Source organism: Artibeus jamaicensis, unplaced genomic scaffold (genome assembly GCF_021234435.1).
Source record: "Artibeus jamaicensis isolate MK-2021 breed Jamaican fruit bat unplaced genomic scaffold, CSHL_Jam_final contig_468, whole genome shotgun sequence".
Taxonomy (NCBI): domain Eukaryota; kingdom Metazoa; phylum Chordata; class Mammalia; order Chiroptera; family Phyllostomidae; genus Artibeus; species Artibeus jamaicensis.
This window is the reverse complement of record NW_026521846.1, coordinates 1,538,243-1,598,432: the sequence shown is the minus strand read 5'-3', so window position 1 is coordinate 1,598,432 and position 60,190 is coordinate 1,538,243. Positions and strand designations below refer to the sequence as shown.

At 38.5% G+C, this 60,190-nt stretch overlaps 1 protein-coding gene across 1 annotated transcript; it reads right to left on the bottom strand.

The window, feature by feature from the left end:
• Nucleotides 1–24,215: 24,215 nt before the first annotated feature.
• Nucleotides 24,216–59,702, bottom strand: CUNH10orf53 (chromosome unknown C10orf53 homolog). Its single transcript, XM_037143123.1, has 3 exons — nt 59,606–59,702; nt 24,939–25,058; nt 24,216–24,280 (listed from the first exon to the last, which is right to left on the bottom strand). The coding sequence occupies exons 1-3, from the start codon at nt 59,700–59,702 to the stop codon at nt 24,216–24,218; spliced, it is 282 nt and encodes a 93-aa protein (XP_036999018.1).
• Nucleotides 59,703–60,190: the final 488 nt, after the last annotated feature.

Sequence of the window (60,190 nt, the reverse complement as noted above, 5' to 3'; positions counted from 1 at the left end):
AGCCTATTCAAGACTGTATGAAATGCATGGAGAAGGAACTCCAAAATAACATTGGGGTATTGCTTTCAAAATATGGGGATATGCATGTTGGGCAAAAACAAAAAAACAAAACTATATATGCCCATTCCACATGCTCTGCTACTAAGTAGTTGTGAGAACACTAATAACAATATTTATCAAGTACTTTCAAGTACTTACTATGTATCAGTCACTGTTCTTGGTCTCTTCAAGACCTCCAAATCCTTACCACATCCCAGGAGACATAAATTACTTTTATATTGCCGGTTAAAATGCTAAGACTTAGAATGGTTGAGCAACTTTTATAAGGTCACATAACTGGGATTCACATCCTGTTGGTTGGAGTCCTTCTCCTGAGCCACTGAACCACACTGCCTCTAGATGCAAGTGCTTCTTTATCAGGTTGCCTGAGAGTATATGACACAGTTCAGGGAGAGTACCTGGCACAGTGCTCAGTCCATGGTCATCATTTAGTGTCTGAGCAGATTGTTCAATATGAATTCAATTGGGGATCACTGGGTTTTCTCCATACATGGGGAGTGAGAGGAGATTATATGAGCTATTTTTTTTCTTTGACAATTCAAAAAAACTTTCATAACAAGAGGGGGTTCTCAACAATTAGAGGCCAGAGTTGAGCTGTGTTACAAATTATCTGACTCCCTGAGCTATTTGTCACCTCTTCTTTCAGCTAAAGTCAAAATGAAAATACCCTGTGGTCATTTCCTTCTCAGAACCACTGGACTCAAAGAAAGGCCAAAAAAAACATATGCTGCTGCTTATTGTGAAGGAACATGAAAACCAAACTTTATGTTTTCCTGGATGGTAAATGTAATATATGTCCTTTGAGTAAAAATGAAGACACTCAGGGTAATAATAAAGCATAATAATCACCAACAGTATTGATGGCTTAAAAGTGTGCCAGGATCTGGGCTCCGCTTATTGTATTGCCTACTTTTTATTCTCATAATGAGACAGGATAGTAAGAAGCTAGGAAAATTCCTTGGCAAGACGAATGAGACAAATGCTTGAACACAATGGTCCAGCAATTTACACCCAAATACAGGAGGTCACCTCCCTAGAGATGTATCTAGGCCTCAGTTGTATTTCAGCTCCAAGCCCAGAAAAACAGCAAACTAGGTGGTGACACTAGGACCAACTGTAATAACTAAAGATCCCCTGCCCTGGCATTGACCAATCAGTGGAGACCACAACCCTGAAAGAGCACATCTGGAAAACTAATGACTATTCTGCTGAAACCTTCCCCCTGAGACCTCTCCTAAGATTCCTGCCTGCAAGAAAGAAATAAAAGCCTCACAACAAAGGACCTAGTGTACAGCACTCTCTTTCTCTCTCTGGGGAGCAGCCTACACCATCCCCTTTTCCTCCTCTTCCTTTACTTCCTCCCCCCCAGGTGAGCACCTCCTAAACTCTAAAGGTCCCTGACACTTGCAATCATGGGAGCAATGGACAGTGGCAGCTTGTCCCAGGCTAATCACCTAAACCTGTCCCCAGGGCCCCCTTTTCTCTGACTTCCCAGTGAGATAAAGCAGCCCAGCCTAGGCTCTCCTGTTGCTTCTTCTATGCTAAGCCCTTCTTTATTTTACTGTTCTCTCTTTATTTTTATTTTTTTAAAGATTTTTTATTTATCTTTAGAGGGGAAGGGAAGGAGAGAGGGAGAGAAATATCGATGTATGGTTGCTTCTCATGTGTCCCCTGCTGGGAACTGGCCTACAACCCAGGCATGTGCCCTGACTGGGAATCGAATCACGGTTGTTTGTTCCACAGGCCTGCACTCAATCCACTGAGCTACACCAGTCAGGGCTACTATCCTCTCTTTAATAAATGTACCATCAGGAAGTTTCAGCCAAGACAGAGGCATAGGTAGAAATGCTTTGCCTCCTTGCACAACCAAAAGAAGGATAACAACCAATTTAAAAACAATAAACAACCAGAACTGCCAGAAAATCAAACTGCATGGAACTCCGACAACCAAGGACTTAAAGAAACATTCAGCCACCTGGTAGCAGGGGCAGAGACTGGCAGCTGGGCTGAGATGACCCATGGCAAGGTGGTGGACCACAAGGGCAAGGAAGGAATGGCTGACCAAGAAACTAAATACTCAAAACCTCTAGCTGTAAAATACCATAGGGGTTTCAAAAGTGGGAGAAACTCCAAGTTTCACAAGAGAGTTTGTTGGAACTAGAGTGGAGGAGCGAGCAGCATTGTTCCTTCTCTGACCCCACTCCCAGAGACAGTGGCATAGGGCATCAAAGAGGGTTGCCCTGCCCTGGTGAATACCTAAGGCTCTGCCCTTAAACATAACAGGTGCAATGAGACAAAGAAATATGGCCCACATGAAAGCACAAATCAAAACTCTAAAAAAAGAACTAAGTGATGAGGAGATAGACAACCTGTCTGATGCAGAGTTCAAAACACTGGTAATTAAAATTTAACTTGGTCACAAAATAAAGGAAGAAATGAAAGCTACCCAAAATAAAATAAAGCAAAATATACAGGGGACCAACAGTTGGAAAGGAAAGGAAACCAACCAACAGAAAGGAACTCAAATCAATAATTTAGAACAAAAGGAAGAAATAAACATCCAACTGGGACAGAATGAAGAAAAAATAATTCAAAAAAATGAGGAGAGGCTTAGGAACCTATGGGACAACCTTAAGTGCTCTAACATCTGAATCAGAGGGGTGCCAGAAGAAGGGAAAGAGCAAGAAATTAAAAACTTGTTTGAAAAAATAATGAAGGAAAACTTCTCCAATCTGGCAAAGGAAATAGAATTCCAGGAATTCTGGGAAGCCCAGAGAGTCTCAAAGATATTGGACCCAAAGAGGAACAAACCCAGGCACATCACCCAAGGTTAAAAATAAGGAGAGAATCTTAGAAGCAGCAAGAGGAAAGGATGGAGTTACTTACAAAGGAATTCTCAAAAGAGTGTCAGCTGATTTCTCAAAAGAAACCATGCAGGCAAGAAGGGGCTGGAAAGAGGTGTTGAAAGGTAAGTCATGAAAGGCAAGGACCTCCATCCAAGATTATTCTATCTAGGAAAGCTATCACTTAGAATGGAAGGAGCTTCCCAGATAAGGTCATGTTAAAGGAATTCATCACCACCAAGCCCTTATTATATGACATGTTAATGGAACTTATCTAAGAAACAGAAAAAGATAAAAGTCTATGAACAGTAAAATGACAACAAACTCATAACTATTAACAACTTAACCTAAAAACAAAACAAAACAAAACAAACTAAGCAAACAGATAGAACAGGAACAGAATCACAGATATGGGGATCACTTGGAGGGTTACCAGTGGGGACAGGCTGGGGGGGAGAATGGGGAGGAAAAGGTACAGAGAATAAGAATCATACTTGGTAGGCATAAAATAGACAGGGGGAGGTTAAGAATAGTATAAGAAATAGAGAAGCCAAAGAACTTATATGTACAACCCATGGACATCATCTAAAGGGAGGGGGAATGCTGGAGGGTGGAGGGTACAAAGTGGAAGGAGGACAAAGGGGAGAAAAATTTGGGACAACTGTAATAGCATAATCAATAAAGTATACTTTAAAAAACCCTCATAGACACAGACAACAGTATGGTGATTATCAGAGGGGAAAGAGGGGTTAGGGGAGGTAGAAGAAGACAGAGGAGGGGATAAATGGTGATGGAAGGAGACTTGACTTTGGGTGGTAAACACACAGTTCAAAATACAGATGGCATATAATATAATTGTACACCTGTTACCCATGTAGTTTTGTTGACCAATGTCACCCCCATAAATTCAATAAAAAAGAAAATAAATTAAAAAATAAATGTATCATCATAGTCACCTGGACTTGTTTTGTCAAATCTTTCCTGTGAAAGTCAAGAACTCATCCACTACCAGCTGGCCCTAGGCATACCTACTCCAGGCCAGGCCCCACATCTGCTAACAATAACAGTGCCATGAGTAAGGCCTTATTACCATCCCCACTTTACAGATGAGATAGCTGAGAATTGGGAGGTTGAGTAATTTTTCAGCCATATAGGTTGTAATCAGGACAAGGTGGTTAGTATTTATACCCCGGCTCCAATCTCCACCTTGAACTGCATATTGCATTGCTGACAAAGAAAACCTTTATCTTTTCTTTCTCCCTTCCTCCCCCTCATCCCTCCCTCCCTCCCTCCCTCCCTCCCTCCCTCCCTCCCTCCCTCCCTCCCTCCCTCCCTCCCTCCCTCCCTCTCTCCCTTCGTTGTTATGGCCTATCCAGGAAATGACACATGCTTCTGCTTAAACAACCAAACCTTTAAAGCATTTTCTCGTACATATGTGTGTGCAATGTTGTCTTGTTCAGGAAAAGGTGCATGTTAGCTGGGATCTTACAGCCTGTTGAAACATGTGCTTTGAACATCAAAAGCTTCATTCATGCTGTGACTGTGCATACCAGTATAGGCATAACTCATGTTCTGAACAAGTAAGCTGTCTGGAAAACAGTACAACCATGGTGACAACTAAACAAAAAATTGGGAACTGGGGCAATTTCCCCGAATATGTCACTGTTACAATCATTTTTCTCAGGAAAACCTTCACAACATATATTTCTGTCTTTTTGCTAAAAGCCCTAACATATTCTAACCTTCCCTATGTCTAATGAAGTGCATCTGAGTGTTCTTGGCAACCTCCACAGCCCGTATCCATCAACACAGGACTTGTCCTCACTGGTTCTTCACTTAATTTGGGTTGGAAACCACACTGGGTTTGAGTCCTGACTACTCCCCAGCTGCCTTTTGGCCAAGGGCAAGTTGCTTCACTCTCTGAAACAAACAAAACCAAAATGAACTCATAGAAACAGAGACCAAAGTGACAGTTACATGAAGGGAGGAGTAGAGGGATGGGTGTAAGGCAGGGGTGTCAAACTCATTTTTATGGGGAGCCACGTCATCCTTGTGGTTGCCTTCAAAGGGCTGAATGTAATTTTAGGACTGTATAAATTTAACTACTCCTTAACTGTTAAGTGAGAGCTCAGTGCTGCTGCCAGGCAGAAACAAGGTGCCAGTCCAGATAAAACAAGGTGGAGGGCCAGATTCGGCTGGTGGGCCTTGTGTTGTCACCCGTGGTATAAGGAGAAGGGGAATATAGTTAATATTGTGGTAACTTTGCACAGTGATAGATGATTACTAGAATAAGTGGTGTGATCATATTGTAAGGTATAAAAATGTTGAATCACTATTGCACACCTGAAACTAATATAACCAATGTAAAATTGTATACCACCTATACTTAAATAAAAATAAATTTAAAAAGCACTTTTATTTTGTTTTTAATTAGTTAATTAATTTTTAAACTGAATTTATTGGAGTGACATTGGTTCACAAAACCATTCAGGTTTCAAGTGAACAATTCAACAAAACATCATCTGCACAGTGCATTGTGTGCCCATCACCACAAGCAAAGTCTCTTTCTGTTCCCATTTTCCCACCCTTTGCCCACCTCTACCTCTCTCACCCCCAGTCCCTCTGGCTATCACCACACTGTGTGTGTGTGTGTGTGTGTGTGTGTGTAAATATATATGTATTTGAAAGCACTTTTCAAAACAAGGGAAAATAGATGTCTCTTTCAGAACAGTTTATAAGAAGGCACATGCTATTTGGATGCCATTGGGCTGCATGGTTTTAGTGCTATTCTTATTGCTTGCTTTAGAAAGTACAGTAATCAACAAGTTATTCCAGATATTTTCCATCATAAATTGTGCTATTTAGTGCATTTAACTCATCTAACCTATTGCTTCAATGATTGAATCCTTAATAAGTATTTAAATGACCAGAACATTTTATTTTTAAAACATTTTGTTATTCTATTAGAGTTGTTCCGATTTTTCCTTTGCCCAGCCCACCCTCTGCTCCCACAGTCATTCCTCACCCTATTGTCCATCCCCATGGGTCATTTATACATGTTCTTTGACTAGTCCCTTCCAGTTCTTTCCATACTTTTCCCCCACCAACCTCCCCTCTGGTTGCTGTTAGTCTGTTCTTTGTTTCCATGCCTATGGTTCTATTTTGCTCATTAGTTTATTTTGTTCATTAGGTTCCTCTTATAGGAGAGAGTATATGGTATTTGTCTTTTACCAACTGACTTATTTCATTTAGCATAATATTCTCTGTTTCTAACCATGCTGTCACGAAAGATAGGAGGAGTTCTTTCTTTCTGCTGTGTAGTATTCCATTGTGTAAATGTACCACTATTTTTTTTAATTCATTCATTTAGTGATGGGCACTTAGGCTGTTTCCAGCACTTGGTAATTATAAAAAGCACTGCTATGAACCTAGGGGTACTTAAGTTCTTTTGAATTGGTGTTTCAGGATTCTTACAGTATATTCCCAGCACTGGAATCACTGGGCCCAAAGGCAGTTCCATTTTTAGTGTCTTGAGGAAATTCCATACTCTTTTGCACAGTAGCTGCACCAGCCTGCATTCCCACCTGCAGTGAATTAGGGTTCCCTTTTCTTCACATTCTCGCCAGCACTTGTTTATTGATTTATTAATGATGGACATTCTGACTGGTGAGAGGTGACATCTCATTGTGGTTTTAATTTGCATCTCTTTGATGGCTAGTGATGTCTGTGGGTGATGTGCATGTATTCCTTTGAGAAGTGTTTTTCCAAGTCCTTTGCCCATTTTTGATTGGATGTTTGATTTCCTGAGGTTGACTTAATGAGCTTTTTATATATTTTGGAGATCAAATTCTTGTCTGAGGTGTCATTGGCAAATAGGCTTTCCCATATGGTTGGTTTTCTTTTCATTTTAATGCTGTTTTCTTTAGCCATGCAGAAGCTGTCTATTTTGCTGAGATCCCATTTGTTTATTCTTTTCTTTATATCTCTTGCTCCAGGGGACATATTGGTGAAAATATTGCTGTGCGGAATATCTGCGATTTTCCTGCCTATGTTCTCCTGAAGGACTTTTATGATGTCATGACTTGTATTTAAGTATTTTATCCACCTTGAATTTATTTTTGTGTATGGTGTAAGTTGGTGATTGAGTTTCATTTGTTTGCAGGTAGCTGTCCAGATCCCCAAAAACCATTTATTGAAGATACTGTATTACTCCATTTTATACTTCTTCCCCCTTTGTCAAATATTAATGGACAATAGAGACTTGGGTTTATTTCTGGGCTCTGTATTCTGTACCATTGGTCTATGTGTTTGTTTTTAAGCCAGTACCAGGCTGTTTTGATGACAGTGGCCTTATAATATAGTTTGTTATCAGGTATGGTGATCCCTCCTACTTTGTTTATCTTCCTCAAAATTGCTGCAGCTATTCAGGGTCATTTATGGTTCAATATAAACTTTGGAAATATTTTTCTATATCTGTGAATTATGTCATTGGTACTTTAGTAGAGATTGCATTGAACCTATAAATTGCTTTGGGTAGTATGAACATTTTGGTGATGTTAATTCTTCCAATCCATGAGCATGGTATGCTTCTGTTTGTTTGTGTCTTCCTTAATTTCTTTCTTCAGTGTTGTGTAGTTTTCTGAGTACAGATCTTTTACCACCTTGGTTAGGTTTATTCCTAGGTACTTTATTTTTCTTCTTCCTGTACTGAATGGAATTTTTTCCTTATTTCTGTTTCTGATATTTCATTGTTGGTGTACAAAAATGCCTTTGATTTCTGAATATTGACTTTGTATCCTGCTGTTTTGCCAAATTCACTTATTAGGTTGAGTAGTTTTTTGGTGAAGTCTGTATACTATTATGTCACCTGCAAACAATGACAGTTTTACTTCCTCTTTTCCCATTTGGATACCTTTCCTTTTTTCCTGATTGCTGTGGCTAGGACTTCCAATACTTTGTTGAATAGAAGTGGACATCCTTGTCTTGTTTCTTATCTTAGTGGAAGAGATTTTACTTTCTGCCTATTGAGTATGATGTTGGCTGCAGGTCTCTTGTATATGGCCTTTATTATGTTGAGGAATGATCCCTCTATTCCCACTTTGCTGAGTGTTTTTATCATAAATGGGTGTTGGACCTTATCAAAAGCTTTTTCCACATGTATTGATATGATCATGTGATTTTTGTGTTTGCTTTTGTTTATGTGATGTATTACTTTTACTGATTTGTGACTATTGTACCATCCTTGCACTTCTGGGATGAATCCCATTGGCCATGGTGTATGATCTTTTTAATGTATTGTTGGATGCAGATTGTCAATATTTTGTTGACGATTTTAACATCTATGTTCATCAGTGATATTGGCCTGATGTTTTCCTTCTTTGTTGTGTCTTTATCTGGTTTTTGAATTAGGATGATGCTGACTTCCTAAAAAGAGTTTGGGGGTTTTCCATCATTTTGGATTTTTTGGAATAGTTTATGAAGGATGGGGGTTAGCTCTTCCTTAAATTTTTTGTAAAAGTCCCCTGTGAAATCCTCTGGTCCAGGGCTTTTGTGCACTGGGAATTTTTTAATTACTGCCTCAATTTTGTCAGTTGCTATTAATTTGTTCAGACTTTCTGCTTCCTCTTCATTGAGTTTTGGAAGATTATATTTCTCTACAAAGTTTTTGTTTCACCCAGGTTTTCAAATTTCTTGGCATACAGTTCTTCATAGTAATTTCTTGCAATCTTTTGTATTTCTGTGATATCAGTTTATAATCTCTCCTCTTTCATTTCTGATTGTGTTTATTTGGGTCCTCTCTTTTTTTCTCCATGAGCCTGCTTAAAGGCTTGTCAATTTTGTTTACCTTTTCAAAGAACCAGGTCCTGGATATATTGACTTTTAGGATTGTTCTTTTTAGTCTCTATGTTGTTTAATTCTGCTCTGATCTTGGTTTATTTCCTTCCTTCTACTTGCTCTGGGCTGTCTTTGTTGTTGCTTTTCCAATTCTTTTAGATGTAGTGTTAGGTTGTTATTTGAAATGTTTCTATCTTTTTCTGGTAGGCCTGTATCACTATGAACTTCCCTCTCAGGACTGCCTTTCCTGTGTCTCATAAGTTTTGAGTTGTTCTGAGTTCATTTTCATTTGCTTGGAGAAACATTTTGATTTCTTCCTTGATCTCATTCTTGACCCATTCATTGTTTAATAGCGTGCTATTCAATCTCCATGAATTTGTGTGTTTTGAGTTTTTTCCTTTTGGTCGGTTTCTTTCAGTCCCTTATGGTTGGAGAAAATTCTTGATATAATTTCAATTTTCTCGAATTTGTTGAGACTTGTCTATCTTTGAAAATGTTCCACGTGCATTTGAAAAGAATGCATATTTTGTTTATTTGGGATGAAAGTTTCTATATATATCAGTTAAGTCCATTTGATCTAGGGCATTGTTCAATACTACAATATCTTTGTTGATATTTTGTTTGGAAGATCTGTCCAACTTTGACAGTGGGGTGATAAAATCCCCTAATGTAATAGTGTTGTTATCTATATTTTTCTTCAAGTCCTCTAGGATTTTTTTTCTGTATTTGGGTACTTCTATGTTGGGTGCATATATGTTTGTAATGTTTATGTCTTCTTGATGGGGTTTTCCCTTGAGCATTATGACATCTTTCTGGGTCTGTTTTTATGGCCCTTGTTTTGAAATTTATTTTGTCTGATACCAGTATTGCTACCCTGGCTTTTTTTTCCCATGTCCATTTACTTGGAATATTTTTTTTCCAACCCTTCACTATGAGTTCATGTAACTCTTTTGTTCTGAGGTGGGTCTTTTGTAGATAGCATATGTATGGGTCATTTTTTTCTTATCCACTTAGCTACTCTATGTTTGCTGATTGGAGCATTTAATCCATTAACATTTAAGGTTATTATTGGTAAATATTTATTAATTCCCCCCCTTTGTACTTGTGTTCTTTCTCTCTCACTCCTTTCCTTTCTCTTATAGTAATCCCTTTAGCATATTCTGTAGTGCTGGTTTGGTGGAAATGTATTCTTTCAGCTTTCTTTTGTCTGGGAAACTCCTTATTTCACCTTGCATTTTAATTGAGAGCCTCACTAGGTAGCATAATCTTGGTTTCAGACATTTGTTTTTTATTACTTGGACTATCTCTTGCCATTCTCTCCTGAGTTGGAGTGTTTCCATGGAAAAATCAGCTGCTAGCCTTATTGTAGTCCCTTTATATATTACTTGTTGTTTTTAAAATTCTCTTTGTCTTTAAAAGTTGGCATTTTAATTATGATATTTCTTGGAGTTGGCCTCTTTGGGTTCATCTTGATTGGGACTCTCTGTACTTCCTGAACTTGGGTGGTTTTATTTGCTCACCAGGTTCGGAGAGTTTTCTGTGTTTATTTTTTCAAAGAGTGTTTCTAGCCCTTGCTCCATTTCTTCTCCTTCTGGTATTCCTATGATTTGAATGTTGTTGCTTTTAATGTTATCTTGGAGTTCTCTTAAGCTGTCTTCATATTTTTTTAGTTTTTTCATGCAGCTGCCCTAGCTGGGTGTTTCTTTCCATCTTGTCTGCCAGCTCACCAATTCAGTCCTCTGCTTCATCTAGCCTTATTGTAATTCCTTCTAGTGTGTTTTTATTTCCAAAACTTTATTGTTCATTTCTTTCTGGTTTTTGTTTATAGTTTCTATTTCATTTTTTCATACTGTTGTAGTTCTCATTCAGTTCCTTGTAGTTGTCTGTTAGTTCCTTGGGCATCCTTATAACCATTATTTTGAATTCTATATCTGATAAGTTTTCTTGCCTCCATTTCATTTAGCTCTTTTAGTGGGAAGTCTTCCATTCCTTTTGATTGCAGGTTCTTTTTTGTCCCCCCACTTTATGTGACTCTGTTTGCCTCCTGACATCTTGCTTTGCTAGCTTTCTTTGCATGGTGAACTTCTATGGTAGGAATTCTAACATATGGTAGGGGTTCAGTGGTGTGGTCTCTTTGATCTCCTTCTCTGGATGCTCTAGGTTTGCCCTTTCTTCTGTTTGTGTGGGCTCTCTTGTGGTACTTGGTTTTTTACCTTTTGGTGGTTTATTTGTTGGTGGGTTCTCTTCTCCAGTGGCTATACTGGTGATTGTGGCTCCCATCTAATTTTGTATGTGATGAGTGGCAGGTGGTAGGCAAAATGGATTCTATGGGAGAGTGGGAGAGTATTCTATGGGAATTAAACTACAAGGAAGTAGAGAAGAGATAGGAGATTCTTTGGATAAGTACAGCATTAACCGTGATATTTCACCCAATTAGCCACTTTTTATAAAAGGTGAAAAAGAAATAAGAACTTTGTTAGAGGAGAGGAGGATTGCAAGCTGAATCCAAAAACTAGAGTGCTTGTACAAGGTTAGATGATGAGATACAGTGAGCATAAAGGATAGAAAGTAGGTATAGTGGGCAAGAGAGTAGAGTTAACCACAATAATAATGCTCAGGAATATAGTAAAGTGGGCTAAGATCAGGGAGGGTTGCTGTGTAGTAGTTACAATAGTACTGGAACACACAATAATATGACAAGAAATATATGATTTGGATAAGAATAGAAACTATACAATCAAGAGTCGTGTGTTATTGGAACATGAATGAAGTGAAAGGAAGATTAAAATACAATATGAAAAGGAGAATAAGGAAAACCAGTCAAATGATGCAATCAAAGAAATAAAATGGAGGAAACTAAACACAAAGAAAAGAAATAAAAAATACTAATAACATAAAAGAAGTAAAAATTATGAAAAAATGACAATAAAAGATAAACGATAAAATGCTAGTTCTGTGGGATAGCATGGTGAAATTTATCTCAGTTTCTCAGTTGTTGTGGCTATCCTTGTACTCCCCCTTTGGACCTGTCTCTGGATCTTTTAGAAGCCCAGGTCTTATTGCCTCACGTGGCGGAAGAAAAAAAAAACAGAAAAAAAAAAAGCTTCCTGTGACTTTAAATCCAAGTGAATTCTGCTGGTCTTCCTGGATGCCTAGGCAGAGGGAGCTGGACTTTGCTTTTTTCCATTCCTGTTTTTTGCAAGGATGGAGACCAAGTCTGGGCTGCAATATTCACAGTTGCCCAGCCTCCAGCCCAGGTCCTCCATGAGCTGCTGGGCCCCCACTGTCTATCTGCACCAGGCTGGTGACTTTTATCCACCAGCTGTGCCTTGGTCCATGCAGGACCCCTCCTTGTTCTTTGCCAGCCCATTGAGGCCAGAGCTCGCCACTGAGCAAGTGGCACCATTCAGCCTCTGGGCAAGTGCTGTGAATCAATTGTTGGGCGAACAGCACAAGCCAGCTGAGATGCATGAGAGTTCCTTAAACAGTGGCTGAGAGCCTTTTTTTGACTAAAATTCTCTTGTTGAAGCCAGCAGTTCTTAACAACCACGTGGATTTTTACACAGCCCAACTTTCTAACCAGACTGGAGAGTATCCAGGTTAGGGTCCGACACAGCCCTACTCCTCTCCCTTCTCCAGGTGTTCCCTGGCTCCCCAGTTTCTCTGGTAATGACCTAGCTGGTGTCTACAGTCACAGGAGGTGGGCACAGCCTCTGTGTATCTACCATTTGGTCTTTATCCCCCCCAGTGACTACAAGTATCCATGTCCCTCCTGGTGCCACAGTGCCCTCCCTGATCTGGTAGGGGAGGAAGCTGGTGATTTGACTCTCCACCTAGGAATTTGCTGCAGGCTCTGGGCTGGGGGCTGTAGCAGCCTTGGTCCCTTGTCCCCAGGGACCTTACTGTCCCAATGAAATCTCCTTACCATCTGTTTTTCAATGTCCTCTACTATTTTGGCCTCCAAACTTCATATAAGCTGGGATTCCACTGGCTGTTCACTCTGTTCCTCAGAAGATCAACTAGGTGTTCTAGCTGGGTGCAGGGAGAAGTGAGTTCCACTCTCACGCACATCACTGCCATCTTTTTCCTATATTTTTTTCTTTAGTTGCACAAGCAACCCAACAATTCTGATGTCAAATCTAAGAAACCATTACCATATCCACATCCACAAAGATTTACCCTATGCTATTTTCTAAAATATTGATAGTTTGGGTTCTTACATACAGGTGTTTCATCCATTTTTAAAGTATATTTTATTGATCGTGCTATTACAATTGTCCCATTTCCCCTCTTTATACCTCTCCACCCTGCACAGCCAATCCCACCCACATTTCCCCTTTTTAGTTCATTTCCACGGGTTGTAAATATGAGTTCTTCGGCTTCTACATTTCCCATACTATTCTTACCCACCCCCTGTCTATTTTCTACCTACCATTTATGCTACTTACTCTTTGTACATTTCTCCCCTCTCTTCCCCTCTCTCTCCCCCACTGATAACCCTCCATGTGATCTCCATTTCTGTGATTCTGTTCCTGTTCTATTTGTTTGCTTAGTTTGTTTTTGTTTTAGGTGTGGTTGTTAAGAACTGTGAGTTTCTTGTCATTTTACTGTTCATAACTTTTATCTTTTTTTCTTAGATAAGTCCCTTTAACATTTCAGGTAATAAGGGCTGGGTGATGAATTTCTCTAACTTTGATCTTATCTGGGAAGCCCTTCCATTGTAAATGAAAGCTTTTCGGGATAGAGTAATCTTGGATGTAGGTCCTTGCCTTTCATGACTTGGAATACTTCTTTCTAGCCCCTTCTTGCCTGCATGGTTTCTTTTGAGAAATCAGCTGACAGTCTGATGGGCTATACTAAGTGACACTCCTTTGTAGGTGACTGTCCCCTTATCTCTTGCTGCTTCTAGGATTCTCTCCTTCATTTTAATCTTGGGTAACGTGATTATGATGTGCCTTGGTGTGTTCCTCCTTGGGTCCAACTTGTTCGGGACTCTCTTGGCTTCTTAAAAGTCTACTTCCTTTGGCAGATTGGGGAAGTTCTCCTTCATTATTTGTTCAAATAAGTTTTCTATTTCTTGCTCTTTCTCTTCTCCTTCTGGCATCCCTGTGACTTGGATGTTGAAATGTTTAAAGATATCCTGGAGGTCCCTAAGCCTCTCCTCATTTTTCTGATTTCTTGTTTCTTCATTCTTTTCTTGTTGAATGTTTATTTCTTTCTTCTGTTCCAAACCATTGATTTGAGTTCTGGTTTTCTTCCCGTCACTTTTGTTTCCCAGTGCACTTTCCTCGATTTCACTTAGTATAGCCTTAATTTTCTCATCTAATTTGCAACCATATTCAACCAAATCTGTGAGCATCCTGATTACCAGGGTTTTGAACTGTGCATCTGATAGGTTGGCTATCTCTTCGTCACTTAGTTGTATTTTTTCTGGATGTTTGATGTGTTCATTTATTTAGGCCATTATTTTTGTGTGTGTGTCAACACACCTGTTATGTACTAAGGGGCGAAGTCTTAGGTGTTCACCAGGGCAGGGCAACCCACATTATTGCATTATGACTCAGTATGTGGGGGACGGGTTAGAGAGGGAACAGTGCCACTTGCTCTGCTCTCTGCCAGCTTTAGTTACTTCCCCTGCTACCCACAATCAAATTGGGCCCTTCTGGTGTTGATTTCCTGGTGGCTGGGTTTGTGTACATTCTAGGACCCTGTGGGTCTCTCCAATGAACTCTACTGTGAGGCTGAGAGTTTCTCTTGCTGCCGCCTCAACCCCCACAGGTGTTTTCAATCAGAGGTTTGAGGTTTTATTTCCTTGCACTGAAACTCTGGGTTGTGCAGTTTAATCTCATTCCCCAGTTGTTCCTCCCAGTTTGTTTGCACATGAATGTGGGACCACCCAGTTCACAATCTGCTGCCTTGCCTGCCAGCTGCAGCCTTGCCCACCCTGGTCCTCCAGCCACTGCCTTGCTGCAAATCCTCTCCTCCTGGCTGCTGGTCTCCACTGCCACTCCCTGTCTGAATGAATGTTTCTTTTTTAACTCCTTGGTTGTTGAACTTCCATACAGTTCAATTTTCTGTCAGTTCTGGTTGTTTTTTGTTTTTAAATTTGTTGTTCTTCTTTTGGTTGTGCAAGGAGGTACAGTGTGTATACCTATACCTCTATCTTGGCCAGAAGTCCTTTAATCTATTTTGGAATTAGTTTTTATATATGGTATGAGGTAAGGGTCAAACTTCACCCAATACCTTTTTTTAAGGGAACTGACTTTTGGATTTTTCTCCACATACTGGAATTTCTCTTTGGTACAGTCTTTCAGTTGATTCCTGTTTTTTATGTCTTAAATGCCCCTCTGCTATGCTCTTTAAAAGATAAAAAGGTTGCATAGCAAACCACTGTCCCTCTGTTCACCTGGAACTCCCTATCTAGTGGTAGTTAATTTCTGTTTTTATGTATTTTATTCAATTTATATATATATGTACTTTCTCCTTCTTTTTGACAAATTGTAACATAGTATATACAGTCTTCTGTAGCATGTGTTTCCTGTTTTTTGTTTGTTTGTTTGTTTGTTTTTTACTTAAACTATAGATCTTGGCAATAGTTCCAGAGTAGCACTCCAAAGATCTCTGTCTTTTTACAGGATGCCATTGCATAAATGAACTGTGGTTTATTTAACCAGTCCTTTGTTAGCGTATATGGGGCACTTTACAATCTTTTAATAAAAGCCAGTCATACAGAATTTTTGTACATAAATAAATTTATATGTGTTGATATAAATCTTTATGATAAGAATCTATTGAGTAAAAAGATATATGCTTTCAATATTTAATATTGCCAAATTGCTCTACAGGCATGTTATCAATTTATATTGCCATGAGCCATGCATGAGTGCCCATTCCCCACATGCTTGCCAACATAGAATGCTATCTTATTATTTGATTTAGTATCTCAGTTTAAATTTGCATTGATCTTATTATGAATGAGGTTAAACACCTATTCCTATGTTTAAGGACCATTTATATTTCCTTTTTTAAAATTGTCTCTTCATGTCATTTGCTTTTTTTTCTGTTGGCTTGTTAGTCTTGTTCTTATTGATTGTGGGAACTCTGTATAGATTAAAGATATGAGTTGAAAATGGTAACTTCTGGCCAAGATGGAGGCATAGATGGAGACACTGTGCCTCATTGCACAACCAAATTTAAGGACAACAAAGATTTAGAAACAAAAACACAACCAGAACAGACAGAAAATTGAACTGTACTGAAGTCAGACAACAACAAACCATTCATCAAGAGAGGCGGAATCAGCTGCCAGAGGAGAGGGGTCCAAGCAGGAAGAGGTGGTGGTTAGCAGAACCAGGTGCAGGGACAAATTGGGCAAACCCAGTGAGACGTACAAGGCCATTGACTGACCATGGACACACTTTTGTGTGCAAATAAACCAGTCAAAAAATGGGCAGTGAGACAGACCGCACAACCCAGGGCCACAGCAATAAAAAATAAAGCCTAAAAGCACTGATTGAAAAAATTTTCAGGGGGTCAAGGTGCCAGGAGAGGCTCCCTGCCTCACAGGAGAGTTTGTTGGAGAGACCCACAGGGTCCTAGAATGTACACAAGCCCACCCACCCAGGAACCAGCACCAGAAGGGCCCAATTTGCTTATGGGAAGCGGCAGAGGGGACCAAAATCTGAGAAAGCATGGAACAAGTGCCATTGCCCTCCCCTCTGACCCTGCCCCAACGTATAGCATCACAACCCAGTGACATTGGCTGCCCCATCCTGGTGAATACGTAAAGCTTTGGCATTCACATATAACAGGCATGGCCTGACCAAAAATGACTCAATCAGAAGAACAAATCAAAGCCCCAGAGCCAATACTTTTAAGCAACCAACAGATAGCCAACCTATCAGATGCACAGTTCAAAACACTGGTAATCAGGATGCTCAGAATTGGTTGAATTTAGTCTCAAATTAGATGAACAAATGAAGGCTACACTAAGTGAAATGAAGGAAAGTGCACAGGGATCCAATAGTGATGGAAAGAGAACTGGACTCAAATCAATGGAGTGGATCAGAAGGAAGAAAGAAACAAACAAACAGAAAAATATGGAGAAACAAGAATTCAAAAAAATGAGGAGAGCTTCAGGAACCTCCAGAACATCTTTAAACATTCTTACATCTGAATCATAAGGGTGCCAGAAGGAGAAGAGAAAGAGCAAGAAATGGAAAATGTATTTGAACAAATAATGAAGAACCTCTCCAATCTGGCAAAGGAAATAAACTTCCAGGAAGCCCAGGAAGCTCAGAGTTCCAAAGAAGTTGGACCCAAGGAGGAACACACCAAGGCACATCATAATCACGTTACCCAAGATTAAAATGAAGGAGAGAATCCTAGAAGCAGCAAGAGATAAGGGGACAGTCACCTACAAAGGAGTTCCCATCAGACTGTCAGCTGATTTCTCAAAAGAAACCATGCAGGCAAGAAGGGGCTAGAAAGAAGTATTCCAAGCCATGAAAGGCAAGGACCTACATCCAAGATTACTCTATCCCGAAAAGCTTTCATTTATAATAGAAGAGCAGACAAAGTGCTTCCCAGATAAGGTCAAGTTAAAGAAGTTCATCATCACCCAGCTCTTATTACCTGAAATGTCAAAGGGACTTATCTAAGAAAAAAAGATAAAAGTTATGAACAGTAAAATGACAAGAAACTCACAGTTCTTAACAACCATACCTAAAACAAAAACAAACTAAGCAAATAACTAGAACAGAAACAGAATCACAGAAATGGAGATCACATGGAGGGTTATCAGTTGGGGAGAGAGAAGGAGAAAGAGGGGGAAAACGTACAGAGAGTAAGTAGAATAAATGGTAGGTAGAAAATAGGCAGTGGGTGGGTAAGAATAGTATAGGAAATGTAGAAGCTAGAGAACTTATATGTATGACTCATGGACATGAACTAAAAGAGGTGAATGCAGGTGGGAGGGGGTGTGCAGAGCAAAGGAGAATAAAGGGGGGAAATGAGACAACTGTAATAGCATAATCAATAAAATATATATTTAAAAAATGTCTATATCCATGATTCTGTCTCTGTTCTTATTTGGTTAGTTTTTTTAAATTCAATTGTTGATAGATAAGTATTTTCACCATTTATTATTCATATTTTTAATATAATTTTTGTCAAATAAGTCCATTTAATATTTCATATAAAAAGCTTTGGTGATGATGAACTCTAGTTTTTTCTTGTCTGGGAACCTCTTCATCTGCCTTTTGACTCTGAATGATAGCTGGATAGAGCAATCTTGGTTATAGGTCCCTGCTTTTCATGACTTCCAATATTTCTTTCCAATTTCTTCTAGCCTGCAAAGTTTCTTTTGAGAAATCAGCTGACAGTCTATGGGCACTCCCCTGTAGGTAATTAACTTCTTTTCTCTTGCTGCTTTTAAGATTCTCTCTTTATGTTTAACCTTTGGCATTTTAATTATGATATGTTGTGGAGTGGGCCTCTTTTCATCCATCTTGTTTGGAACTCTCTGTGCTTCCTGAACTTGCATGCCTCTTTCTTTCATCAAATCAGCGATGTTTTCTTTCATTATTTTTTCAAATAGACTTCCACGTCCTTGCTCTTTCTCTTCTCCTTCTGGCACCCCTATGATGTGACTATTGGATGGACCTCTTAAAGTTGTCCCAGGAACTGCTTATACTAGCCTTAGTTTTTTGTATTCTTTTTTCTTGTTGTTCTGATTGGTTGTTTTTTGCTTCCTTATATTCCAAATCATTGATTTGATTCTCAGCTTCATCCACTCTACTGTTGTTTCCTGGTAAATTGTTCTTTATTTCAATTAGTGTATCCTTCATTTCTGACTAGATCTTTCTTATGCTGCTGAGGTCCTCACTGAGTTCCTTGAGAATCCTTATAAACAGTGTTTTGAACTCTGCATCTAATAGATTGCTGAGTTCCATTTTGTTTAGTTCTGTTTGTGGAGTTTTGATCTGTTCCTTTATCTGGGCCATGTTTCTTTGTCTCTTCATTTTGGTAGCCTCCCTGTGTTTGTTTCTATGTTTTAGGTAGAGCTGCTTTGACTCTGTGTCTTGGTAGTGAGGCCTAATAAAGTAGGTGTCTTGTAGGGTCTAGTGGCACAGCCTCCCCTATCACTCAAGCTGGGTACTTGAGGTATGCCCTTCATGTGGGCTAAATATACCCTCCTCTTGTAGTTGAGACTTGAGCACTGTTGACAGATCAATGGGAGAGATCTATCTACGCCAGTTAGCTACAAGTATTGGCTGTGACCACTTAACACCAACCTCTACGCTCCATGGTCAAGGTGATGGTGCTAGGATATGGTCTGTAGCTGTCCACTGGGTGCGCTGGCCCTGGCATTTCCTGGGTGGTGCAGGTCAAGGTCAGGCCCCATCTGTTTCCCAGAGCTACCTTGCCTGAGCTATAAAGCAATCTGAGATGGCTGCTACTTGGGCTGGGCTTGGGGATTCCCAAGCAAAGCTAAACTGTCAATCTGGGCTGATGCTGCTAGTTCTGGGCCTGAGGCTCACTGAGGCCAGCTGTTACTTGTTTGAGAGGATTTAGGAAGTTGTGCACTATGAGCTAAGACCAGCCATTCATATGGAAATGCAGTTTGTGTCATTGGTAAGTTTGGTGGGATAGAGTCTCTGGGGATCCCCAGGGCAGGTCAAACAGTAGTAGCCAGGTTGATGGAGACTTAGATATGGTACCAGCTTGCTGGCTCTTTTGCTCTGTAAGGGGAGGGTTTAGAAAAGTGTCAATGACTTCTAGTCACCTTCATGCCAAACACTTTGGTTTCTCCCAGTATGATACTGGTGCCTTTCAAGCTGCTACCCTGGTGCTGGAGCTCAGAAGAAGTGAGTCTGAGCAGATAAGTCTATATGTGGGTTCTTTAAGAGGAACTACTTGGGGTTCCAGAATTTTCTTCCACTGATTCAATCCCTGCTGTTTTTGCAGCCAGAAGTTGTATAGACTTATCTTCCTGGCACTGAAACCCTGGCCTGGGGGGACTGGTGTGTGGCTGGAATTTCTTGCTTCTGAAATATCCCTCCTGAATTTTTATCCATCACATGCGGGCATGGGACCAGCCTATTCCACATCCGTGCCTTTCCTACCAGTCTGTATGGATGTGGTTTCTTTAATTCCAGAGTTGTCAGACTCCCATTCAACTCAATTTCTGATGGTTCTGAGTGATGGTTTTTCTATGTCTCAGTTGTAATTTTGATGTGGCTGTGTGAGAAGGTGAGCTATGTCTGCCTATACCACCATATTGACCAGAAGTGGTACATTTCTTTAGACTCAGAAATTATTACCTTATTTATTTACAAATTTCTTTTTTAAAAAAATTGTTGTTAAAGAACAATTGTTATAAGAACAGTTGTCCTTATAACTGTTGTATAAGAACAGCTGTTATAGAGAACAGTTGTTATAAGAATGGTTGTCTCCATTTCCCCCCAACCCCTCCCCTGCCCCACCCACTCCCACCTGCTGTCCCCTATACTACCCCCTTTGGTTTTGTCCATGTGTCTTCTATGTATTTTCCTTGATGACCCTTCCCCTTTTTTTCATTATCCCTGCCCCCCTCCTTTCTGGTTACTATCACTCTGTTCTTTATTTCAATGTCTCTGGTTATATTTTGCATTTTCAAAGAGAAAGCTCTTCCTACTCTATGACAGAGAAGGGTTAGGTCATATAGACAGATAATCTCAAAGTCAAATTCCAGTTTTGTTCTAGGCTTAATTGATTTTATTTTAAATGTTTATTTGAAAAATACCACCCCAATGCAAGTAAAAATGAATTCCATGACTGAAAACACATACAGTATGGAAGAAATGAGAGTCCTGAAGGCCTCCTTCCTTTACCCATCCCACCCACCTCTCTAAGCCCCCTCCCTAAGGTAACCCTGTAACTTTTTGAAGTAATAAGTATTTATATTCATATACTGTTTAACTTTGATTTAACCTGGAACACCATGTCCTGAATACAGCATCTACCAGAAGTGTTATGCACTCTGATCTTTCTTAGAATCCATGTGCAATCTCATCTTATCTGTCCCGCTCTGTTCATGGAGGGTAGAAGAGTAGGCCCTGGTGGAAGTGGGAAGCTTCTCTGAGGGCACAAATGCAGGCTGAGGGGGTCTGTGCAGAAGGAGGGCAGGTCGGCTGCCATGGGAAGTGCTTTTGCCAGTTCAACATTCATGTCCGAGAGTCTAAGGAGGGCTCACTGCCTTTGGAGCTGAAGTTATAGTACCAAGTGCAGATGGGAAAGCTTGCAATTTTATTTCTCAGCAGATAAAGTTTTGGCAGTGAAAGTAGGAATCACTGTTAAAACAGGAAAAAATTTTCTGATATAAGATAGAATTCTTAGTCACAGTAAAAAGCTCAACATAAAAATATTAAGTTAAAAAAAGATAATTGGTATATATACACAATGGAATTCTATGCAGAAGAGAGAAAGAAGGAGCTACTACCCTTTGCAACAACATGGATGGAACTGGAAAGCATTATGCTGAGTGAAATAGGCCAGGCATTGAAAGACAAATACCATATGATCTCACCTTTAACAGGAAGCTAAACAACAAAACAAACAAGCAAGCAGAATAAAAACAAAAACACTGAAATAGAGGACAAGGGGACAGTGGCCAGAGGGAAGGGAATTTAAGGGGAAAAATGGGGAGGGATTTTGAGGAACAAGTATGAAAGACACAGGATGAGGACTGGGGGGGAATGGGAGGGAGGTGGGGAGACGGGGCAGGGGGGGCTGGGATGGGAGAAATAGACAAAAAACTGTACTTGAAAAATAACTAAATAAAATTATTAAAGAAAAGATAATTGGGTACATACAACATGATCCAAAATTGGTGATATGAACTTCTACATGTTTATCTCTTTAGATATATTTAGATATAGTAAATAGAAAAACCCAAATTGAAATATAGCAAAATGTTATCAAATTTATACTTTATTCTTACCTTATTTTTCCAATTTACTGTAATAAAAATATATTTCTTTTGTAGTAAATGTTTATATGAAGACAAAGATAGAAGGCTACATTGATAACTTACTGGCGTTTGAGAAAAAGAGATTAATTCTCGGGTTGCTAAAGATGTGTGAAAACTGGCACCATACACCAGGGAGGATAATTTTTTTAGCCTCAGGTTCCCAGTAAGGATGATTCAATATTTCCAAACCATCCTAAGTTATTCATTGTCTCTGATTGAAATCTGATAAGTGAAGTTTGTGCTGAAAATGAAAATTATATCCCTATTTTATCATGTGTGAGAAAGAACTTATACAGTGTTTTCATCGAGTTCTAGATTCCTTTCAAGTTTGGGGAGGAGGCAGGGGGTCTGAGGCTGCCTGCAGCAATGGAAAGGATAGTTCCCCAGGTTCTGGAAAGCCACAGGAAGTAGGGTTGTCACTCCCCTGAGGGGTACAAGCTCAGAGCCAGTAGCCACCTTGTGAAACTTTGAAAGCCCTTCTTTTAACACTAGCTGAGTCTTCCATGCATCTTTCGTCTCAAAGGTGTGATGCTTTCTTCCCACAATCTCACATTTCCTGTCATTACATTAATATCTGCATTTCTCCTCTCTTTTTACTGTATAGTGAAGAATATATGCTGTAGTGTGGTACATAGACCTGGAAGTAAAAAGAGCATCATTTTGACATGGCTGGGTTTTACACTGACCATAACTAAAACCTTTCTTTAACTCCATGTCTTTGCCTTCAGAGGGACAAGAGAGACACCTGACCCTTCTACCCTGGCCTCTTTTGGGCCTCTTTCAGAACAGACTGTTGAACTTGCCAATGCAAAATAAGACAGACAATTTTCTTGTTTTCAAAAAGGATACCTGATTATTTGAATTCAGGTAATTGTCTATTAGTATTTTAAATAGATTCCATTGGGAACAAGAAATAAACCTGTAGATTAGCCAGATTTCCAAATACTGACATTAACTTTGGTTCAGTTTTTCTTTGCTTTAATTTTTATTTATTCTTTTCATTTTATTTTAATAGCTGTTCAAGTACAGTTTTCTGTCTTTTACTCCCATCCCAGCCCACCCACCCATCCCTCCCCACCTCCCTTTCGTTTCCACACCCCTAGTTTTTGTCCATGTGTCCTTTTTCTTTTTTTTCACCATTTTACTTATTTTATTTTACCTTACAGTGAAAGCATTTTCTTTGGCAATAGATCTACTGACTGAAATTCCATAGACTTGCGTAAACCATATTCATACTGTATTTTTCACAATTATTTTTTAAAATTTTATTTAGTTATTTTTCAAGTACAGTTTTTTGTCTATTTCTCCCATCCCAGCCCCCCCTGCCCCGTCTCCCCACCTCCCTCCCATTCCCCCCCCAGTCCTCATCCTGTGTCTTTCATACTTGTTCCTCAAAATCCCTCCCCATTTTTCCCCTTAAATTCCCTTCCCTCTTCCCTCTGGCCACTGTCCCCTTGCCCTCTATTTCAGTGTTTTTGTTTTTATTCTGCTTGCTTGTTTGTTTTGTTGTTTAGCTTCCTGTTAAAGGTGAGATCATATGGTATTTGTCTTTCAATGCCTGGCCTATTTCACTCAGCATAATGCTTTCCAGTTCCATCCATGTTGTTGCAAAGGGTAGTAGCTCCTTCTTTCTCTCTTCTGCATAGAATTCCATGTGTCCTTTATACCTGTTCCTTTAAACACTTCCCCTTTTCCCCTGAAATTCCCTCCCTTCTGGTCACTGTCAGCCTGTTCTCTATTTCAGCATCTTTGGTTATATTTTGCTTGTTTGTTTGTTTTGTTGATTAGGTTCCTGTTAAAGGTGAGATCATATGGTATTTGTTTTTCACTGCCTGGCTTATTTCGCTTAGCACAATGCTTTCCAGTTCCATCCATGCTGTTGCCAAAGGTAGGAGCTCCTTCTTTCTTTCTGCTGTGTAGAATTCCATTGTGTAAATGTACCATGGTTTTTTGATCCATTCATTTACTGATGGGCACCTAGGTTGCTTCCAGCATTTGGCTATTGTAAATTGTGCTGCTATGAACATTGGGGTGCATAGGTTCTTTTGGTTCAGTTTTTTAAAAGCCACTATTTTTCCTTCCTGCTCATCTTCAATTTTACCTGTTCGTAGCTCTTTGCTGACAATAAAATGGAATCTCAGTTGCTTCTGGCAGCTATGAGTTATTAATAAGAGATGGAGCTTTGTTATTAGGTTGCACTTTATTATTTCCTTCAGCTCAACATGTACCTGATATTGGAGGGCCCTCCCTATGGATTTAGGAGGAAAGAAACTGCAAATGATGAAGTTGTATTGTTTCTGTGGGTCCCATTTTCTTGCTGTTGAGTGAAAAATTCTATCCTGTGTAAGCTGAAGGACAGACTGGTGTTGCCTTGTTCTGACTGTGGAGCCTGCTTTGTTTGCACCACTGAAGCATGGAGGCAGATGCTGTTCTCTTGACTTGAGATGCCTGTTCCAACGAGGAGATCAGTAGGCATTTAGCACAGCTACTCTGGCCTGTTGGCACAGAGGGTCTAGTTTACCATCACCTCCTAGGGAAATAAACAAAATTTTCTTGTGGCCAGCTTTACATACAATTTAATGCCAAATAAGACACATATGGCTTCCACTTGGGCGAGTGTTTTCAAAGAGCACAGGCATGTTAATGATTAACTAGCCTTTAATAGAGTATTAGTAGATTGCAAAAGCTTTACTTCTGAGCAGAGTGAGGCATGCCTGGTGCCAGCCTGCTAGGTCAGCAACTCACCAGGGCAAAGAAATCCTTAGAATGTTGCAGATGGCACCATATACTACTGGAATACCAACTCTGTCTTATGAAGCTAGATGGGGTAATCAAATGAAACGAAAACTGTTTTGAAGGCAGCCAATAATAAAACACATTAAAATGCAAAACCTCTCCAAACCTATTATCCCTAAATTCCTGTCATATCATTTGAAGTCTAGAACTCAAACTTCATTTTCTGTCCCTTTTCTGTTCCCAGTGTTTTGAGAAGAAGCCTAGAGCATTAAGTACTTTACTGTGTGTATTTTAGGATGGGCCCATTCACATGTTGCAAAACACAGGGCTTTAAGTAAGAATATAAGACTCAGAAAGAGACCCAGTTGGAATCTGGGCATGACACACTGACCCCTTCAACTAGAAACAGAGGACACTTGAGAGAAAGCAAAATCAAGGTAGGAAGGCTCTACCAAATTCCAAGTCTTTGATGTTGCAGTAGAAGACAACTTCTCCATTCACTTTGAGTTCTACCACATTCCAGTCTTCTATCTTCTCTAGAATGACCTCATGTCCATCGTCAGCCAGCACAGCTGGAAAAGATAGAAAGGGATATGAGTGACAGTGGAGCAGACTCTATATTTTTTTAAATTTTATTTTATGTGGTTGTTATTTTATTTTCCAAGTAATACAGATAAAAAATATTTACACACCTACTTTTAAGTTCGCAGTTTAACACTCTTGTTTGTATGGCTTTAAAAGTTATAGCAACTTTTATAGCAACTTATATAGAGTCTTCCTGCTATAACTTTCAAAGGCTCTATATTAATATTATATGCAGATGTCCTTATGGATGACAGCAGCTGTACTGCTCTCCAGTTGCTCATGACAGTAATTCAACTGCCCTGGTGGGCACCTGGTCTCAGTGTGCCCTCACTCTTGATGAGAAGCATAACCAGAGACCTAGCATTTCAAGATTGGTTTCAATTTGCTCCAGACCCATATGATCTGTGAAAATTTGAGCTTTCTCTGGGAAGAGTTTTACATTTTTCTTGTAGAGACAATGTTCAGTATTGTAGGGAATTTGGGCAACAGGGTAACTTCTTACCTTGCTGATGAAAATATAAATTGGTCACCTTTCTGGAGGGCAATTTGACAGTACCTGAAAATACTCTTAGAAGCCTCAAAAAATTAGAATTAAAATAATTCTAATATCTGTCCCAGGAAATTGCACTTATAAGAAAGCTTCCTAAGGAAAAAATCTAAAATCTAGGCAGATTTTTTTTAGAATAAGGTATTTCATTCTGTAGTTTTGTAATAGAAAAATACTGTGAATAACGTATATGCCCAATACCAAGAGGATGATCAAGTAAATAGTAGTCAGTCCATATGATGAGATTTTATTTGGATATTTCAAAAAGCATTTATGAATTTTAAATAGCAAGAAAAATATAATGAGCAAAAATCAGACTACAGATAAAATATATATTCAATATCAATTAAAATATGTATGTGTAATAGAAAAGAAAGAAAATGCTCAGTGATTATCTCCCTGTGGTGATTATAACAGTTTGTCCTCTTTATCCTTTTATCCTTTTCCAGACATTTCTATAATTATAAAAAAATGTTTTTAAGAAAGATAATGAACTCAACTTTAAAAAAAATTATTTTATTGTTGTTCAATTACAGTTGTCTGCATTTACCCCCCCACCTCTCCACTCCCACCCCAGCCAAACCCACCTCCCTTCCTTGCTTCTACAAATCCCCTTGGTTTTGTCCATGTGTCCTTTATAGTTGTTCCTGAAAACCCTTCTCTCCATTATCCACTCCCACCTCCCCTCTGGTCAGTGTCAGCCTGTTCTCAATTTCGATGACTCTGGTTATATTTTGCTGGCTTGTTTGTCTTGTTGATTAGGTTCCACTTAAAGGTGAGATCACATGGTATTTGTCTTTCACCACCTGGCTTATTTCACTTAGCATGATGCTCTTCAGTTGCATCCATGCTGTCGCTAAGGGTAGGAGCTCCTTCTTTCTTTTTGCTGCACAGCATTCCATTGTGTAAATGTACCACAGTTTTTTGAGTCACTCATTTACTGATGGGCCCTTAGGTTGCTCTCAGCACTTGGCTATTGTGAATTGTGCTGCTATGAACACTAGGGTACATAGGTTCTTTTAGATTGGTATTTCAGGGTTCTTAGGATAAAATCCCAGCCATGGAATTGCTGGGTCAAAAGGCAGTTTCATTTTTCGTTTTTTGAGAAAATATGCTGTTTTCCACAGTGGCTACACCAGTCTGCATGTCCACCAACAGTGAACTAAGGTTCCCTTTTCTCCACATCTTCTTCAACACTTGTTTGTTGCTTTGCTTATGATGGCCATTCTGACTAGTGTGAAGTGGTATCTCATTGTGATTTTCATTTGCATCTCTCTGATAGCTAGTGATACTGAACATCTTTTCATATGTCTCTGGATCCTCTGTATGTCCTCCTTGTAGAAATGTCTGTTCAAGTCCTTTGCCCATTTTTTAGTTGGGTTGCTTGTCTTCTTAGAGTGAACTCAACTTTTATTCTCACATTTGAAAACTGCATTTTGGTTATCACATTCTATGGCTCCTCTCTTGGAGATCAGCTACAGAAAAATTGTTAGGCTTATTTTCTATTAGAAAAATGCGAGAGTATATGGGCTTAGGAGAAATTATGTGCACTGAGCAGCTTGGAGCTCTCCTTTTTTCAACTTATTTCTGTCCAATTTTTTTGATGTGTTCACCTCTAATATTGGTTGTACAGTTGATGTGCTAAATCACCTCCCTAGGCAGTTTTAATGTATTGATATAATTTTTGGTTAGGATGGAAAGAGAAATCAGATGTGGACATGTTTTTAAAATTTTTTAGCATTTCAATCAGTTTTATGTGGAGAAAAGCAAATGGTTATCAGTTAATTGCATTTAATTACAGAGACAATTGCTTTTCCAAAATGTTGGCATGTCCACTTCATCTTTCAATCAGTTTAAGAACATCAAACCCCAACTGTGAACATTTTAATTGCGTGATTTTAATTTCACTTCTGGAAAGAAACTTCAGAAAGTAACTCAGCAAGGATCTCCATTAACAAGATAGCACTCCTTGGGCACCCAGTGGTGGCCCTAATTGACTTTACTTACGTCAGCTAACACCAGTCTCTACGTCTTTTCCTTTGACAAATTTATGTTGTTGTATTCCATTTAAATGTTTTGTTCTTAGACATCTTTGGAGAAAAGCACTGGGCATGGACAGATGACTTGTTTAAATGAAGCAGACCACCCAGTTTGGAGTGGCCCATGGTTCACCTAGGAAGCATAAATCTCTACAGGCAGGAATTTCTAGGAACCATTTTATCCCCAAACAGCACCCTCTCCAGAGAGGGGAGGTGTAGCTAGAAGGGGGAAAGCTTTAAGTGGGTAGAGAGGAGGCAATTCAGCTTCCATGACCTTGGATATCCTTGTCTGAAGATGTTCCTGGGAAATGTAGTTTAATATGGTAGAAAAAAATCATTACTGAAACAGCTTCTCTACTCTCCCTTTACACCCCATCTCTGGGGGCTAGATGGTAAGGCCCCCTAGAGATCTCTGGAGGGGAGGGTGCAGATACTGTCTGGGGCTGGTCACAGTGAATGCAGTGTAAGTGAGGCAGGGCTCTGTAGGAGGAGACTCCAGGAAGGTATGTGCCATATATTTGCCCTGACCCTTTCCTTCAGGGCCCCATCTGATCAAGCCTCATGCAGCATGTGAGTTTCGTATTTGTTTTATGAGAATAGCAGGACTCTTTCATAGCAAGGTATACCTAAAAAAATTAGATTAGGTCCATCAAATAGTCAATTTGCCTCATGGAAGTAGGGGTGCCAAAAATGGGGGTCTGCCTGAACCATTGAAACCCAACAAGATGAAAGAGGAGTTATTTGTTCCCTTAAGAGGAAGTGTTTCTCACTTTGCCTTTGCAAAACATGGGCTCTTGGGGCCTTTAAGCATATCTGTCTTCCTCACCGACTACAACACTCCCTTGTCTCTCTAGGTGCCAGCTGTTAATAAAGCTCATTAAATAAACAAGCTCATAACATCATTGGGCACCTCCAATGACACCTTTGGACCCTGAGTGATCTAAGTCTGATTCTTATTAAAGTGATAAGCCACCTCAAATTCTAGATCAAATATCACCCTCAGGATGCCCATCCCTTCTCATCAGCTGAGGATGTGTTGAGCCCAGCAGTAGGGTGGCCAGTGCAGGCTTAAGGGATCAAATTTGAAGAAACACCGGAATTCCTGCAGCTCATCCAAATGCCAACGTCTCTACATGGATTACCCATTTGTTCCTATGAGCTGCCATAGGATTGTCTCTTCAAAGAAAGGTCAGATAAATATACTCTATGCAACAAAGTCTTTGCAAAGGCAGTGGCTAAACTCCAGCATAAATCAACCAGAAGCTGTAAGGCCACCCACAGAATGCCTGCTTCTTTGAAGTGGCACCTCATTTTTCAAGTGGGATTTGGGTAAACTGAAGAGACACAGGTAAGCCTCCATCTTCTCAGTGCTAGGAGAAATGTGCACCATCTGTGAATGATTTAAATGGTGCTGGTTAGGAAGTCAAAGCAGACAGGCAAGCACCTTCTCCTTTTCTACTTTGCACAGGTGTAAGGCGGTAACCATTAATGTATGTAGCTAATGCACAGCTAGGTATGGAGACTGTCAAACAGAGCATCCTAACTGAATAAGGCAGACTCTACTCTTATCGGTCAGTTTCCATCCCTTCTAATTCCCTTTTGTGGGTCATTTGGCAGACTTAAGTTACAGGAGGTCAGGAACAACATGGCCAGGGGAATTACTTAGAACTTTTTGTTAAGCATTAGTTTAGTTTAATCAGCATTGAGGACACAGTAGAGACATTTTTGCTGAGCAACTGTAATTCATGGATAATGAAGAAAAAAACAAAAATGTTTAGATTGCTTGAGGCATAGTAAATTCAGGAGAGATTAAAATATTTCCAAAAACAGCATGGCTTTAGGAAATGATAAAGAGCTATGGTTTAAAAAACCCCACAGAAGTCAGATGCAGGTTTTTAAAGATGAGATGTATCTGAAAATGCACCACTTTCTGTTTGGTGTGATGATATTATTTGGTCTACAGTAGTATGGAAGTGTGGGACAGAGAGGGTAGAGCATATGTTCCCTGCTTTGCTTCTCTTAACACTCAGGCATTTGTCATGAGCCCTCAGTAAATGTTGGCTGCCAGTATAATATGAATTATTATTCAGGAATATACAAGGCTAACTTTAAAAATCAACCACCTACTGATTACTCAAGACTCCTTCAACCATAAAAATTCTCCCCTTGATCTCAAAATATTCCTTTCCTCCTCTATGGTGGGAGGAGTTTACTATGCTCTTTGCTTCCTCCTTTACCTCCTGCACTTACAGCCTGCCTTTCCCTGAACCTGTGTGCTCAGAGGTGAAGAACCATCAGCACAGTTGAGGGCTCACACAGTTCTCCCTTACACCTCAGGAGATGGTTGCTCTGACCCATCTCCATTGCTTTAAAACATTTACTCTAAAAATTTATCGGATAATAAATGCAATGTAGACCCATGATATTTTTAGTTAAAAATTTTTATTGTTGTTTAAGTACAGTTTTCTACACATTCCCTCCACCTCTCCCTACCTCACTGTCCATCTCTACCTCCCATTCTTGATTCTACCTGCCTTTGGCTTTGTCCATGTGTTCTTTATACATGTTCCTTAACAACTGCTCCCCTTATTTCCCACATTATCTGCCCCCTGGCCCCTCTGGTTACTGTAGGTTTGTTCTTTAATTCAATATCTCTGTTTATATTTTGCTTTCTTGTTTGTTTTGTTGATTAGTTTCCACTTATAAAAAATCCTTGCCCTGGCTGTTGCTCAGTGGACTGAGCACGGGCCTATGAGCCAGAGAATCATGGTTTGATTTCCAGTCAGAGCACATGTCTGGGTTACAGGCCAGTTCCCAGCAAGGGACACACGAGAGGCAACTGATGTTTCTCTCCCTTTTTCCTTCCCTTCCCCTTTAAACATAAATAAATAAAATATTTTTAAAAATCATTAAAAATTATAGAAATTAACAAAAAAATTTAAATCACTCATAATTATTCCTCCTCCCTTCCCTTTGTCATTTTCAGTGTAAGTGGGATCACAGTGTGCATAAAATTCAGGAACACACTTTATTCCCTCAACACCATGTCATGATAATCCAGCCCTATCAATATACATAGCGCTGCTGCATCGCATTTCATGTGAAAGATATACTGTAATTTATCAGCCATTTTCTTTTTCTGGTTGTTTCTAGTTTTTCAGTATAACCAAGAAATGTAGAGGAAGAGTCTCCATGTACATTTCCAAGTCTGTGTGTGTGTGTGTAGGTGTGTGTGTGAACAATTGAGAAATGGCATAGCTGGATTCTACAACATACAATTAAATTTTAAGACACTGACAAGTTGCCCTCCAAAGTTACTGTGCCAGTTTACCCTCCCACCGTAAGACTTTGAGAACACTTTTTTTTCTAGGTTCTTCATCAACATTAAATTCATCTCTTTTAAAAGATAGCTCCTACTTAACGGTGTGATGCCTATTTTCTTTTGGTGCCTGGAAATTCTCATTTCATTTGCTTCCTTTGCCTTCAGGTTCTCTCTTATCTCTGCACCCCTCTGAGGGACCATTACCAATGTCCTGCTGTCTGCCTGGTTCTATTTTTCTTCCTTCTCTGCAGTCTCACCTCCTCAGGTTCTAGCATTTGGCTCCATGTAGGTCCATTTTAATAAATATTTATTGGTCCCTAAGATATACCAGGCAGTTCCAGACACTGGGACACAGCAGAGAACAAAACAGTTAAGAATCCCTACTCCCTTAGAGATCAATAGTAATACAGTCTTAGTAGGGGGGTTTAACACACTGCTTACATCAATGGAGAGATATTCCAGGCAGGAAATCAACAAGGAAACAGCAGCCTTAAATGACATAACAAATCAAATAGACTTAATTTATATTTTCAGAGCATTTCATCCCAAAGCAGCAGAATATATATTCTTTTCAAATACACATGGAACATTTTTGAGGATAGACCACATGTTAGGACACAAAAAAAGTTGCAGTAAATTTAAGAGGATTGACATATCAAGCATCTTCTTTGACCATAATGGTAAGAAACTGGAAATCAATTACAAGAAAAAAATTGAAAAACACACAAACACATGGAAGCTATGTAACATGTTGCTAAACAATGAATGAGTTACCAATGAGATCAAGAAAAAAATCAAAAGATATCTTGAAACAAATGAAATTGAGAACACAACAACCCCAAATCTATATAGGACACAGTGAAAGCAACCCTCATAGGGAAATTCATAGCATTATAGGCCTATCTCAAGAAACTAGAAAAATCTCAAATCAATGTAATCTCAAAGAAATAGAAAAAGAAAAACACACAAATCCCAAAGTGAATTGAACAAAGGGAATAAAGATTGGAGCAAAAATAAAGTCTAAAAAAATACAAAAATTCAATGAAACCAAGATCTGGTTCTTTGAAATAAATAAGATAAACAAACATTTAAACACACTCACCAAGAAAAAAAGAAAGGAACTAAGTAAATAAAGCCAGAAATTAAAAAGGAGAAGTAACAACTGACATCAAAGAAATACAAGGGTTGTAAGAAAATATTATAAACAATTATATGCCAAAAAATGTGAAGTTTTTTCTTGGGATGAAAAGTTTGTACAATATGTGCAAATCAACTAACATGATATACCATGTAAACAAAAGAAAAGATAAAAATCACATCATCATATCACTAGAGTCAGAAATAGCATTTGATTAAATCCAGCATGCATTTATGATAAAAACTCTTAGCAAAGTGGGAATAGAGGGAACATAACTCAACATAATAAAGACCATATATGACAAACCTACAGCTAACATTATACTCAAAGGGAAAAATCTAAAATAAGTTCCCTTAGAATCAGGAAGAAGACAGGAATGTTTGCTTTCATCATTCTTATTCAACATAGTACTGGAAGTTTTATCCACAGCAGTCAGACAAGAGGAAGAAATAAAAGACATCCAAATTGGAAAGGAAGAAATAAAGCTATTTACAGGTGACATGATACAGTATACAGAGAACCTTAAGAACACCAAATAACTACTAGAAATTGATAAATAAATCCAGTAAAGGATACAAAATTAATATTCAGAAATCAGTTGCATTTATTTTATTTTTTAATTTTTATTATTTATTTATTGTAATTGTTGTTCAAATACAGTTTTCTGCACTTTACCCCTATCCCAGCTCACCCCTCTGCCCTCCCCACCTTCCTCCCATCTCCACCCACCTTGTTATTGTCTGTGTGTCCTTTATTCTAGTTTCTTCAAACCCTTTTCTTCTTCCCCCCAAACTCCTTCCCCTCTTTCCTCTGGTCACTGTCAGCCTGTTCTCTATTTTAGTGTCTTTGGTTATATTTTGCTTGTTTGTCCGTCTGTTTTGTTGGTTAGATTCCTGTTAAAGGTGAGATCATATGATATTTCTCTTTCACCACTTGGCTTATTTTGCTTAGCATAATGCTTTCCAGTTCCATTCATGCTGTTGCAAAGGGTAGGAGCTCCTTCTTTCTTTCTGCTGCATTGTTTTTCTTTTAAAAATTATTTTATTGATTATGCTATTACAATTTTCCCATTTATTCTCCCCTTTATTCCCCTCTCCCCTGCATCCACCTTCCCACCAGCATTCCCCAACCTTAGTTCATGTCCATTTGTCATACATATAATTTCTTGGGCTTCTCCATTTCCCATACTATTCTTAACATCCATCCCCCTGTCTACTTTGTACCTACCATTTATGCTTCTTATTCTCTGCACCTTTTCCCCAATTCTCCCCCCCCCCTCACTGATAACCCTCCATGTGATCCCCATTTCTGTGATTCTGTTCCTGTTCTAGTTGTTTGCTTAATTGTTTTTTTTAGGTTTGGTTGCTGATAGTTGTGAGTTTGTTGTCATTTTACTGTTTATATTTTTATCTTCTTTTTCTTAGATAAGCCCCTTTAACATTTCAAATAATAAGTGCTTGGTGATGATGAACTCCTTTAACTTGACCTTATCTTGGAAGCACTTTATCTGCCCTTCCATTCTAAATGATAGCTTTGATGGATAGAGTCATCTTCAATGTACGTTCTTGCCTTTCATGACAGAATACTTCTTTTCAGCCCCTTCTTGCCTGTAAGGTTTCTTTTGAGAAATCAGCTGATAGTCTTAATGGGAACTCCTTTGTAGGTAACTGTCTCCTTTTCTCTTGCTGCTTTTAAGACTCTCTCCTTACCTTTTATCTTGGGTAACTTAATGATGATGTGCCTGGCTGTGTTCCTCCTCAGGTCCAATTTCTTTGGGACTCTCCAAGCTTCCTGGACTTCCTGGAAATCTCTTTCCTCTAGTATACTGGGGAAGTCTTCCTTCATTATGTTTTCAAATAAGTTTTCAGTTTCTTCCTGTTGTTCTCCTTCTGCCATCCCTATGATTTGGACTTTGAAGTGTTTAAATTTGTCCCATAGATTCCTAAGTCACTCTTCATTTTTTTTTTAAATTCATGTTTCTTCATTCTGTTCTGGTTGAGTGTTTACTTCTTTCTTCTTTTCCAAATGGTTGATTTGAGTCCCTATTTCCTTCCCTTCACTGTTCATTCCCTGTACCTGTCCCTTTATTTCACTTGCATAGCCTTCACTTCTTCCTCTATTTTGCGACCATACTCAACCACTTCCATGAGCATCCTGATTACCAGTTTTTGAACTCTGCATATGATAGGTTGGCTATCTCTTCGTTGCTTAATTGTATTTTTTCTGGAGCTTTGATCTGTTTATTCAATTCAGATATATATATATATATATATATATATATATATATATATAATTTTTTTTTTTGCTTCAGCACTCCTGTTATGTAGTAAGGGGCAGAGCCTTAGGTATTTGCCAGGAGTGCCACTGCTTTGTGGTGTTGTATGTAGGGGAAGGGTCCAAAAGGGGACAATGCTACTTGCTCAGCTCTTGTCTGGCTTTCAGTCACTTCTCCTGCTACTTATAAGCAAATTGGGCCCTTGTGGTGCTGATTCCCAGGTGTGTGGGTTTGTGTACATTCTAGTACCCTGTGGGTCTCTCCAATGAACTCTCCTTTGAGGTTGGGAGTTTCTCTTCCCACCACAAACCCCAGAGGTTTTTTCAGTCAGAAGTTTTGGGGCTTTATTTCACTATGCTAGAACCCTGGGCTGAGTGATCTGTCCAGCTGCCCAGTTGTTCCTCCCACTTATTTGCGCTCAAATGTGAAACCACCTTGTCCTCCAGCCACCGTCTTGCCATGAGCCCTCTCTGCCATGGTTGCCTGTTTCTGCCCCTCCTGCCTGTCTGAATGAATGTTTCTTCTTTAACTCCTTGGTTGTCAGACTTCCATACAACTTTCTGGCAGTTCTGATTTTTTTTTTAATTTGTTGTTCTTCTTCTTTGGTTGTGTGTGGAGGCAAAGTGTATCTACCTACATGTCCATCTTGGCTGGAATTCCTCAGTTGCATTTTTCTATACCGATAATGAAGTATCAGAAAGTTAAACCAAGAAAACAAATCATAGATGAAGAACAGGATGACAGCTATTGGGGGGGATGTTAAGGTGTGGAAGGATTGAGCAAAAAGAAAAATGGACTCATGGATATGGACAATAATATGGTGGTTGCTGGGGGGATAGGATTATAAGAGGATTAAATGGTATTTGAAAAATATAATAAAGATTAAATAAAGTTTAAAAAGAAAACAATTTCATTTACAATTGCACCAAAATAAAACAAAACAAAATAAAATAAAATACTTAGAAATAAATTTAACCAAGCATGTAAAAGGCCTCTGCTTGGAAAACTACCAGGTAATGAAGAAAAATATCAAATAAAATACAAACAGATGGAAGCTTATACCATGTTCCATGGATAGACAGAATTAACATTATTAAAATGTGTATACTACCTACCTAAAGCAATCTGTAGATTCAATGAAATCTCTATCAAAATACCAATGCTATATTTTGCAGAACTAGAACAAATGATCCAAACATTTTTTGGAACCACAAAATCCCAAAGTGGCCTCAGATATATTAAAAAAAAACAAAAACAAAGGTGAGGCTATCATACTACTTGATGTAAAACTATACTACAAGTCCATAGTAATCAAAACAGCATGGCACTGGCATAAAAACAGACATATATATCAATGGAACAGAATAGAGAGCCCACAAATAAACCCATGTTTATATGGCCCATTAATATTTGACAAAGAAGGCAAGAACATACAACAGGGTAAAGGTAGTCTAATCAATGAATGATGTTGGGAAAATTGGACAGATACTTGCAAAAAATAAAACTAGACAGCTTTCTTATACCATACAAATGAATAACTCAAAATAGATTAAGGACTGTAATGTAAGACTCTAAAACATGAAAATGCTAGAAGAAAACTTGAACAGTAAAATCTTGCACATTTCTCATAGCAATGTTTTTTTTTCCCTGTTATATCTTCTTGGGCAAGGAAAACAAAATAAATAAATAAGTACATAATATTACATCAAACTAAAAAGTTTTTGTATAGCAAAAGAAACCTTCAAAAAAGCCAAGAGACAAGCCACTAAATAAGAGAACATATTAGCCAATGATACATCAGATAAGGGATTAATATCCAAAATTTATAAAAAACTTATACTGTTAAACACCAACCCCCTCTCAAGCACTCCAATTAAAAATGGGCAGAGGATCTGAATAGACACTTCTCCAAAGAGGATATACAAATGGCCAATAGACATATAAAAAGGTGCTCAATATCACTAATTATCAGATAAATATCAATTAAAACCACAAGGAGATATCACCTCACACCTGTCAGAGTGGCTATTATCAACAAATCCACAAATGACATGTGTTGGCAAGGATGTGGAGAACAAGAAACCCTAGTGCACTGTTGGTGGGAACACAGATTGTTGTGGCCACTGTGGAAAACAGTATGAAGTTTCCTCAAAAAATTAAAAATTGAACTACCTTTTGACCCAGTGATTCCATTTCTGGGAATACATCTAAAGAAACTCAAAACACTAATTAGAAAGAATGGATGCACTCCTATGCTCCCACTGCAATGTTATTTACAATAGCCAAGCTATTGGAAGCAACCAAAGTGTCTATCAACAGACAATTGGATAAAGAAAAAGTGGTACATATCTCCAATGAAATATTAATAAGCCACAAAAAATAATGAAATCTTACTATTTGTGGCAGCATGGATGGACCTAGAGGGTATTATGTTCAGTGAAATAAATCAGTCAGAGAAATGCAAATACTATACCACTTCATTTATATGTAGAATCTAAAGAACCAAATAAATGAATAAAAAATTGAGACAGACTCACAGATTCAGAGAAGAGATTGATGGTTGCTAGAGGAGTGAGGGTGTTGGGGCACTGGGTGAAAGAAGTGAAGGGAGTAGGAAGCACACATTTGTAGTTACAAAATAGGTGTGGGGAAGTAAGTAATGCATAAAAAATATAGTCAATAATGTTGTGATAACTATTATGGTTTCAGTTGTGGTATTGTAAATACCAAGGGGAACATTATTTAAATTATATGATTGTTTAACCAGTAAGCTGTACACTAAAAATCAATAAAAAAAAAAGAATTCCTGCTCCCTTGAAACCTATGTCTCAGTAGGAGAGAATAGCAAGGTAGGTAGGTGAAATATATGTTATGCTATATATTTATGAGCACTTAAGAAAGCCTGAAAGAGAGAGAAGAGAGATAAATAAGAGGGGGGCATGGGAAGTGTTTACACTTCCAATGGCAAAGCTCAAGGAAGACCCTGAAAGTGACTTTTGAGAAAAACCCAAAGGCTGACAGAGAGTGAATAGTGAAGACACAATGGAATCTGGGGAAAGAGCATTTCAGGAGTAGCAACTGCCTAGTCCAGAGGTGCGAGGCCAGTGAAAGTGTTCAAGAGTTTATGAAGAGGCCAGTATGGCTGGAGCAGAGGGAATAAGAGAAATGAGTAAATAGTGAGGAAAGGAAATGAGGTCAGGGAGGTAACTAGGAGTGTGGTAGGTCACTTTAAGCCTTTGATTTCCACCTTTAGTGATTCAGGAGTCACCAGAATGTTCTCAGAGGCATGGGCCATACTCTGCCTCAAGTTAAATGCCACCACCTGGCTTTGATGCCAGAAACAGACTTTGCAGAACAAGAGTGGTCACAGGGAGCTAAGTAAGAGGCCAAGGCCTTGATCCAGGTAGTAGATGATGGTGGCTTGGAGGGAGGTGGTAGAAAGAGTAACAAGTGATTGGATTCTGTCTGTATGCTTTGAAGATAGAACCAATAGGATGTTCTGCTTGACTAAATGGGAAGTGTAAGAAAAGGAGAGGATAGAAAGATGCCTGCAAGGTTTTCGGCTTGAGTAACTGAAAGGATGGAACTGCTATGGACTGAGATGGAAAGAACACAGGAGGGGCTGGTGTGGGGCTGAGTAGTAGGAGGCTAGTTTAGAAATTTTGGATATATTAGTCTGAGATACCTACTAAACATCTCAATGACATTGAGAGGTCCTGATTGGAGACATAAATTTGGGATCATCAACACAAAGATATCATTTGAAGTCATAACTATTTCTTACTCAAATCTGCCTTCATCTTTCCCCTGATATCCAGAATGTAATTTCTTTTTTGTTGCTGTTGTTTTATTACATTTTATCGTTTATGCTATTACATCTGTCCCAAGTTTTGGCACTTTGTTGCCCTCTACTTAGCTACCCCACTCCCTCAGTCAATCCTCATACTGTTGCCCATATCTATAGATCCTGCATACATGTTCTTCGGCTACTCTATTCCCTATTCTGTACTTTACATCCCACAACTATTCTGTAACTATCAATTTGTACTACTTAACCCCTTCACATATTTCACCCACCTCCCCAGTGTCCCCCCCAACTGGTAAATTTGGCATTCATCAAAATATTAGCTGTATCTATGATCCTGTACCTGTTCTGCTTGTTTATTTTATTTTTTAAATTCAATTGTTGATAGATGTGTATCTATTGCCATTTTACTGTTCATATTTTTTATCTTCTTCTTAAAGAAGATCCTTTAACATTTCATGAAATACTGGTTTGGTGATGATGAACTCCTTTAGTTTTTTTCTTGTCTGGGAAACTCTTTACCTGTTCTTTGATTCTGAATGATAACTTTGCTGGGTAGAGTAAGCTTGCTTGTTGATCCTTGCTTTTCTTCACTTTGAATATTTGTTGCCAATCCCTTCTAGCATGCAAAGTTTCTTTTGAGAAATCAGCTGACAGTCTTATGAAAGTTCCCCTGTAGGTAACTAACTGCTTTTTTCTTGCTCCTTTTAAGATCCTTTGTATTTAAGCTTTGCCATTTTAATTGTGATGTGTCTTGGAGTAGGCCTCTTTGCATCCATCTTGTTGGGATTCTCTATGGTTCCTGGACTTGTATTTCTAGTTTCTTCACCAAGTTAGGGAAGTTTTTTTTTTCATTATTTTTTCATATAGGTTTCTGATTCTTGCTCTTTCTCTTCTTCTGGCACCACCATGATGCAAATGAGATAACACCTGAAGTTATCCCAGATTTTCCTTACACTATCCTCATTTTTTGAATTTTTTTCTGTTCTGATTGGATGTTTTTCACTTCCTGATATTCCAAATTGTTGATTTGATTCCTGGCTTGATCCATTCTACTGTTGAATCGTGTAAATTGTTCTTTATTTCAATTAGTGTATCCTTTGTTTTTGACTCAATTTTTTTATGCTTTTGCAACCTTCACTAAGGTCCCTGGGCATTCTTATAGCCAATGTTTTGAATTCTACCTCTGATAGATTGTTTATATACATTTTGTTTAGTTCTTTTTCTGGAGTCTTGTTCTGTTTTTTTCATTTGCCATGTTTCTTTGTCTCCTCACTTTGGCATCTTCTTTGAATTTTTTAATGTATGTGGTAGAGCTACTATGTCACCCAGGCTTGGCAGGGTGACCTAATGTAATTGATGTCTTGTAGGGTCCAGTGGCACAGCCTCCCCTATCACCCAAGCTGGGTACTCGAGGTATGCCCTTCATGTGGCCTGAGTACACACTCCTCTTATAGTTGAGCCTTGATAGCTGGTGGCCTGTTCAAGGTCAGCCACTGTTTGTGTTCTGTCCTGGGTCACACAACACAGTTACAAAGTAATCTGCAGATGGCTGCTACTTGTGCTATGCTTGGAGTTGCCCAGAAGAGGCCAAGCTGTGAACAAAGCCTGGATGCTGGTAGTGTTGGGGATGTGGGAACTTAGTGGAAGGTACAGAGCTTGCTGAAGACACATGATGATCATTTGAGAGAATTTAGGGAAATCTGAAGCATGAGCCAAGACAAGTCATTCATATGGAAAAGCCAATGGAAACAGCTTGGGTAGGCTTGAAAGTTGGATGGGGAAGGGGCAGAGAATTCCAAAGTGGGGCACACAGTGTGAGGCAGGTTGTTGGAGTTTCAGAAATGGCATCCACTTGCTGGCTTTGTAGAAGGAGGGCTTAGAAAAGGAACAATAGCCTCTTCCAGCACTTCTGCCTGGAGGCAAACTAGCCCCCAGCTCTCACCCTGGAGATGGAGAATTCATTTCCTCCCCCAAAATCTCTGATGACTTTCAATCTGCTGCCCCAGAGCTGGGGCTCAGAAGGAGTAAGTCTGAGGAAGTCTGTGTGTGGGACCTTTAAGAGGAACTGCCTATGGTTCCAGCAGTTTTTGTCTTCCACAGTCTCAATCCCTGTTGGTCTTTACAGCCAGAAGTTATGTAGACTCATCTTCCTGGCACTGGAACCCTGGGCTGAGGTTCCTGTTATGGGGTGGGACCCTTCTCTCCTGAGATAGCCTTGCTGATTTTTATCTGCTACACATGGTGTGGGATCAGCCTGTTCAGTGTCTCCACCCCTCTTACCAATCTTCATGTGATTTCTTCTTTTATTCTGTAGTCGCTTCCATTCACCTAAATTTCTAAAAGTTCTGAATGATGGTTGTTCTATAGTTTAGTTGTAATTTTGATGTGCTTGTGCGAGGAAGTGAGCTGTGTTTGCCTATGCTGCCATCTTGACTAGAAGTGCATCAAAACATAATTTCTAACCTCTTAATATTTCTTAGTAATTTATTTCCTCCTACTTCTCCTCCCCAAAACTCTCTCCTCAGAATTGGCCCCTTAAAACATATCCTTGATCTCATTATTCTCTAGCTCAAAAAACTTTTCTAGATCCCTTTTGCAAAGAGTAAAATGGCCTGACCCTCTCTTGTTGCACACCTTCCTCCAGATAGAACCAACTGCTTGCTGCTTGCCCACATGTCTCAAGCTACTCTCTTTTCCACTTTCTAGTGACCTTCCTCCCCTAGAACTATAAGAACCAATGCTCACTGGGCACTTTCTATGTGCAGGTATGGTGTTCATAATTCTACATGCATTTTCTGATTGGAATTTTATATTAGTGAAGTAGAGATTTTTTCCCATTTTACCATAAGTAAATGGAGGCTCAGAAAGGTAAAATAACTTAATCTTGACTTTGGTCACACAGCTATTACAGGATGGACACCAATATAAAACTAGATCAATGGGACTTCAGAGCCTTGTGTTCAGTCTCTGTTCATGCCATGTCTCTGCCAACAATGCCAAGAATACAAGCAGAAAACAGTTGACCAGGGACAGGTGGCCAGCAGAGCCAACAGGATTTGTGTAAAATTAAATGAGAAGTCCTTCCCCCTTAATACTTGTAAATTGTATATTATAACAAAATGTTCATTTATACATTCTGCTTTATTTAATTCTTGGTCTGTAAATGATCTAACTGAATGCTATACAATCATGTTGATTATGGCAGTAGTAAGAAACAACTAAAAAGTGTCAGCAAAACAGTGGAGTGTCAGCAAAACAGTGGAGTGAAACTCCCGTTCACTCACAGAAACATCCAAAAAGCAAACAAACAAACACCAAAATTGTCAGAATCAACTTTCTCAGAACTTTGGAGAATAGTAAAAAGTGACAAATAAATGAATGCTGAATAAAGAAAAAGGTAACTTTGTTTTTGTCTGACTTATTTCATCTAGCACAATACCCTCTAGATTCATCCATGCTGTTGCAAATGGTAAGGTTTCAAAATTAGCAAGTTTTATTAATACTATGAATTTTCAAGTAATTATGGAGAAAGTTAAACATTGCAAGTTGTGGACCCTCAGAAAGAAGATACGTACTAAGCTGGGCTTTCCAGAGCAAAGTGAAACAGACAAACTAGAGCAGAGCTGTCTAGTACAGAGGAGCCTTGCCTTCGGGCCACCTCACAGCTGTGCTGTTTTCACAGCCATACTGTATCACAATTGAGCCGTTTTGCACTAAATAAAGTTTTCTTCTTCACCACACCCCAAACTGGGGATTCCTCTTGGTGTTGAATTGTCACCAACACCATCGGTTGACACAGTAATACATTTCAGTGATATTGATATGCTGTCATTTAAGAGTATGCATTTTAGTTTTTTTCAAACTATAGAAATAATGATGTGGAAAAATGTATCCTAAAATTTAGAGATCCATGTGCATTGTCAAGGGCTTGAAGACCTTGATTTTAGAATTGGTATTTGGAGATAAATCAACTGTTTTTTTTTATCATTTGTCTAAGTGCATGGTTTAGTGGTGTTTGTCCATAGTATGTCTTTGTTGTAAAAAAATCATGTTTAATATTGACAAAGAAATTAAATATTTTACTTGAGAGTGTGATCAAATTAAGTTGACTCTTTTAAAATGAAATGCTACATTAATAGAAGGAGAAGTCAGAAGTCTTATAATGTGCTGAAAGGCAGCTTGTCCACCAGCAGATGTAGCTTCCTGTCATCTCTGCAATCTGAGCCTCACGTACCAGCAAAATATCTGAAGAGCTGTTAGGTGAAAACCTCAAAATATTGATCAAACTGAGAGCAACATGAATTGAAGAAATTCAATAGGAACATACTAAAATATAACATATAATAAACAGTGAAATGTAAGAAAGAAACAGTAAATGAATCAGCTGGGCGCTCTGTAATTACAAATGGTCTGGGCCTGAGCATAGACACAGCCCAGTCTTATATGAAGAAAGCAGGAGCATAGATAACAGTTTCACAAAAAAGACTGCTCATTTCTTCCTATATACTAGTGTGCATAGAGGACGTTTCCAAGGCAGGAATCGCTAAGTGAACCAAATCAGAAACTTCTGAGATGGATGCTTTCCAAAAGTAGTGAGGGTTGCAGTAAAAATCATAGTACCCTTTGTAGTAAAATTTTTGGAGGATCTTATTTTCTGTTGAGCTTTATGATAAAGGAAAATGATACTGTGATAATTATGTACTGTTCTCTAAAATGGAAGGACCATGACACAGAGGACTTTAGAAATCACCAAGTCTTCCCTTGGTGCTCAGAGAAACTAAAGACCAGAGAGGAGAAGCAGAACAATTCCCAGGCCAGGAGGTTGAGTACCAGGCTTCCTCATTCAGGGAGGTGATGAGCTGCCACTGCATGATTGTGTCTCACTGATTTTCAGTCTGACATTTAACACGAGTTTTTTTTGCTCAAAGAAAGAAATTTGCATTTATAAATGACAGCTATTTGTTTTGTCTTTGTCTGTAACTTCTAAGTAAATAAAGCATGTAATATTATTTTAAGATGTACTCCTGAGTGATGCTTTTGTAAAATCTGTTACTATACATTTTTATTTAAAATATAAATTTTAGCTTAAAATTACAAAAAAAGAAAGAATCAATAAGCTTGAGAACAGGACAATTAAAATGATTGAGTCTGAGGAACATAAAGAACAAATAATTTTGTAAAAAAGTGAATGTACCAACATATATGCAATGGTAATCTCAGAAGGAAAAAAGAGGAAGGGGAAGAAAGAGTATTTGAAGGAATAATGGTTGAGAACTCCAAAAATTTGCTGAAAGATGTAAAAATACATATTCAAGAAGCTAAACTAAGCCCAGAAAGATCAATTCAAAGAGATCCACACTGAGACATATTATAGTCAAATTGTGAACAAAGACCAAGAAAGAATCTTGAAAGGAGCAAAACAAAAATGACTTGTCATGTACAAGAGCTCCTCAATAACATTAACAGTTAAATGATTTCTCATCAGAAACTATGAAGGCCAGAAGACAGTGTAATGACATATTTAAAGTACTGCAAAAACAAACTTGTATCGATCAGAGTTTTCCAGAGAAATAAAATCAACAGTTTATACATAGAGACAAAGACAGAAAGAGAAAGAGGAGAGAGAGGGGTTATGGGGAAATGGAGATTTATATTAAAGCCTTGGCTCATATATTTGTGAGGGCTGTTGAATCTGAAGTCTGAAAAAAATGGCAATTTAGGTGAGAGTTAATGTTGCAGAATTTGATTATGATTTCCATAGGTCAGGTAGGCTAGATACACAAGCGGGGGTTTGATGTTGCTGTCTTGAGGAAAATTCCTTCTTCTTTGGGTATCCTTAGTTTGTTTTTTTTTCTGTTAAGGCCTTCAACTTATTAAAGTCCCACTCACATGGAAGGTAATCAGTTTTATGCAATCTACTGATTGTAAATGCTAAGCACGCCTAAAAAATACCTTCGTAGCAACATCTAAACTTGTGTTTGACCCAACAACTGGGCAACATTGCCTAGCCAAGAGGTGACAGAAAAAAAACTAACCATCAAAACTGCCAAAGAATTCTATGATTGTCAAAACTATCTTTCAAGAATGAAGGGAAAATAAGACATTTTCAGATAAATAAAAGCTGACATATTTTATTGCAAGTAGACCTCCCTTACGAGAAAGGCTAAAGAAGTCATTCAGGCTAAAATGAAAGAGCACTAGAGAAAATCATAAAGCCATAAAAAGAACTCAAGGACACTGATAAAGGTAGCTACAGTGACAAACATAAAATCAACCATTGTTACACTTTTGGTTCATAACTTTTTTCTTTATGTGCTTAAAAGGCAAAAGAATAATACAATAATTATGAATCTGTGTTAATGGGCACACAGTGAATGAAGATAGTGATAACATTGTGAAGAGAGAATGATGGATGTGTATAGGAACAGATGTTTTGTATACAAATGCAGACTAACTTGGTACTATTTAAACTAGGTTTTCATAAGGTTAGATTGTTTATTGCTATTCCCAAGGTAACCACAAAAATATCTGAAATAGATATCAGGAAAAAATCCCATTTGATACAGCAACAAGAAAAATAAAGTACCTAGGAATAAACCTAACCAAGGAGGTAAAAGACCTATACTCAGAAAACTACACAACACTGAAGAAAGAAGCTAAGGAAGACACAAATAAATGGAAGCATGTATCATGTCCATGAATGAGAAAATTAACATCATCGTGATGCCCATACTACCTGAAGCAAGTTATAGATTCACTGCAATCCTTATTAGAGTACCAATTACATATTTCACAGATATAGAATTAACATTTCAAAAAATGTATATGGAACCATAAACAACCCTGAGTAGCTGCAGTAATTTTGAGAAAGAAGAACAAAGTAGGAAGGAGCACAATACCTGATGTCAAACTGTATTACCAGGCCACTGTAATCAAAACAGTCTGGTACTGGCATAAGAACAGACACATAGACCAATGGGACAGAACAGGGAGCCCAGAAATAAACTCAAGTCTTTACGGTCCGTTAATACTTGACAAAAGGGGCAGAAGCATAAAATGGAGTAAAAATAGTCTCTTCAACAAATGGTGTTAGGAAAGCTGGGCAGCTACATGCAAAAAGAAAAAAAAATCTCAGATATTCCGTGCAGCCATATTTTCACTGATATGTCCCCTAGAGCAAGGGACATAAAGGAAAGAATAAACAAATAGGACCTCATAAAAATAAAAAGCTTCTGCAGGGCTAAAGAAAACAGCATTAAAATTAAAAGAGAACCAACTGTATGGGAAAACATATCTGCCAATGATACCTTGGACAAGGGTTTGATCTCCAAAATAATATAAAGAACTCACATGACTCTACTCCAGGAAGACAACCCAATTAAAAAATGGACCAAAGACTTGAACAGACATTTCTCCAAGGAGGACATACAGGGGAGAGGATCCAGAGACATATGAAAAGATGCTCAGCATCACTAGCCATCAGAGAGATGCAAATTAAAACCACTGTAAGATACTACTTCACACCAGTCAGGATGACTATCATAAACAAATGAAAAAACAAGTGTTGGAGAGGATGTGGAGAAAAGGGAACCCTAGTGCACTGTTGATAGGAATGCAGACTGGTGCAGCCACTCTGGAAAACAGTATGGAATTTGGTCAGAAAACTAAAAGTAGAACTGCCTTTTGACCCAATTCCACTGCTGGAATTATACCCTAAGAACCCTGAAACACCAATGCAAAATAACCTATGCATGCCAATGTCCATAGCAGTACAATTAACAATAGCCAAGTGCTGAAAACATCCTAAGGTCCCCTTGGTAAATGAGTGCATCAAAAAACTATGGTACATTTACATGATCAAATACTATGCAGCAGAAAAGAAGAAAGAAAGAAAGAAAGAAAGAAAGAAAGAAAGAAAGAAAGAAAGAAAGAAAGAAAGAAAGAAAGAAAGAAAGAAAGAAAGAAAGAAAGAAAGAAAGAAAGAAGGAAAGAAAGAAAGAGCTCCTACCCTTCGCAACAGCATGGATGGAACTGGAGAGCATCACGCTAAGTGAAATAAGCCAGGTGGTGAAAGACAAATACCATATAATCTCACCTTTAAGTAGAACCTAATCAACAAAACAAACAAGCAAACAAAATAGAATCAGAGACAGTGAAATTAAAAACAAACTGACAGTATTGGAAGTTTTGGCCACAGCGATCAGGCAAGAAAAGGAAATAAAAGGCATCCAAATAGGAAAGGAGGAAACAAAACTGTCACTGTTTGCAGATGACACGATAGTGTACATGGAAAATCCTATAGACTCTACCAAAAAACTGCTCAAACTAATTAATGAATTTGGCAAAACAGCAGGATACAAAGTCAATATCCAGAAATCAAAGGCATTTTTGTATACTAACAATGAATCAGCAGAGCAGAAATCAAGGAAAAAATCCCATTCGATATAGCAAAAAGAAAAATAAAATATATGGGAATAAACCTAACCAAGGAGGTAAAAGACTTGTATGCATAAAATTACACAGCACTGAAGAAAGAAATCAGGGAAGACACAAACAAATGGAAACATATACCTTGTTCATGGATTGGAAGAATTAACATCATCAAAATGTCCATACTACCCAAAGCAATATACAGATTCAATGCAATACCTATTAAAGTACCAATGACATATTTCACAGACATAGAACAAACACTTCAAAAATTTATATAGAACCATAAACAACCCCAAATAGCAGCTGCGCTTTTGAGAAAGAAGAACAAAATAGGAGGGTTCACAATAGCTGATATCAAACTGTATTACAAAGCCACTGTAATCAAAACAGCCTGGTTCTGGCATACAAACAGGAACATAGACCAATGGAACAGAACAGAGAGTCCAGAAATCAACCCAACTCTCTACAGTTAATTATTATTCGACAAAGGGGGCACTAACATAAAATGGAGTAAAGATAGCCTCTTCAAAAACAAACTGACAGTAACCAGAGGGGAGGAGGGAGGGGTTAAAGGTGAGAAATGGGGAAGGGGTTTTCAGGAACAACTATAAATGACACATGGACAAATCCAAACAGGCAAAGATCAAAGGTGGGATGTGGGGATGGCTGGAGTGGGAGGAATGGTGGTGGTGGGGAAACGTAGTCAACTGTACTTTAACAACAATAAGAAAATGTAAAAAATAAAATGAAATAAATAACAATTAGAAATATATTGAAAAGGAAAAAAGGAAATAAAAATAGTACATTACAAAAAATCAAGTAAATTATTTTAAAAGATAGTAATGAAGAAATTGAGGAACAAAAATGAGATATGAAATACAGATAACAAATAGCTAAATGGCAGAAGTTGGTATCTCCTTAGTAGTAATTACTTACTAGAAAACAGATTAACCTCTTTAATTAAAGGTAGACATTGGCATAATGAATTGAAAAGCAGAATTTATTTATATACTGTTTACCAAAGACTCACTCTAGATACATAAATACTAAATGTTTTAAATTGAAAGAATGGAAAAATATTTTATGCAAATAACAGCCAAAAGAGTGACAGATTGTCTATGTTATTTCAGACAAATTAGATTTTAAGGTCAAAAGTTTACAAGAATCACAGAATGATATTATATATTAATAAAAGCTGTACTCTATGAAAAGTATTAACAATTATATATCTGTATACAACTGATAGAACCCTAAAATATATAAAGCAAAAATTGGCAGAATTGAAGGGGAAATAGTTTTATATAATAACAGCTGGAGACTTTGATACATCATTTTCAATAATGGGTACAACCTCTAGAGAGACTATCAATAAGAAAATAGAGCAACCTAAGTGCCCATCAGTAAATGACTGGATCAAAAACTATGGTACATTTACACAATGGAATACTATACTACACAGCAGAAATAAAGAAAGAGCTCCTACTACTTGCAACAGCATGGATGGAACTGGACAGCATTATGCTGAGTGAAATAAGCCAGGCAGTGAAAGACAAATACCATATGATCTCACCTTCAACAGGAACACAATCAACAAAACAAGCAGGCAAGCAAAATATAACTAGATACAGTGAAATAAAGAATAAGCTGACAATAACTAGAGGAGAGGGGAGAGGGATAATGGGGGAAAATAGGGGAAGGGTCATCAAGGAACATGTATAAAGGACACATAGACAAAACCAAAGGGGGCAGGGTAGAGGGTGGGAGGCGGGGATGGGTAGGACAAGGGAGAGTCGTGGGAAGGAAATGCAGACTGCTGTACCTGAACAACAATAAAAAAATACAAGCAATAAAAATAAAATGGAGGACTTGCCACAACCAGCTTTACTCTGTTTGTTAGGTGACATCCTGCAAATCAGAAAGTCACTAGTTTGATTACCATCAGGGCACATGCCTAGGTTGTGGGTTCAGTCCCAGTCTGGGAATGTATGAGAGGCAACCAATTAATGTCTCTCTCTCTCACACTGATGTTTCTCTCCCTCTCTCTCTAAAAATATAATAATAATAATAATAATATTAATAATAATAAACTTAACTAGCATTATAAACCAACTAGACCTAACATATATAAATAGAACATCCACCAAAGGCAGAGTGTATATTCTACTCAAGTGCATATGAAACGTTTTATAGAAATGGTAATATTTTAGACCACAAAACAAATCTAAATAAATTTTAGAATAATATCTACAAACTATTATTTCTCCTCATAATGGAAAGCAACTATATAACAATAGCAGAAGAAAATCTGGAAAAAAATTATAAATGTTTAGAAATTAAACAACACACTGTTAAGCAACCAATGTGTCGAAAAAGAAATCACAAGGGAAACTGGAAAATATTTTGAGAAAATGAAAATTAAAACACAACATATTAAAATAGAGGATGTAGTGAAAGTGCTGTGAGGGAAATTTATAGATGTAAAGGACTACATTATAAAGGATCTCAAATCAATTATCTTATTGTACAGCTAGAGGAACTAGAAAAACAAGAGCAAATCAAACCCAAAACTAACAGAGGAAATAAAACTTAGACCAGAATACAAAATAATAGAAAATAGAAAAGTGGGGAAAAAAAACAACAAAAGCAAAAGTTAGTTCTTTAAAGGGATCAACAGATTGACAAACCTTAAGCTATATTGACTAAGGAGAAAAGAGAGAAGACTTAAAATAACTAAATAATAAATGGAAAAGGCTACATTACAACTAACTTTACAGAAATAGATAGGATTTAAAAAGATACATCTATAAAAAGGATTGTAAGAGAATAGTATTAACCCCTATACATCAACAAATTGGCTAACCTATATAAAATGGACACATTCCTAGAAGTACAGAACTACCAAAACACATTTAAGAAGAAATCAAATATCTCAACAGACCAATAACTAGTAAGGGGATTGAAACCTTCCAACAAAGAAGTGACCAGGACCATGGGGCTTTATTTGCAAATTCTACCAAACACTTAAAGAAGAATTAATGCCAATCTTTCTGAAACTCTTCCAGAAATTGAAGAGAGGGGAACATTTTCAAACTCATTCTATGAGGTCAGCATTATGCTGACCTCAAAGCCAGACAGTGGGTTCCAGCCAATATGAAGGTGTAGGTAGAAATGCTTCAATTCCTCCCACAACCAAAAGAGACATAACATCCAATTAAAAACAATAAACCACCAAAAATGCTAAAAAAAATCAAACTGCAGGGAACTCCAACAACCAAGGAGTTAAAAAAAACATTCACCCAAACCAGTAGAAGGGGTAGAGATCGGAGACAGGAGATGGACAGCTGAGCAGAGAGGATGAATGGCAAGGCTGCGAACTTCAGGGGCAAGCCAGGGCTGGCTGAATGGGAAAGTAAAGACTCAAAGCTAGCTGTAAAATACTATGGGGGTTGCAATGGTGGGAGAAACTCCCAGTCTCACAGGAGAGTTAGTTGGAAAGTGGGGCTAAAGAAGAGTGAGCCAGCAGCATTGTTCCCTCTCTGACACCTCCCCCACCTACTGTGTCACAAGGCAGCAAAGAGGGTTGCCTCACTCTGGTGAATACCAAAGTCTCTGCCCCCTTACAATATAACAGGTGCACTGAGACCGAGAAATATTGCTCAAATGAAAAAAGCAGATCAAAACTCCAGAAAAAGAGCTAAGTGTTAAGGAGATAGACAACCTGTCTGATGCAGGGCTCAAAACACTAGTAATCAGGATTGAGTTTGGTCACAAAATGAAGGAAGAAATAAAAACTACCCAAAGCGAAATAAAGCAAAATATTCAGGGAACCAACAGGGAAGGGAAGAAAACTGGGACTCAAATCAATGATTTGGAACAAAAGAAAGAAATAAACATTCTACTGGAATAGAATGAAGAAACAAGAATTCAAAAAAATGAGGAGAGGCTTAGGAACCTATGGGACAACTTTAAGTGCTCTAATATCCAGATCATAGGGGTGCCAGATGAAGGGGAAGAGCAAGAAATTAAAAACTTACTTGAAAAAATAGTGAAGGAAAACTTCTCCAATCTGGCAAAGGAAATAGACTTCCAGGAAGTCCAGAAAGCTCAGAGAGTCTCAAAAAAATTGGATTCAAGGAGGAACATACCAAGACACATCATCATTAAGTTACCCAAGATTAAAGACAAAGAGAGAATCTTAAAGAGGAAAGGAGAGAGTTGCCTATAAAGGAGTTCCCATAAGACTCTCAGCTCATTTCTCAACAGAAATCCTGCAGGCAAGAAAGGGCTGGAAAGAAGTATTTGAGGTCATGAAAGGCAAAGACCTACATTCAAGATGACTCTATCCAGCAAAGCTATCATTTAGAGTGCAAGGGCAGATAAAGTATTTCCCAGAAAAGGTCAAGTTAAAGGAGTTCATCATCACCAAGCCCTTATATGAAATGTTAAAGGGACTTATTTAAGGAAAAGAAGATCAAAAACTAACAATTCACAGGAACTAGTATGAAGGACACATGGACAAAAACTAACAGGGGTGGAAGTGGGAGGGAGGGGGAGCACTGGGGGGGTGGGCTGGGATGGGAGTAAAAGACAGAAAACTGTACTTGAACAATAATTACATAAAAAACAACTATGAACAGTAAAATGACAACAAATTCACAACTATCAACAACAGAACCTAAAATGAAAACAAATACAAACGGAGAAAACAACTAGAACAGGAACAAAGCCAGAGAAATGGAGATCACATGGAGGGTTTTTAGTGTGGAAGAGGAGGAGAAGAAAGGTGGGGAAAGGTATCGAGAATAAGAAGCATAATTGGTAGGCATAAAATAGATAGGGGTAGGTTAAGAAGAGTATAGGAAACAGAGCAGCCAAAGAACTTATATGTACAACCCCTGGACATGAACTAAGCAGGGGCAAAGGGAATACTGGAGGGTGGAGGGTGTGCATAAGTGAGGAGGGATAAAGGGGAAAAAATTGGGAAAACTGTAATAGAATAATCAATAAAATATACTTTTAAAAAAGCCAGACAATGGCACTATAATAAAACTACTGAGCAATTTTCCTAATGAATATTGACACAAAATCCCCAACAGAAAACTAGAGGATTGACTAAATTTAAAAAATCCAAATTAATAAAGTTATTGATGAAAAAATGAAAAAAAAACTAGAGGATTGAATTCAGTAGCATAAAAAAGTATGTGCACCATAACTAAGAGGTGTGAGGTTGGTTCAACATATGAAAATCAATAAATATAATATACGTCACTAATAGAATGAAGGATACAAAACCACATATTTACCTCAGTTGACCCAGAAAAAGCACTTGAAGACTATATTTTTCATAATAAAAATACTTAACAAACTGAGAATAGTAGAAAACTTTCTTATGATAAAGATGACATGTGAAACATCACAGCTGACATCTTCAATGGAGAATGGTCAAAAGGTTTTAACCTAAAGTATGGAACAAGACAAGATTTTCAGGACAAAAGCAGGAAAAACTGGCCTGTTTTTGCCCCTTTTACTCAACACAATATTAGTTCTAGCTAGAGAAATTGGGCAAGAAAAAACAAAAGGCATCTAAAATGGAAAGAAAGAAGTAAAATTACCTCTATATGTAGACTAGAAAATCTTTAGTCCACAGAATATTTTGAGCTAATAAACCAAACAGCAAAGTTTAAGGATACAAAATCAACACACATATCAGTTGTATTTCTCTATGCTAACAAGGAACAATCTGAAAAGGTAATTGAGAAAATGAGTTCAATTACAGTAGCATCTAAAAAAACAAAACACTTAGAAAAGATTTAACAAATTGCAAATCTCATACACTGAAAACTACTAAATTGCTAATTGCTAAAAAAAAGTTAAAGAAGCTCTAAATAAATGAAAAGATAGCCCATGTGCATGGATTGAAAGACAAAATTGTTAAGATGACTATACATTTGACCCTTAAACAACACAAGTTTGAACTGTAGGAGCCCACTTGTACACTGTTGTTTTTTCAATAAATATAATCAGCCCTCCATAGCATCTCCTGGTTCAACTAAATGAGGATCAAAAATAGTATTTTTTACATGTGGTTAATAATCAGAAGATGTGGAGGGCAGTCTGTATGCATTATTCCATGACATTTTATATAAGAAACTTGAACACCTGGAATTTGGGTATCCATGCCAGGGTGGGGATGTGTTCTGGGAAAAATTCCTCACAAATATTGAGGGATGATTAAATTTTGGAGGATTAAAAATTTATACTTGCATTTTTGACAGTGTGGTGCATCAGTACCACTAACCCGTGCATTGTTCAAGGGTCAACTGTACTTCTCAAAGCATTATACAAACTTAATAAAATTTCTCTCAAAATTCCAATGCTGTATTTTTCAACAATAGAAAAACTAAGAATTACACAGAATTTCAAGGGGCCACAATAGCTCAAACAATCAAGAAAGAACAAAGTTGGAGAGCTTACACTTTCTTATTTCAAAACTTACTCAAAGATACATAATCAATAGAGTGTGGTACGGTCATAGGATAAACATATAGACCAATGGAATAGAATTGGCAGTCCAGAAATAAATCATCACATCTATGGCCAGTTGATTTTTGACATGAGTACCAGGACCATTCAATGGATAAAAAACAGTCTCTTTAACAAAGCACACTGAGAAAAACTGGACATTCATAAGAATATATTTTTTGTTTTATTTTTCAATGAAAGTTTACATTATTATTTTATACTAGTTTCAGTTGAACAGTGTATAGGTTAGACAATTATATAACTTGCAATGTGATCTCCCAGATAAGTCTAGTACCTACCTGGCATCATAAGTAGTTATTAAAATATGATTAACTATATTCCCTATGTTGTGCTTTACATCCCTGTGACTATTTTTATAATTGCCGTTTTGTACTGCTTAATCTTCACCCTTTTTTACCCATCCCCGTAAACCACCTCCTATCTGGCAACTCAAGTGGAATTCCTGGGTCATATGGTGGTTCTATTTTCAATTTTTTGAGGAACTCCCATAGTAGCTGCACCAGTATACAATCTCACTAACACTAGTTGTTTGTTGTTAGTGATGATAGTCATTCTGACAGGTGTAAGTTGATATCTTATTGTGATTTTAATTTGAAGTTCTCTACATTTAGTTCTCTACAAACTAAAGTCGTGTTAAACATCTTTTCTTATATCTGTTGGCCATCTGCATGTCCTCTTTGGAGAAATGCCTATTCAGATACTCTGCCCATTTTTTCAATTTTTTTTGTGTGTATGTGAAGTCATGATTTCCTTATATATTTTAGATATCATCTTTTTATCAGATGTATCATTTGGGTTTCCTTTGCTGTACAAAAGCTTTTAGTTTGATGTAATCCCATTTGTTTATTTTTTCTTTTGTTTTTCTTGCCTGAGGAAAAATATTAAAAAAAATATTACTAAAAACATGTCAAAGTGTTATTGCCCTTGTTTTCTTCTAGGAGTTTTATGGTTCCAGAAGTTACATTTAAGTCTTTAATCCTTCTTGAGTTTATTTTGGTATATTTTGGTATAAGAAAGTACTTTAGTTCCTTTTTGGCATACATCTGTCCAGTTTCCCCAACAACATTTGATGAAGAGATTGTCTTATCCTGTTGTATATTTGTGTTGCTTTTGTCATTAACTAGTGTGGCAGATAGATGTGGGTTTATTCCTGAGCTCTGTATTTTGTTCTGTTGATCTATTTGTCTGTGCCCCAGTATTATGTTGTTTTGATTACTGTAGCTTCATAGTATAGTTAGATATCAGGTAGTATTATACTTCCAATTTTGTTCTTTTATCTCAACATTGCTTTAGTTATTCCAGGTCGTTTGTAGTTCCACATATATGACTTGTTCTAGTTCTGTAAAAAAATGCCATTGGTATTTTGATAGGGATTGCATTGAATCTGTATATTGATTTGGGTAGTATGGACATTTTAACAATGTTTATTCTTCCTATTCATGAGCATATGTTCTTCCATGTATTTGTATCTTCTTTAACTTCTTTCTTCAATGTCTTATAGTTTGGTCTTTTACCACCTTTGTCTTGTTCCCAGTCTTAAAGGAAATCTTTCAAAATTTCACTGTTGAGTATGATGTTAGCTGTAGGTTTGTATATATGGCCCTTACTATGTTGAGGAATGTTCCCTGTATTCTGACTTTGGTAAGTTTTGTTTAATCATAAATTGATGTTAGATTTTTTTCAAATGCTTTTCCTGCATCTATTGATATGATGATATGGTTTTTAGTCTTCATTTTGGCTGTGTTACTTGACTTGTAAATACTGAACCAACCTTGCATCCCAGAAATAAATCCTACTTGATCATAATGTGTGATCTTTTTAATGTTTTGCTGAATTTAACTTGCTAATATTTTGTGGAGGATTTCTACATCTGTGTTCATAAAGGATAATAGCTTATAGTTTCTTTTTTTTGTAGTGTCTTTGTCTGGTTTTGGTATCAGTGTAATGCTGGCCTTGAAAATGAGTTTGGGAGTTTTCCCTCCTCTTCAATTTTTTAAAATGCTCTTGTAAAATTTGCCACTGAAGCTATCTGGTCCAGGTCTTTTGTTTGCTGGGACTTTTCTGACTACTTACTGATTTGATTTTGCTAGTATTTATCAGTCTCTTCAGATTTTCTTTTTCTTCTTAATTCAGTCTTTGAAGATTGTTTTTTTTCTAGAAAATTATCCATTTTTTCCAAGCTGTCCAATTTGTTGGAATATAGTAGTTCATAGTATTTCCTCATAATCTTTTGTATTTCTGTGGGTCAGTTTTCACTTATCCTCTTTCATTTCTGATTTTATTTATTTTGGCCCTTTCTTTTTTTTTCTTGGTGAATCTGGCTAAAGTTTCTCATATCTGTTTATTTTTTAAAAGAATCAGCTCTTGGTTTCATTGATTTTTTTCTGTTGTATTTTTAAGACTCTTATTTACACTCTGTTCTATTATTTCCTTCCTTCTACACACTTTGGATGTTGTTTGTTCCTTGTTTTCTAGTTTCTTTTGTTAAAATTCTCACTAAGTCCTTCTACTCTTTCCCTAAGTTGAGCATCCTTATAATTAGTATTTTGAACTCTGTATCTGGTAGATTGCCTGTCTCTATTTTGTTTAGTTCTTTTTCTGGAGTTTTGTTTTGTTCTTTCATCTGGGACATGTTCTTTTGTCTGCTCATTTTAGAAGCATCCCTGTGTTTGTTTATCTGTATTAAATAGAGCTGCTATATCTCCTAGGCTTGGTAGAGTGGCCTTATGTAGACTGGGTAGGTGTCATGCAGCCTACCCAGTCACCTGAGCTGGGTGCTCCAGATGAGCCCCCAGTGTGGGCTATGTATACTCTCCTGTTGTTGTTGAGCCCTGATTACTGTTTTCATGTCAGTGGGATAGATTTACCACCAGGCCTGTGAGGACTGGCTGTAACCAGTGTGGAGAATTAGCAGTGCAGGACCTACCTCATGGAACAGAACTTACTTTACCAGTACTCAGGTACCTTGAGTGTATTATTCATTGAGGTGGTTGGGTGGTACTTTGGCCTGGTCTGAAGCTGTTCACTGGGTGCACTGGCTCTGAGACCTTCTGGGAGATGCAGGCCAAGATCAGTTGCTACCTGTGTTCTGTCTGGGACCACCCAGCATAAGCTATAAAGCAACCTGCAGATGGCTGCTACTTGTGCAGGACAGGTCAAGCTGTGAACCATGGCTAACTGCTGTTAGTGCTGGGCCTAAGGCCACTTAGCAAGAAGTACAGGGTACACAGAGGCAAGGTGCTGCTTGTTTGAGAGCTTTTAGGAAAGTCAGCAGCATGAGCCAAGACAGGTTGTTTGTATGGAAAGCCCCTGGAAAGGTCTTAGTTGAACTACAAGTTGGGTGGGACAGGGTCTCAGGAAATCACCATGATGGGGTGTATGGTGTTAGCCAGGTTGTTGAAGACTCAAATACAGCACTGCCTGTCAGTTTTGTGGGTGGAATATTTAGCAAAAGGACAATGGCCTCTGCTAGCACTTTTGTTTGGGAGAAAGCTGCCACCCCAGTCTTCAACCTGAAGCTAGACAATTCAGTTTCTCCCTTAAGTCCCTGGTGCCTTTCAAGCTGCTGCCCCAGTGCTGTAACTCAGAGCAACTGAGACTGAGTAAGCCCATGTGCAGGCCCTTTAAGAGTTTGGGACTCCAGAAGCCCTCTATCTCACTGAGCTACAATCCTGGCTGGTTCTTACAGCCAGAAGTTTTGGGGGCTTCTCTTCCTGGCATTGGAACCCTGGGTTAGGGGCTCTGGTGTGGGACTGGACTCATGGGAGGACCTCAGCATCTGAGATAGTGCTCATAATTTTTAACTGCCCCATGTATATGTGGGACCAGCATGTTCTGCATCTCTATCTCTGTTATCAGTTCTAATGTTTATTCTGAGGTTTATTCTTTATACCTTAGTTATAGGATGTCTGTTCAGCTATATGTTAGGCAGTTATAAATAATGGTTCTTCTGTAGTTAATTGTAATTTTGATGTGGTTGTGGAAGTTTCCGAGTACTGTGTTTACCTACACCACCATATTGACTGGAAGCTAGATCTACTATATTTTTTAAGAAACTGCTGCAGTTGCTTGGTCTCATTATTTTAATAAAAGTGGGTTATGAGATCAAGGTTTTGTGGATAGGCCTAGTTCATCAGATGGCAAAGAAGTAAAAAAATCAGTTATTTAGGCAGTGTCCTTAGCCAAGACTTCAAAACATTTTAAGCATTACCAAATAATACGGAGCTATTTACAACAGAAACTTCTCAATCAATTCTTCTCTCAGGGAAAGCAGTTGTTTTCTGATGATTGAAATCCTCCCCATGCTCTAAACTAAATAGAACTCAAATGCTACCTCCTCTGGAAGGCTTCCCTGATTGCTAACTTTGTGTTTTCTGCACTCCCAAGACATTTTGCCTGGAAAATTCTGGGTTTGGGCCAGATAATGGAGTTCATGAAGACTCAGTCTCAGGCTCTCTTCTTATTCTATATGTTCTCCCCAAGTCAATGACTCATACCTTCCTATCTCCAGGACAGATTTTTTCTCTGAACTCCAGAACAATAGAGCTAAGCACCTCCACCTATGTAACTGAAAGCACTGGAGGTTTAATACTTTCCAAAATGGAGCATGTTCCTCCAATTGAACATCCTTGGTATTCTCAATTTTAGTACAGAGCACTTACATCCATCACCACTTGACTCAAGCCAGAGTTAACTGGATCTAGAGAGAAGCCTCTTTTTAAAAAATATTTTATTTATTTATCTTTAAAGGGGAAGGGAAGGAGAGAGGGAGAGAAATATCAATGTATGGTTGCCTCTCGTGCATCCCCTGATGGGAACTGGCCTGCATCCCAGGCATGTGCCCTGACTGGGAATCGAACTGCGATCCTTTGGTTTGCATGCCCACACACAATCCACTGAGCTACACCAGCCAGGGCCAGAGAGAAGCCTCTTGACCCTTGCCTCCACTCTGAATTTTTTTAGGAAGTACCATTTAAAATTTTTTATTTTCTTATTTTTAGAGAGACAGGAAGGGAGAGAGAAAGAGAGGGAGAAAAACCATAAGTGTGTGGTTACCCCTTGTGTGCCCCATGCTGGGGACCTGGACTGCAATCCAGGCATGTGCCCTGACTGAAAATCAAACTGGCAACCCTTTGGTTCACAGGCTGGTGCTCAATTCACTGAGCCACACCAGTCAGTGTGGGAGTACCATTATTTTACTTTTATCTATCACCCTTTTATGGCTGTCCCAGTATAAGTTACTATTATCTCTCTCATGAACCACTACAATAGGTCCCTGACTTGTCTCCATCCTTTCATTCTTAACCACTTCTAATCTGTTCTCATAGCAGCCACAGTTTTATCCCCCTGCTTAAAACTTTTATATGGCTGCTTTGGCTAGTGTGGCTCTGTGGATTGAGCACAGGCCTGGGAACCAAATGGTCACTGGTTCAATTACCAGTCAGGGCACACACCTGAGTTGCAGGCCAGATCCCCAGTAGGGGGTCCTTGATAGGCAATCACATATTGATGTTTCTCTCTCTCTTTCTCCCTCCCTTCCTCTCTGTAAATAATAAATCAATAAAAATCTTAAAAAAAAACAAAAAAAAAACTTTTGTATGGCCCTGCAGGATCTAGTTCCTGTCTACCTCTCCAATTTCATCTTTTCATCAGTTCAACAAACACGTCATTTGTTCATGCTTGCAGCCCTGGCAGATATCAGTCCCTTCGGTTAGAGTGCTCTTTCTTCTCTTTATCTGGTTAATTACTGCTTACTCTTTAAAAGTTGAACTCAAATGTAAGAAACCTTTTTGGATCTTTCCCCTCCCTCTCCAATTATGGCCAGTTGTGGGGCCCACTATGAGTATATTTCTCTATTAGCAGAGACTAATTTCTCTATTAGTCTTAGCAATACTGTCAATTAGTAGTCAACAATAAGAAGGTCACTTCAAGGACATGTATGTTTGTTCACCAGTATGTCCCAGGTAACTGGAGGAGTGTTTGACACATATTAGCTGCTCAAAAAAAGGTTGTTGCATTAATGAATGACCGGGGGACAGACAGGACAGACACCCCACCACTTTCCAGCCAGCCATATGACTTTGAAAAAGTCACTTACTATTCCTGATCCTCAGTTTTCCATGGTGTAAAGCTGAGTGTGTAATCCTTTCTATCCAGATAACTTGTGTAAACTTTCCAGCACCCAGTGGGCTCACATGTTTGTTTTGTTCCCACTCTTATATTGAAGTGGGGGAAGCCAGAGGAAGATGCTCAATCATCCCCGGGTGGTGAGGGCTCAGAGACTTTTCAAAAGAGGTGGCATGTGGTCTGGGCCTGAGGAAGGAAGGAGGTCTAGACAGAAGGCACAGCCTGCACAGACGCTCAGAGGCTAGGGTATACCTGGGCACACGCAGGTTGGTGTTGGTGGCCCTCTGGTGCTTGGCTGCCCACCTTGCAGGCCTTCCAGGCGGAACGTGCGGTGCTCCACGGACAGGCCAACTGCGCTGTATGGGCCATAGCGCAAGGTGACCACTGCATTTTTGGGCATGGCTGGGCTGCCTGCCTGAGCTACAACGCAACACACACTGCTAGGCAACTGCTCGTCAGGCCCGTAGGAGTGGGCGTGGCTGGGCGTGGTCAGGGAGGGTGAGGGTGGAGCTTGAGGATCCTCCTTACCACTCCCAGCCCAGTGCCTGGTGTAATGAGAGAGGGTGAGGAATTTCCCTTTCTAGATGCCTGTATCTCCTAATGTGTGCCCACTGCTGGGGTGCAAAAGGGTGTAGTGGTGGCTGGAGACAACTTGCCTCAGCCACCTTAACAGCCAGCTAAACAGGATTTCAACCTGGTATGGAAAGTGTTGATAAATGACAATAGCCAATATTTATAACCAATTACAGAAAAGTATGTATCAGGCAACATATTAAGCACTTACACGTGCTATCTCATTTAATCATTTTACCATCTCTATAATATAGGTTGTATTTTGTTATGATTGTGTATTAACAAAACTAAGGTGCAGACGGGTCAAGTAACCTT

Coding starts and splice junctions, on each gene's coding strand:
- CUNH10orf53 (XM_037143123.1), bottom strand. CDS start 59,702: ATGCCCAAAAATGCAGTGGTCACCTTGCGCTATGGCCCATACAGCGCA. Junction 25,059..59,605: donor CCGCCTGGAAGGCCTGCAAG/GTGGGCAGCCAA, acceptor TATCTTTTCCAG/CTGTGCTGGCTGACGATGGA. Junction 24,281..24,938: donor CATCAAAGACTTGGAATTTG/GTAGAGCCTTCC, acceptor TTATTTCCCTAG/GAGGTGATGGTAAACTAGAC.